Raw genomic sequence first — 72,089 nt, forward strand, 5'->3', positions numbered from 1 at the left:
GCACATGCAGAGATGCCAACTATTACTATTTTGCAGTATATTGTACTGTATTTTATGTGCCAACGATATTGCGGGTTTCATGGAAAATGCCGTTTTCCTAATTGCACTACCACACATGTCTATTGCAAGAAAGGTAAACATAATGTACATGTTTATTCCACCAAAAATGTGCCTTTTCAACCCTCAGAATACTGCAATGCAGTTTACAATGTTAGCATCCCTGGCTGTACATGCAATCCTTTCCAGTTATTCTTCCATAACTATTTTTGTCGAGCCCACCGGAGGTGCGGGGAGACTAAGGGATCGTCTGCGGCGTCTGTCCGTCCGTCGGGTCCGTCCATAACGCTACAAAAACTTGAATAACTCTCTACTGAGGACTTCAATTTCGATCAAACTTGGAGGGAAGAGTGGTAATACAAAGTTACACATTTCAGCAAACATGAAGGTCACCTCAAGGTCAAAAGTCACAGGCAGGGGTCAAATTTAAGGGCCCAATGTTAAGTTTTTACGGCGCGTTCCGATTATGGCTCATAACTTTTGATCACTACGTCCGTTTGTGACCAAACTTGGATGGTAGATGTCCCTTGGGGTGGGGAGTTGAAAGTCATCACAAGGTCAAAGGTCACAGACAGGGGTCAACAAACTTTAAAGGGCCCAATGTTATGTTTTTACGGCACGTTTCAATTATGGCTCATAACTTTTGATCCATATGTCCGTTTGTGACCAAACTTAAATGTCCCTAGGGGAGTTGAAGGTCACCTCAAGGTCAAAGGTCATAGGCGGGGTCAATGAACTTCCAGGATTTAGAAAAACATTAATTTCTTCTATGCGAATGGGCGAGGCACATTTTGGCACTTGCCTTGTATTTTGTGTGTATGTTTGCTGTTTTTCATTTATTTTGAATGAAAGTAAAACTCAAAGTAGGCCCTAATCAGCTTGTATCCTCTCAAAGCTTTGGATCAAGGAAAAGACATTATTTTTCAAGCAAAATGAAACTTGATGACATATCGATGGGTATCTTTTTTGTACTTTACTAAAGAAAAATAGAAACTTGGGTGAAATGAGGACATGGGATGAGGAGAATGTAGACATAACAAAAATATAATGTGTAGGGGTATAGTTTTCTGTGTCTCCATTTCTTCACTTGGTTTTCCTTTCTTTCATTTTCAGATTCCATATGTAATTGAATTGCTTATTCTTTTGTTTCATGTTTCCAATTCACATTTTTTTTCTTTGTAATTTTGCTTCTTTTTTTTTCGTAGCTAATTATGAAAGCCAGCACTGGTATGGACTACCCAGAGTTCTTCAACTTCTTGCATCTTGTGGCATCAAACAGACTGAGTATGCTCTCCAAATTGTCACATCAGCTTAAAGCAGAACACAACGCTGAGGAAGGATCGTGCAGTTTGCATTCAAAGACAGAGATTAATGCCCAAGGTCTCAGCTGTGCGGAGTCTTCAGAGGCGATAGACAATCCTGAACACAGTGACACTTCCAGAGGAGTCGGACAGTGTCAGGAAGATAACGTTCCCACTTCTTCCACCGCTTCATCCTCGGTCATTTCAGCTGGTGCTGATGCAGATGGGAGACGGAGGAAGAAATACCTCATTTATGATCTTTGGAGAGTGCAGCAGACTTTGGAGGACATGATTAGAAACAAGGACTTTGCAGATATCGATACTAGTACATGTGCTCAGGAACCAGCAAGTTTGCTTCAAGAAATTTTAGCGCATTTAAAGGAATGGCAAATAGGTAATGATATTTAAAAGAATATTCCTGCTTTGTTTTACGAGTCATTAAACAAAGTTGGTATTGAGAGGAGTTGACAAAAGGGAAATTTCAAGATTTTCTTCACATGTGAAAAATTTATTACAGTGGACTCCCGTTATAACAAAATCCTCGGGATCGGCAGTTTTCTTTCATTATATCGAAATTTTGTTATAACCCAACAGAAAAATAATAAAAAAAACAAAGAGCGGATAATGTTGCAGCCTGAATTTCTACTTCGTTATAACTGGAATTTCGTTATAACCATGTTCGTTATAACGGGAGTGCACTGTACTGATATTCGATGGGATGTGTCAGATTGCAGTCTTCCGATAGGATATGCTTTATTTCAAGGGAAAAAAACTCAATACAATGTACATGTACGTGTATATGTATATCTATGTAGATTTTGATTCATCCAGGTAGTATGCTAAAAGCGTGTAAATTAAATCTGTTTGACTGGACTTACTTGTGAAAATCATGGAGAGAAGAGTTTCATGACATACATGTACAGACAATAAAGGCAGTAACATCGCCCATTTACCGATCACGGGTGAATGCTCGCCAGCCAGACGTGTCAAGAAAGTGTTCTCTACTTATTTTCACATGCAATTCCAGTCGAACAGATTTAATTTACATGCTTTTGTAAAGAAAAAAAAATTGAGTTTTAACAAGTCCTTGAAAATACCTACAGTCCAATACAGTGCACTCCTGTTAAAACGAACAGTTTTAACGAAATTCCGATTACAATGAAGCAAAAATTCAGGCCGCAACATTATCCACTCTATGTATTTTCATTGTTTTTTTGTTCGGTTATAATGAAATTTCGATATAACGAAAGAAAACTGCCGCTCCCAAGCGTTATAATGGGAGTCCACTGTATAGCATCAGGGGCGGATCCAGGAATTCCGTAAAGGGGGCAACTCTACAAAATTCAAGGGGGGCACATGCCCCCCCCCATTTTTTTTTTTTGTTTTTTGTTTTTTGTTGAACAAAAGATAAAGGGGCGCATGCCCAGTGCGCTCCCCCTGGATCCGCCACTGAGCATGACAGTTGAATACAGTGTATACGTATTTAGCATTCTACTGGCTTTGATGTTCCATGCTCCAAACTGCTCTTCAATACAGTTTGGTTATACATGTAGTAACCAAAGAAGTGGTTCTTAATATTAACTGTTTTATGCTGTATTGTAGTGGAAATTTTAAAATTCTGTTTGGAACTTCGTGGTAATATTGTAAGGAACAAATGCATACAGTTTTTCTTAAAATGTGATGATGATAATGATGATGATGAAGAACAGCTTTTATATGGCACCATTTGTTTGTAAAGAACATTTATCATTTTTCATTCATTATTTCACATATTTTAGGAAAGAATTACACTGTACACGTACTGGTGAGTGTCTTTCTTATTGCATAGGACTGCAACTTCCTAAATATCTTGAGCATGGTCGAAGAATACTGTACTTAAAAATGATATGTTTATGACAATTAAATATATGAGCAATACATCACAATTTTACAATGGCTTTTTTGAAGTCCTAATACAAGTGTAGAAAGTTTCATGAGACAAGCAATAGTCCGAGGGTGTAAACTGCACAGGTTTGAGAACTTATAAGTACAGTGCACTCCTGTTACAAGAAACATGGTTTAAAGTCGTTAATAAAGCGAAATTCTTGTTACAAAAAATCAAAAATTTAGGTTTCAAAATGATCATTAAACATAAACACTACAGCTATATACTGTTTGGTTATACTTGTACCCGTATGTAATTAAATTTTGTTATAATGAAAGAAAACTGTCAGTCCCAAGGACTTCATTTTAACAAAACAGGAGTGCACTGTAGTTTAAAATGTTACACAACATACACTTACTACACTGAGATTATGGGAATGTAGGATTTTGCAGGTGATCATGAGGTGGTCTCATCCACATCAGTCACCTCTGAGGCAAGTTGTCCCACAGAAAACGCAAGCTGTAGCATTCTGTCACACTCAATAGTAAAACATTACACGTGAACAAGTGATTGAAGTCTTTGACAAGGGTTTATTTTTTCTTTGCTACAAAAAACACACCAGCATAAATAGTACAATATGTACAAACTTATACATCTGAGAGAAGTTATACCATTTCCATCATGGATATGAAGCAGGCTGTAGGGAGGAGATTCAACATGAGGAACATTATCTTTGATAGATTGGGAACCATCCCCTTGTAAGGCTCATCATTCAATGAAATATGACTTTGCTTTGTTTCTAATACATGTACAAAAAGGCAGAGGGGATGGAACTAAATTTGACAACAAAATATGGATCCCTGTATTTCTGGGGGTTTTCTTCTCCCACATATCAATGCAGTGCACTCCCATTATAACGGACACAGTTATAACGAAATTCCAGTTACAACGAAGTAAAAATTCAGGCCAGACCATTATCCACCCAATGTTTGTTACTGTTTATTTTTTTAGTTATAACACAATTTCAATATAACGAAAGAAAGTTGCCGTTCCCGAGGACTTCGTTATAATGGGAGTCCACTGTATGGATATATTTTTAAGAATAGCAACAAAACATAATTTCACAAGTTCAGAAATTACAAATCGACTATCTTAGATGCTTGATTTTCCTGTCAAGAGACAGTTTGGACCTTACTAACATTTTGGATAAAATCACAGCACATACACATGACAGATGCAAAAGAAATAGAGCTTTCATTTTTTAATGAAATTGTTTGTGCTGGAGAATATTTGGTTCACAGAAAGCCACCTATGGAAAAAATGAACAAACAGGAGGCAGTAGAACCTTACCATAATTACAAGTATAGTAAACCTTGCATAAGTCAACCTCGCATATGTCAAATAATTACCAAAGTCGAAAGTCTTTCCAAGTCCTCTTCTCCTTATATTCTATTGATTTTAATCCCTCATAAGCTGAATTTTCTGTAAGTCGAAGCCATTTCTTCAGTCCAAATAGATTTGACTTAGGCGAGGTTGACTGTACATGTACTTTGACATCATTTAGCCACAATATACTGTAGTACACGGTACATAGTGTGAATTCAGAGAGTGCTAGTTAACCTAGCCATGTAGGACAGCACCAGATGCACACACTGTACTCCATTAGTGAAAGGTAACTTATACAAAACTGCCAGGAATGTCCTTCATCCCCTTTTCATCCTTTTGAGATTACAAGTAGCAGGGACAGTAACCGCTGAGTATGCTGTATAACATTCACCCTAAAGTTTGCTGGTCTCTCTATGATACAAATCCAGGTTTGGGGTTCTACCTCCTTCTTCCACTCAGATTTCAGGCCCTTCACTGCCAGGAATCAACTAAAAGAAAAAGATATTGAACAAAGAGATGCATACATGTACTTTTGTCAGTGAAAAATTATATTATTACTACAGACTCTTGTTATAAAGAAACAACTCTATGAGAGAGCAATCATCCTTGTCCCGATGTGATTAACTTGTCTATTTTATTGTTTGTCAAACACTGATACTGTATATCTACTTATTTACACAATGATTTCACTTTTCAGACGGAGTTGTATAACAAGAGTCCACTACAACCCAATGTACATACATGTACATGTGTGACGCACCATCAAATAGGCCTAAATTTTAGACTGACAAAAAGCTGCTAACTCACAAAGATGACCAAAAAAAAATTTAAAAAGGTTTATGAAATAGGAAAGTTTGATCTGTCATGGTTCAGATTTCCCTGTTATCTCAGAAATAAATAAGCCCTGCTCCTTTTGCCTCACTTGAATGTTGATATGTAAATACATTGTACATAAATGATATCAAATATCAGTGGATGTTTGGCATGATCTTCTCTGAATGATTCAATGAAATCTAAAGATTTTCTCCTCTTTTAAAGTACTGTATACAGTATGAAACTGTCACACATCCATCACACCTGTACAATTAAGTGTAGTTGTTCATTACACCGTCACCTAAAAACTGCACATGTTGTTACACACACCTTCTAGACATGTTGGGGCTCTGTCTGTTACATTGGAAAAGGACTAACAGCTTAGATTACTGTAAAACGAGGAATGTTCGCATGCATTTTAATTTCGCGAGAGCCAAGATTCGCGAAATTTAAATGCACATGAAAGTTCTTGTTTACACTATGCATTGAATGTTAAAGGCAACTCACGAAAATTTCATGCCGCGCAAAAGGCTGTCGGCTCCAATTCGCCAAAAAATTCATGCCGCGAAAATATGGTGTTTTACAGTAGTACTAGTACATGATGTACTTAGGAGTGAAGATGCCCTCACAAATTCATTAGTTATCAACATCACAGACAGATTACTCACCATGGTGATGTTGTTTCCATTCAAGAGGATCTGGTCAAGTTTTGTCACTCTCCTGCCCTCTGCCGTTGTTTCACTGGGAAATTCAAGCAGAAACATAGTAAATTCATATCTGCTATCTTCAAGGTTGACATGAAAATATGCAACCTGACCCGCACTGACCCATTCAACAGAGCTGCATGCAGAGTGGGTGTTACGCTGCCTCCTGCCTAGTACCCCAGAACCTGGAATATCCACAGCAGAAAACTAAATTCTGGGTCAGGTCAAATATCTTACAAAGAGCTTTTCATATTGAACCACTTCTTCAAAAATGTATTTCCATAGTGAATAACTCCTACAGAAAACTGTGCAGAAGAACTCAAACTGTGTTGCATTTGTCTACAGATCTACAATGTATGAACATGTTTTTTGCGACTTCCAGTTAAGAGTTACTGTATACATGTACAATTTGTACTTCCACAAACAGGAGAAGTAGGTATAACACAAAACAGAATCATTACTACAGGAGTATGTTACTTATCATAATTTATCATCAATAAGGGAAGATGGGGAAGGGGAAATATGAACTTCATCATATTTTTGATTGTTTCATATCTTGACAGTTAGTCTGACTTTTTCCATCATATTCTTGTCTGATTACATCAGAATATATCCTATGATAACCATATTATATGAAATACATTACGTATTGTAAAGATGGACAATTTATTTTAAAGTATGTTTGTAATTACATTTTTCATGCCCTTTAATACAATCAAAACAATTTGCTTCTCATTGTATGGCATCATGCCAGGGCTGCCAACACTGGAAACTAGTTGAGAGTGAGACTCCCATAGGCCAATGCTATAATTTAGGAGTCAAAATGAGTGAGATCAATAGAAATGCATGCATTAAAATGAAATCAAGTTTTAGAGTGAGAAAGGACCAAAATGCGTGAGTCTCACGCTCAATGCGTGAGAGTTGGCAGCCCTGTCATGCCCATGTGAACCTATGCAATTTAAATACACGTAATTTGTCAACAGTAAGCAAATTAAAAATGTGACATGTTTTAGTCGAATAGATCTAAATCCTATAACTTTCAAAGATTAGTGTGTTTTTAATAGTCACATTTCATGCAACATCATAAAAATGTACAAACATGTAGTTCTCACTGTATAATGCCCATGTGAACCTACACGTACACCATTGTATGCTATTACTCATAATGTGTCAACAGGTAGCAATGTTAAATATGACACTTTTTTTAACTGATTGAAACTAATCCTGTAAGTAATTTTCAAAGAATTTTCACAGAAGTTCCCACGCAGTATCTTTCAACCACTTAATGCTCAATGTACATTATACAGTACTAGCCCTATTTAATACTGGAATCAAATCTGCCCCCTCAGTGCACTCACTTGTTATGAAATTTGACTGTTTTAGAATGACAATCAGGTGTTAGCTAACAATGATATGTAGGGTAATTCTAGAAAAACTGATTTTGAACCTTTTATCTTAAAGTCCACTTCCTGATCATACTTACAATTCAATGACATCCTCTAGAACCATGTCTGATACAAGTCAGTCAAGGGATTGACATCGAAACCATAAGTACAACACACAAATCCCTAAAACCAGTATGCACCTTCATTCAAGTACCTGTCTTGGTCATGTAGTGTTGTAATCTTGAATAAACCTACTCAAGTGGTATTGGTAATTCTCACAGTACCTGGGCTCTATAAAACCTACTGGTACTACAAGTTTTCTGTGACAATTTTGCCACAATATTAAATTAATGTTAATTTTCTTTTTAATGCCACATACTGTGCAGCTTCAATTTTGCTCATTAAAGGGGAAGTGGCCTCATATAAAGTCCTTGCATAAGTTCTCCACATATTCATTTCTTAGTTCAAACAAGACTTTAAAGACAAAGTACACAAAATTGTAGGGGAACTGTTTAAATAAAGGTTTTGAAAAGCATATTTTGTTGCATGAGTTTATTTCCTTTGCTTTCACTTGCCCTTTCCCTCTTAACAGGTAATATTGGTCCTACATACTGTACCTGTACTTTATAATGAACAAATGAGGTGTGTTGATAATGTTTTCACCCCAACAAATTTTAGGACATTTATACGTCTTGGTACAAAATTGAGTTATTTATGCATATAGACCCATCCCCCCAAAAAAACAAAAACAAAAACAAAAACAAAAACAAAACAAACAAAGAATAATAAATAATGATAATTCAACAATGTATGTAAGTATGTGAAGAGGTGGCAGAAACCACAAAATTACAGAAATAATCCATACTGTATATTTGCATTTTTCAGGGTTAAAATAATCTGTTATACTCTCAAAAGTCTTAAATTGACTCAACACTAATTACAACAGTGCCCCTGTACTTGTTTTGTGACCACAGCAAGATGGTCCAGAGGAAAGGATACTGACGAAGTCATCAAAGCCAAGAAGTGTGCCGACGATTTCTTTATCAGTCTTCATGACTATGTGAATCCTGGAGCCGATACACTTGTCCACAAGTTCTATTGGTAAAAATCAAGACATTCTTAATCAGGATTAAAAAAAAATGATCACTATGAATGAAAATGATCATATGTTATGATCATCAAACTTTGACTGAGTCAAAGGATGGATTAGTAACAATCCAAGCAAACTCACAAGAATACCAGCTGGAAACACTATCATGATTTTTATTTCTGATAGTATTTTTTTTTTTTTTTTTTTTTTGGTCAAAAGGGCCTGAGCTTTCGATCCCAGCAGAATCTTCATCAGAGGCAAAATGACAAACAGGCAGGGAAAGCAATCACATATTTTAAGGACTACATGCAACAAGAACAGTCATGGAGGGCTAGGGACACAGAACAAAGAAAACAAACCGGGAAGGGTTGGAGGTCATGGGCAAGGAGCCAAACAGGTAAAGGGAGGGGGATTAAAGCAGGAAGGTGGACAGACAAAAGAGAGAGGAGGGTCAGTGATGATCCCGAGGACCATGGGGGCAACTTGTGAAGGATGAGGATGAATAGGGGGGCAACAGTATTTTTTGTACACAAACATTTAGCGCTCTACACTCTTTGAACAGGCCCTATAAATAGCAAATGTGATTCAAATGACCATTTTTACATTGCTCATGTTGGCAACTACAATGTGTTCTGCAGGGGTATCATTCAAAGGTTTGCTCCAGAGATCTTTTCTTATACATTGTAAAATGGTTGAGCAAAGGATTTTTTTTTTTTTTTTTTTTTTTTTGCCCTAGTTTGAAGACATTAAACTTTAGGGACTGTACAGTATTGGTTGAGGTGAGGATTCAGGTTTATAACATTTCTAAGTGAGATAATGAGAAACCTCTTATGAAATAAGAGCATGTGACTTTAAGAAGGATTCAACGTTTATTTGATGATGTTTTCAAATGGCTGAGATATCCAAAAAAGTAATAATAATAAAAGGCGACAGGCCACGCCAGTTTTATTAGGATCTCTTTGTTTCACATTGTTTTTGGATATCTCAGCCATTTCAAAACCAATTTTCATCAAATAAACTTTTGATACCCCTTTAGGTAAGCATGCTCTTTGACATCTTATAGAGTGTTTTCTGAATATCTCGCAAAATGTTAAAAGCTAAATCCTCACCTCAACCAGAACTGTACACACCCTTTAATCATCCACTGTCATAAAGTTGTGCAGAAACACAATCGCTTGATATTTTTTGCATTCCTTGGATACAATTAAACATATCATTTGAGCATTGACTTGTACTAAAGACAGAAGACTAGATAGCTAGAGACGGAGTGTCAAGTTCTCTGTCACGTTACTTCCATGAGTTATGATTTCATACTCGCCTAGTAGTAGAACCTAACATTACTGTCGTTAGACCCTGGCTGACTCTGCACTGGAGGCTGCCATGTGATACACAACAACCTGTATTTTTGTCATATCACACACAGTTGCACTTCTATCTAATACGAGTAAAGACATCTGTAGAACCTGGAGCAAGTCTACCGTACTGATGTTGACTCACTTAATCAATTCATGGTCACTGACACTGTCACTCGTAACTTCTTAGGTTAGAGTAAAAATAGTACTAGGCCTAACAGCTTAACTCTAACTAGTTACTAACGTTAGTAGAAACCTAGTATTCTTCGTAATATCATTCAATACGGTGGAAAGACTCAAGGCAAGTGAAACAGTCAAATTTAAACATTGAAGTGAACATTGCACAAGAAGCTGGAAACTGGTGCGAATTATTGTAAGACTGGGATTCAAGTCACGAGAATAGCATAACAGTTGTACAGGCGAGAATTTGGGGACAGAGTATTGTGACTTAACTTTTAACGTTATATTTCTACCGTTCTATATTATTATTATAATTTAACATTTTTATCTGTCTATCCATCCTCTCGATTCTTCTAGTTATTTCTAGTAATTTAACTACAGCGTACTTCTTACTGAAGCATGACTCACTCTCGAGGTAGCCGTAGACAGCTATTCGAATAATCAATATCATAAGATTGGTTTACCTAGCGGTAGAAGGTGAGAAGGATTAGAGGCAGTCATCTTTACTACTTTAGTTGTCGCCTAGCACGGCCGATACATCACAAAGGCAGAAGCCGAAGGTGGATAGTGGAGGTAGGGTACCGGAGGAGCGCAGCCGGGAGGCGGAGGGAGCACCACACCTTTGTCCACAGCACAGAGTACGTACGGTACGGTAGGCAATTCGATCACCACGCAAGTAAGTGGCAAACAACTGACGTTTTATGCTGGCCGGATGCAATGGAGGGTTCTCAGCAAGATCGAAGAAGAGAGCAAGAGCGAGATACAGAGTGCAGGTCTATTGACCGAGTATTGTCGACTAATCTCACTCCACGCACATTACCCTTCACGCTCAGGTCGTCATCCGTGGCCGTCCGTCTCTACCGCTCTCGATCTCAATCATCATCCCCGAATTTTGATGCATTCATCACACACACTGCGACACGCGACGCAGCATCCAAACAACGCTGGGTACGAGTATCGCGTGCGGACTACAAAGTGACTGAAATTTACGACAGAATTTGCTTGGTCGATTCTATGGTGTTACTTTCGTTTCGAGACGGAAGGGATTCAAGTCACGAGTGAATTTCACCGTTCAAGTGCTATAGTTCAATGTCAGTGGAAATTCGACAGTTTGGATGAAAACATTATTTGAAAAGTCAAATTATGGCTTAGAGTGTAGAAAATGTCTTTAATAAATGATAAAGGATAGTTACAATGCATGATGATAATGCTAAGAAATTATTGTAAGACAAGTTGATGATAAAATTAAATGGTAATGAATTACACGAATTATGATCTTGCACTGGGGGCAAAAGTAAAACCGAGTTTAAGTTAAAACTTACGATAACTTTGGATAGACTCTACTGGGTGGCTAATCATCAAACTGTGTTTCTTTTTAGCCAATTTTAATTCAGGAAGGAATAGTATGAAAGACAGAGAAAAGGAAAAGATATACTCGGTATCTGCAAGGGATAGGCCTATAGTCCGTGCATATTCCTCCGTGCGTATGTTTATTCTCCTTTGATATGTAATGTAAACATTGATACAAAGGTTTAATCAATATGGGCCCAAACATTATAATCGTCAGGGGGTCGATCCGTTTTCATGATGGGAGGGGGTGAAACACGTGCGAGGGAGCGGGAGGATGGTGTATAAGTAGCTGAATAGGATAATTTCAGGAGGGGGTATCTCCCCCCTTCCACACTAGGGAGATTTTGCGTCTTCTGACCTGAAATTCAGCGATTTGATGCAGATATTAATTTGTGAAATATTTAGAATGTATATATAAGGAAAATAAAAAGGGTCTATCATACTCACAGGGAAATTTAGTGGTTAAATCGCGAAATCTCATCTCTTATTTCCGCGTGTGTATGCGTCATCATCGTAATGGGGATAAGTCTATACTGTTTTATGGTAAAAAACAAACAAACAAGAGGAGTGGATATGTCTGTGAATGTTCTCAGTCATTCAGGTAAAGTATCACATGAACTATATCGGTAAATCTAGTCACCTGGACTTACTTGTAATTTCGAGTCAACAACCAATTGCCTCCAAATATCAGTCGGCCTGATGAAACGTCCCGAAGAGGACGTGAAACGTCGTTCCCCCAAATTACAAGTAAGTCCAGTTGACTAGATTTACCAATATATACGTAGTTCAAGAGGGGGTTGGGCTTGTGTATTTTTTTTTAATAGAAATGAAGTAAAGCGATCTGATGCACACTTTTTTTGGTGAAAATTTTCATTTGGGCCCAAAGTGTAGACTAAGTCTACAGATGGGAACGGGCAATGGGAGGTTGGGGGCAATAGCATACCCTTCTCATATTATAGGGAGCTTTTGCATTTTTAGAATGAGATATGGCGCATTCCCACATTGGCGGAATATCTGAACATTATAATATCAATTAGAGAAGTATAGTAAAAGTCTGTGCATTGAGGGAGGTGAGAGGGGATTGAGGAGGGGTTAGCCCTATCCCCCCCCCCCTTTCACATTGAGGGAGATTTTCCATTTTTATGATTGTAATTCACACAATTTGACTCGCTTTTCTGGAAAATTATTGTCAATCATCAAAGTGTATGTATAGTCTGCAATGTATAGGCATGGAGGGGAACGGGCAGGAGAAGGGTATAATAGTGGGAGAGAGCTATTCCCAACCCTCAATTCCCTGGTTGAGAAGGCTTATATATATATATATATGATATATTTCTTCTTCTTTTTTTTAAATTGACATTGAGGTACAGCAGGCATATATCTCCCATATGCATTTTTGATGGAATATTTGGGAAATTATATGTAAGGTCTAAGGTCAAGAAGGCATAAAATCTGACATCGGACCTGAGTGAGGGGAGGGTTAATTAGAAGAGGAGGTATATCCCTATAATTAATGAGGAAACTTTGGAGTTTTTGGAATTGGTGGAGCGACAAATCTTGTGCGCACTTTTGATGAACCTATCAGGCAATTCTAAATTTTGTCAATATGAAAAGTGTACCAAGACTTGAGAAAGAGGGAAAAGCAGGGGAGGGTGTGAAACTTATTTGGATCGACGCCCCTGACCAAAGTCGAGTCGTGATATCAATCGCTTATACATTTTGTTTATATTATCAGTGCAAACGTCTACCGAACGCGCGCGAATTAGCAAAAAAAAAAATATATAGGCTGTAGAAACGTAGGAGTCTGCCAAAATTTTTAACCTTAGTTTGGGCACCACTCACTCATTTTCATCATAAAAAAAGAAAGGAAAGCAATCCTAAAAGAAGACAAAGGAGCCCAAGGATGCCACTTATCCAATAGGCCTGATTTCCTCTCCTATATATCTCACATTCGTTATACCCCATTATGGAAAAGGTTAAAAGCGGCGGCTTCACATAATAGGCCCATACTATGTAGGCCTATGATTATATACACGCAACTTTATTTTTGCCTTTTTTTCCACCTTTCAAAACTTGGGAGGGGGAAACAATGGGCATTTTATCAGTATACGAACTTCTGTGGGATGATCCGTTGACTATAATTATGACAAGATCAGAGTCATTCTCATGATTATGGAGAATCTCTCCACACAATTCTTCATACCCAAAAGATTTTAACGTTGTATGATAATATATAAGTATATTTAAAGTAATTCTATGTTTTTATGGCATAGAAAGCTTTTACCCAATTCTCTGCTGCGTTATTTCAATTTAAACTGCCATTTATATTCATTCATACCGTATACCAGAAATGCTGAGAATTTTCACATGCCAAAAGTAAAAACATCGTCATTTCAGAAATCTGTGTTTTATATCAAGGTCCCCTCATATGGAATTCAATACCAGATGATATTCTTTTCTCTTTTAATGTATTCAAACGTAAACTTAAGGAGAATTCTATACTAAATTACCATTCCTATTAACTTCTTGACATGCTTGGCTGGCATTATTTCATCTAATGATTAACTCAGTTTGTGTTTGTATACATCTGTCTTCGTAATGTATAGTGTTTTGTGTATCATTGTTGTATTTCTTTTGTTTTGTTCTTACATCGGTATATTTGGTCATTCCGCGTTGTTTAAAAATATGAAAATGATTACCACCGATGCATTTTTTATTGATTATCCGGGTCGGCCAGATCTTAAGGAATTTTTTAATTCCTCGTTGGTTGCTTCCCTTCAGCTTTATATGTATTCCATAGATCCGTTTTTACTCTGTGCTTGTCATGATGTTAATCATTGTTATTCTTTGTTGTTGTTTTTATGCAGAACAAATAAATTCAATTCAATTCAATTCAATTCAATTCAATTCAATATAATAAATGTGTAATGTGATCAGAGGTCCAGATCTATGTGACATTTCTGATCTATAGCAATGAATCTACTATATACCACTCACATACACGTGTTCACTTCAGGGGCCGCGGAACCGGTGGGGGGCTGGGAGGCTGCAGCCCCCCCACACACACACACACTTTTGGTTCCTGAAAAAAAAGGAAAATCGGGGGGGGGGGGGGGGTCACAACACCCATGAATTTGAATATCTAAAGATTCCCGTCTAAGCACCGGCGTAGCCCCCTATATAGATTCTGAATAATTCTGAGTGCACAAGACTTATCACTTAGGGCCTATACATTCCGAAAACTTAAAAGTTCCCTCGTGTACAAGGGGAATATCCCTTTTTGATCAACCCTCATCAGACTACAAGGGGAATATCCCTTTTTAATCAACCCTTTCCTTTCTCGTTTCCTCCGATCATTTTTTAAATGTTTTCCCAAATATTCCATCAAATATGCGTATACGAGATAAAATGTATATCTCAATTTCAACTGTAAAAAGGCAAAACCTCCCTCGAATGGGAAGGGTGGGGATAGCACTCTCCCACGCTTTCTCCCTGTTTGCCCCCCCCCCCCCCCCCGCCCTGTGCATACAAGAAGTATAGACTATGGCTACACTTCGAGTTTTCCAAATATACGCCACAAAATGTTTGCACCAAAACGTTTAACTGCAATCAGAAATACAGAGTCTCCCTCGTGTATAGGAGGGAGAAAAGGGAATAGGGCTTATCCCCTCCCACCATATCCTGCTATGTCTACTTCCACAGACTTGCACTTCTCTGATTGACAAATTTTCAGATATTCCAAGAGAAGTGTGCGCCAGATTGTTGAATTTCAATTCTAAAAATGAAAAAAAAAAGCTCCATCGAAAATGGGAGGGATATCTTGCCACTCTCCCGTTGATTAGTCCCCTCTATAGACTTAGTACACTTTGGGGAATGACAATTTCCGAATTTCCCACAAAAAGAATGCTTCAGATCGCTTTATTTCAATTTCAAAAACGAAAAAGCTCCGTCGAGCGGGAGGGGGCATCCCCCTCCCACCCCCTCTACGTCATTAGACTTTGGAATAAGAGCTATGTAATGCCGTGATTTGCTATTAACACTTTCCTGAAAAAAAGCCTTAATTATTTCCATTATTTTTTTGGGGGGGGAGCTAGAAAAAATTCCAAGTGTTGCACCAAAAGTTTGCACCAGATCGCTGAATTACAGGTCTGAAAATGTAAAATTACCTTCGTGTGGGAGGAGAAATATCCCTTATGTACACCCTCGTGTGCATGTCTTTTCTTTTTGATATTGCTTAACAGGCAACGTTCATGATGTTTATTGTAATATCCAAGGCAAGAAGTTTATTTAAATGCTACCACTTTATAGGCAAATTGTTCAATATCCTGCTTCCTTGAACAAGTGGGGGCATTTCAAGTCGATAAAACACGCAAAATATGCATCAAATTGCACCATTTTATAGGCCTACAACATCAAAATGCAAAAAGTTCTCACCGTTGAAGATGAATCAATTGTCATACTTGTACCAAAGATCCTCATGTGTGTAGGATCTTTGCTTGTACGTAGATCACGGTGATTGTATTAACGTATATTAATTTACTTTGTAAGAGAGAGGGAGGGGGGGGGGAGGGGGAGGAGAGAGAAAAAGAAATTCCGGTTGTGTTGTTTTTTATATTGTGAAACCACCATACATTAGAAAGACAAAGCTTCCTATTCCGTGTAGGTTTAGGCTTATATGGTCGTTTTTATAAAAATTAGACAGTTTTAAAGCTTTAAAAAATCATAATTTACATAAAGGAAGAACGAAAAGTTAATTCAACAAAATTTTTATTAAAAAATTGAATTTTCAATGAAGTATCGTTTTTTTTAATACTTTTACAGTAGGGTAAATAAGTAAAGAAATGTCTGAATTACGACTAAAATTGAGCTAAGCGACTTGTGTTGTTCAGTTTTGTCATAGCACGTTGTGCCCAACAGAACTCTATGAGTTCTGTGTTGTGTCCCCGTACTGTCCCCGTCTCGCAGTCGGGCATTTCGTATGTGCGCGGGTCGTAAGTACGCTAATGTATGCAGGCGGCATGAAAAGCGCCCACACGCTGAAGGTGCTGAAGGATTCTACTGATCCTCGAGCTTGCTCTGCGCCTATGCGCCAGCGGTGTGCGACTTTAGTGTGTATCCCATCTGCGTGTAGCGTGTGTGTGTGTACCGTGCGTGTGTGTTACGTGTGCGCAAACCATCGCCGGAACAGTCATGTCTGCGAAATGACATCCTAGTCAGTGACTGACCACTTTCAAACCCAAAATCAATAACTTTTAAGTCATTTCGCGACTAGTTGTCTCAGGCATTTGGGATTACATGATGTCAAGCTTCACATGAAGCCTGAATCGTCACTGTATTAGATAGAAAAAGAGATTGCTGCCGCCCTTATCGAGGCGGCAACTTCTACAATTTCGGGTCCTGCTTCTGGCGAACAAAGCGCAGCGGCTTTGCGACTGTACTACTACTAGAGGGCCGCTTGGTGTCGAGTTAAACCTGACTTCGCTTCGGATAGAAGAGGAAGGATAAGGAGAGGGCTTGAGTCGCATCATCACACAGAACTGAGACTGAGAGCATAAAGCTACTCAACAGGAGACTAAAATGGCGAGCGACGGACCCGGCGGAGATCTGAAATGGGTGGTAAGCATACCATCGTGTAGGCTAGTAAAGTAGTAGTAGAATCTAGACATTATCCATTCTTTATTTCTGATGCTACATTTAATGCGAGGTACTGATTTGAGTGATGAGACGAGTGAGCAAGGCATGGAAAAATGTGTTACCAGTAACCTGCGAAACTGCAAGCAGTTTGCAAGCGAGTGTGTGTGTGTGTGTGTGTGCGCGCGCGCGCTTGGACCTCGACTCCCACCCAGGCTTGTTTTCAAATGTCATGTTCATGTTGTATGGTTGAGTGTTATGGAAGCAGGAGCCCGTCAAAAACATGGATATACGTCACGTAGCAATTCGAATTACTACGCGACGTAAATAATTACGTCGAGTCGTAATTCGAATTACTACGCGACATAATTATTTGCGTCGTGTAACAATTCAAATTACTACACGACTTAATTCCGAATTACTGCTCAACGACTTCATGTCACGACATTAAATGAATTAGTGTCGTGTTGCAATTCCCAATGCTACACAACGTAGTACAATGCGTAGTAATTCCAATTACAACGCGACGCAAATAGTTACGTTGTGTTGTAAATAAATACAACACAACGTAGATGTCTAGTTCCGAATTACTGCTCAACGACTAACGCAGCGAATTAGCGTAGCGACGTTAATTCAACCAATGGGATCGTTCGTAATAGTGTGTGAAAACCAAGGAGGAGTGAATCTTGTGCATGCAATCCGCTCACTGCGTGCTGGTGAAAACCGAAGCTGGCTATACAGCTGGGAGGTGGAAGTTCCTTTCCACCTCCCTGCTATACTGTACAGCGAGCCACATGCATTTCGTTGACAGTACAATCCTATGAAATGTTTATAACCTAAATTATAGGGCCTACATTGTATCAGAAAATATGTATTTAAGGTATACCCGCTAACCAAATACTGACAAACATGATGTAGGAAATGAGTGTCTAGCCCTTTGGCACGTGCACCATGATGCATCACTGAGGAAATAACGAACGATTTCATTGGTTGATTTAATGTCGCTACGCTAATTCGCTGCGTTAGTCGTTGAGCAGTAATTCGGAATTACGTCGTGTTGTAATTATCTACAACACAACGTAGTTATTTGTGTTGTGTCGTAATTGGAATTACCACACGACGTAATTATTTATGTTGTGTAGCATTATGAATTTCAACAGGACACTAATTCATTTTATGTCGTGACATGAAGTCGTTGAGCAGTAATTCGGAATTACGTCGTGTAGTAATTCAAATTGTTACGCAACGCAAATAATTACGTCGCGTAGTAATTCGAATTACGACTCGTAGTAATTCGAATAACGACACGACGTAATTATTTACGTCGCGTAGCAATTAGAATTACTACGCGACGTATATCCCTGTTTTTGACGGGCTCCTGCTTCCATAGTGTCCAACAGTAAACACATCGACACCCTACTGTTTTTCTGTGAATAGATATTTAAAATATCTCACAATTTGCCTGAAATTTTACTCTCAGATCACATGTATAGAAAATACTCTGAATTCACAGGCACACACTGAAAATGCGATTTGCGGTACACTCTTTCAAGATACGTGTAATGGCTTCGAATGCGTGGGTTGTTATTTTGACGCACTCAGTTTCACGTAGTAGTTTTGAAACCAACACCTGTGCACCCCTACCCTCCATTTACATGTAACAATACACAATGTGAAATGAATGCAATGCTTTTCCTATGTGCCATTTTGATAATGCACGGTATCATTGTTTTGCTGTTGATCTCGTTTATTATCAGGTTTTACAGTAATATTTTGACATCTTCTAATCCCCAGTAAAGAATCCCCAGTAGTCTCATGCGTGAAAGTTTGTTCTTTACCCGCAATGCTATAAAGAAGTGGTCGGTTTCAATGTACAGTGTCGATGTGTTGGACACCTACAATGTACTACTGTATACTGTGGTATGTCTTAAGTCAGTGTTGTGAAGAAGAAGCACTCGTGTAAGTAGAATCTAGACAGTTCATGGTCTAAATTCTACTCTACACCCCTATACATGTAGACATCTATGTATTATCAACCTGTCCATCAACATGCAAGGCCAAGGGTTGTATGTGAACATGTCAATTTAGTTACCCACGAGTTGTGTTGTGGCAGATGTCTTTTTGACTGGTCACTGTATTTCTACCCCAGCAGAGTACACCTGTAGGTAACCTCAGCAAATCTTCGAGCCGAGGGGTAGACCCTCTAGAAGGCATGCATTGCCAAAAATAAATAAGAAATAGATAAAAAATAATAAATCAATTAAGTGAAGCCACGAAGCTTAATGCAATTTTTATCTGTACAGTCTGCTTTAAGACTTCCAGATGACTTGTAGACCTTATGCTTGGCATTTGAACATCTATTCTTGATTGGTGATACCTACTAGACCTAGAGGTCTAGTTCTACAAAGTTTCAAAATTAATAGTGATTGCGATGAGTAATAAAGTTTTTCACAATTCATCAAAAAAAAAATCTCAATGCATGAGGATGATGACATAGCTTCATATACAGTAGACCTAAGAATGATTGATTGGATGCTCCAGTAAACAAAACAAAAGAAGAAAGCATGCATAAATTCTAAGCAGGTGAAAAATGTTGCTAACTCACCAGATTATGTGAGCCTCCTATGTCATCATCCTTGTTCAGTATAATTTGTTTTGGGTTTTTCAGAGTATTGGTCTATTTACTCAAAGACCACAATGAATTCCACGAATCTGGGTCATTCCATGGGGTTGGGTCTTCTCTAGATTTTCATGTTGTGTAGGGAATAAAAGTCATATTCTGAAAAATTTATCAAATAATTGTCTGTGGTTTGCAGTTATTCTGGGAGAGAAATGTGTGAAGAATTATTTGATGAAAAAAAAACAAGCCTGTGTACAAATGTATTTTGTCTATGACTGTTTCACTAATGATGTCCCATGGTTTTTTGTGGTTTATGTTGTGACATAAATATATGCCATTTTCATGGCAATGTAAAACAGGAATATACAACCTTTCAGCATTATGCCTATCATAATTAAGAGAGGCAAGGTGACTTCTACAAAGACTATAAGGCACATAAACATTTATAACAAAATAAGAACACCAGAGCATCTTCAAGCAACCTCATACCTATGTTACAAACGATGTCCATGGCAATTTTTGTTGTAACATAGGTATAGCATGGTTTTACATACACTTCCAATCATAATATGATTAGAAACTTTATTTCTATAATGAGATTTATATTTCAGGAGTATTCTTATCCAAAAATTAGCATCAAAATCCTCCAAATAAACGAGAAAATACGGAACATATCACTGTACTTCAGTGCGATGTCCGGCCTCTTCGTGTAACGTAGGTAAGGAAAGACGCGTCTCGCGATAAAAAGAAGAGCTACTAACTTCAGCAATCATATTCATGTCACTGGCAGTCCTCCCCCAATGGCAGAAAAACTACTCACAGCCAACATACACCTACCTGGACAGCGCAAGATCTGTTTTTCTGCCGTTGTCCATGTAACGTAGGTACAGGAGTTTTAATGTTTCTGATGTCAATTGGTAAGCTTTTACACTATTTTACAAAAATAATAACATTTGTCATATTCTGTAACTCTATTAGAGGAAAAAAAACGACATCTAAACCTCTGAACTGGCCAAAAATACTGTGGACGATGATACTGTAGTCCCACATACTGAGATATTTGTTACAGGTTCATGTTCATAATTTTGATTGCCAAATTTTCCGTCCATGCCGATCTCTGCAAAAGGAGCATATATTCCTCTCTTAGAAAACCATACAAAAGTATATCAGTGTATCTTCACTGCAAAATAAAATTGTTTTACCTCCCGATTATTGTGAATTTTTGGACCCTTTTGTCATTATATATCTACCAAGGTAAACGTGCTAGAGTTAGTATTAATCACTATCTACTAGTTGGAAAACGTAGATGTCCAGACTGCATCTGAACTAGAGAAATAGAGTTTGCCTTATTTTGCTGGTGATATTGAGGGAACTAGGAGCTGTGAAATTCTTTCTCTTTAACAGATTTACTTCGAAAATGTCAATGTTTTCCTTCCAAGATTTCACTGACCTGTTAGATGCTCTGATGAAGTTGTCAACATTTCACAAGGATTCACCATTTCCATTCCATGTTCACCCACTGTGAAGTCTCAAAGCTAAAATGCCAGTGTCCTATTCAGTTTGGGTGGGTAGTGGGTAGGAAAGGCTTCAATAAAATTATGAACCCCAATCAAAATTGGACTATTATTGCTCTACACTATTATTCAAAAAGAGGGCAACAATTTCGATGGGGGATGAATATAAAATAGGGCCTAGTATTATTTTGGGAGTCTATTAAGGTCCATAACCGTAAACGTAACCCTGACCCTAGCCCTAACTTTAGCTAGGACACTGGGGACAGCGACCTGCCCTTCCTACAGTGTAGCTTGCATCTGAAAACAAGTTTTTAGCATAGAGTATGACAATGATATTTTCCTATGTTTTACATGCCATATTATTGTTATTAATATTTACATCATTTTAAGCATAACCCATTTTTTTTTTCAATTTTGGTGGGAGGTACACATGGAACTCTAGCTAATGGGTATGCCAAGAGGTAGAAATGTAAGCAAAATTGTTAAAATTATTTAATTCCATTCATAAACACACAGATACATCAACAGGAATATATAGTCAACCCCGACAAAAATTTTCTTTTAATTTTTTTATTCTATTTCTCTTTACACCTTTTGTTCAGTTTTTTGATGAATCTGCCATGGCTCCTCCTCTACCACCGCTACATGTTAAACTACATGAAAGAGTAAAAAGGACACATCCACAGCACTCCACAAACAGAGAGGAAGCCGACAAAGCAACACCCAAGAAGAGCGAATGTAACAAACTAGACAAGAAGAAAACTGCACAGAGGGAAAATGGACAGAAGAAAAACAAAAATCGAGGGCTAAATGGACATTGGACAAAAGAGCAGAAATTAATTTCAAACAAAGAACATGGAGAAGACAAGAAGACTTGTCTGATTTCTCTTTATTACATGTAGTTTTCTTAGTTAGTTGACAACTAGTTGATGATGTTGTTAGTGTATATTAGGTCAAATTGTGTAAAGCTTCACTTTCTTCTTCTTCTTCTGATTAAGTCTGCCTTCTTTCATATCAGAGTTACAAAGAATTGAAGTCTGTGTAACATAGGTATTGTTCCACAGGTGTGCAGTAGATATAATTCCAAAGAACTGTTACAATAGTGTTATTTGTGGGAACATACATAAAGTCTATATGTGTAGGTTTTAACATCTCACACCACAATAAAGGAAATCGGTTGATATGTCGTAGTGTACCTATGTTACAAAGACATACTGTCCGTGTAACATAGGTAGTACACCGTGGGCGAGGTTGTTGTCTGAAAACCCCTGATTATAACAATAAAATCATGTTTTCACTTGAATACCCATACAAATCACTTGCTTCAATTGTGGTGCTTTTAAGGATATTGTCATTGTATCACTCTTGATGAAAAAGTGAAACCTTTGATTGAAATTGTTAATGGTTTGTAGAAAAAAACATGTTAATAAAAGTGGCTTGCAGTTGACATCAGAACATACAATCTTACTAATAATGATCTCATGCGCCTGTTAAATAACATGTTGATGTGCTATGGACGAAAAAAACGTGGATGTGTTCATTGTTATCATTTCAGAACACAAAATGATGAAGGATGTCAACAAATGAAGTCCGTGTAACATAGGTATTTTGCCATACCTGTTTACCCATGCTGACTGAAAGTGTGTGAAGTAATAAACAGATTTCTAGTGGAATATGTTGAAGAATGGGAGTAACAAATCAGGGGGAAAAAGGAAATTTCAATTTACCCAACTTGAATTTTCAACTTGTATGTCACAATTTCAGTCCCAACCCCATGGAATTACCCATCTATTTCACATATCAATTTATATACTACTGTACATGATGTAAAATTAAAAGAATTGTCTGGAATTCTCCTTTAAAACTGGGAGCAGATGATGAAGGACCAATACAGTAGTTGTAGTTCTAACCATCATGCACTATGAAACATGTACATTCAGCAGGGCTGCACACTACACTGTAACCCATTTTTTCTACTGATTCAACCTGTCTGTTGGACCAGTTTGTAGGTACCCAGTTTTCCATTTTTCACTGGTCCACTCCTGAAAACGTTACTGGTCCGACAGTGATTTTGACTGGTCAGGGACCATAGGACCAGTGCCAGTGAGCAGTGTTGCATTCAGTGTACAGTATACATACTTGTTACTCTGTGTGATAGGATTAAGAGCCAGAACTTATCAGTCCATTTAATGGTATGCTGTCATTTGGCTCATAATACCTGTCAGTGTATACAGCCACACTATATCTTTGCCATCCATCCACAGGCATTTCTTTGGTCATAGCCATGGCCTTAATGGAAGGATGACATTAGGCCATTAGCATTACGGTATATCACATCAATCCCTCAGGCCTGACCCCGATACTGTGGTGGAGTCTGTAGCAAAACTTTGCCTGGTGGAAAAAAAAAAAGAGAAACAGAAAGGATACATTTTATTCATTAATGCAGTTGAAAATTCTACATCTAAGTTGGTGACTTACAATGGCTGCCCATGTCTTTCATCCTGTGCCCAGACTCTATTTGATAAGGAGCGAGAGAAGGAAAAGGCAGCAGCAAAGAAGGCAGAAGTCAAGACTGAGGTGAAGGAGGAGATCCCCGACCTTCCGCCATTCGGTTCCGGCGATGGCAAACCAGGTGGGAAAAAGAAGCTCTCTGTGGAGAGGATCTACCAGAAGAAGACCCAACTGGAACACATCCTCCTGCGTCCCGATACCTACATTGGTTCAGTTGAACCAGTCACAGAGGTATACAGGTCCTGCCACTTCTGGACCCTGTTTTATCAAAAGATAAAATCGATTTTAAATTTCCTTACCACACAGGCTGCCATGGACTTACAGTTGAAATCAACTATATGATCAATTTTAACTCTTCATAAAACAGGGCCCAGGAGTAACTTTAATTGCTTTTTTTCTGTCATAGTTGTGTTCCTAATGAGGTTCTTGCACTTACAGTCACAATATATTTGATTAATTCAAATCTTTGTTTTATTCATGCTCCAGTACTTCTTTTTAAAGGAAACCAAAGCTTAAATATAAATGTGGATTAAGTGAAAGTGGCATTAGTGGAACACATCAGTGAAAGTTGGAGGAAAATCCAAATGACGTCATGAAGTGTACATGTAGTAGTCTTCTTATCCAACGATGATGGCACAGACATTTTTAGACTTCATAACTTTTGAATAGATTGTCATATTTTCCTCAAACTTGTACTGATGTGTTCTACTGATATTACTGCTTTCACTCAAATTCATGCTAATATTTGGGGTTTGGTTTCCGTTAAGCGAAAGGTTTCCAAATAGAAAAGTGAGGATCTAGCTGGTGGAAGAAAATTTCAACTTTACACCATTGTACATGAGTGTTAGCTGCTTTCAAGGATGTGTCATTATTAAGTTTGGTGTCTGGACCATAAACTCAGTGCTGTGTGAAAACCTGTGTTCTGTCTTTGCAAATGAGGATCACAAATTTAGATTTCTTGTCAGACATGATTTTATGTTATTCTTCACCAAGAGATATGTTTACTCTCTGACTCTGACTGTACTAGATGCTGATTTGCAGAAAATGAATGACTATTTCATGGAGTTTATGTATGAATTGTATAATTTAAAAGGTCCTATTGTTATATCAGAAGAAGTGGAAGTCACAGCAAGAAGTCATTACCTGTTCCTCGTGTACTGATCTCATGCTTCTGCAAAAATACCCTTTCAGGATCGTTCTTTCCACAAGATGTGTATCATAGAGAATACTCTTAACCAAGAAATCATTGACCTTTTCTTGCAGACAATGTGGGTAGTCGATGACGGGGTGATGGTCAACCGACCGGTCACTTTTGTGCCTGGCCTTTACAAGATCTTTGATGAAATCTTAGGTGAGACAGAGTTCTACTTTCTATTCATATTTTCTATCTCCGTCAACTGGGTCACAGTGTCTGTATTGATCTACTTGTGAAAGCCGAGGACATGTTGCCAATACAGTGGGTGTACCTCCAAACTTCAGTTGTGGTTTAGTTGGTAGATTTTTAATGCTTTTTGGAGGTTAACATATGTTAAATATGCTGAAAATTCTTCTATAGATCCAGAACTGATTGTGCCATGAATGTGTGGTACAGATTGTATACATATACATGCAATTTCCAGTATAGATGAAGACCAGCTGATGATAGCAGTGTGGCCCACATGGATCCTTTGAGGGCTCAAAGTTTGCCGTAAAGCAGATCACCTGATTCTTGACAGGAAGTTAAAGGTGTGCTTGTGTACAAATGAGAAAAGTGATGTTTGGTTCATGGAGAAAATGCATACATACAGTATGTGTGTACATGTTTACCAAACCTGTGTACATGTAGCGCTCTTAATGGGTTTGATGCTAGGATCTCATGATGTTCATAAGAGCACTATGGTCAGATTCCAAGAAGCAGGGTGTGTTAAAATGTAATTGTGCTCAATGTTATTATTTATTGTTGATTAATTGAGACAGATTTATCAGGTTTGCAACATGTAGATATGCCATTGAAGGTGAAAATCCAAAGTTGTACAAGTACAACTTGTAGATGATGCTGACCCTGTACCAATTTCCATTTCAATGTCCAAGTTTTTTAAATAGTTAATCTTACATTGTACATTCTTCAATGCATCTTCTCCCCACAGTGAATGCTGCTGACAACAAGCAAAGAGACCCAAATATGAATTGCATCAAGATCACCATTGACAAGTAAGACCCTGTTTGATTAAAAAGTCTTTCAGCTTTTGATTGTGTAGCTTACAGTTTGCCACCTCCTTGTATCATCATATCAAACACGCTTTGCTGGACTCGTTTGCTTTTTGTTGTTTTCAAGAGTCAGGTAGAGGAGATACAGCTAAATTCTCACAATTCTTTCAGTTATAACAGTTTTGTACAGTTTTTAGCATGTCCATTCATCCTTTTATTGTCATGAAATTTATCTGTCAGCATGGATTTTACCATTAATGTACTGAAAAGAATGGATCCATTTCTTTCAAATTAAGAGGCTTCATCATTGCATCTCTACATACAGGGTGTATCAAAAAAAAGTTACACTTAAAAAAAAAATTGTCTAAATTCCATTTCAAAATATTGGGAAGATTTTTTCATATTAGTGGATGCCCAATAGTCTAATCTATCAAGTGCAATCAACAAAACAAATTTTTGTTCACGCTTGACTGAACACTGATGCTCTTTGTCCAGAGTGTGAAAAATGACTCGCGCCAAATTGAAAGAAGATGGGAAATTCAGTCAGAAGCCCAAATAGGTGTTCTCATTCAAACGAATTGCTCTTTTGCTCACCGTTTTGATTATGTTATGATAGTTTAGGAATATCTGACAATTTTCTGTCACATTTTAAATGATTCCATTGTGTTACGGAAGGTTGATTAACAACATCAAGATCTTTTAAGCACGGTTATCACAAATCATGCACAGACATATCGAACCCACATGCCAGTCACTCATTCAAGAAGAAAAGTACAAAATTAATGCATCCTCAGATCATTCAATCAATACAATCAGTCAAATCAATCCAATCAATCAAGCATTCAATCAATCAATCAATCAATCAATCCATCAATCAATCATTCATTTAATCAATCAATCAATCAATCAGTCAGTCACAATTGTATGTATGTTTTATAAAAAGTAGCAGATTGACATAGGGAATATCACCTCCCCCCCCCCCCCCCCGTGGCTTAAAGGCTAATTAATGTTTGAAAAACTGATTTATTTGTTGATTTATTCGTTCAATCAGCCAATTAATTATTTCTATGATTGAAAAGTGATTAATTGATTATTGAGTTGATTCACTAATTGAACGACTCAATGACTAACTAGCAATTATTTTGGTTGGTGTATTTATGGGTTGATTGATTAATTGAGTGATTGATTGATTGGTTGATTGGTTGGTCAATCAGTTGATTGATTAATGGGATGAATGATTTGAATGTTGATGAATTTAGTACCATTACCACATTAATAGATAACTGGCATATGGTATTGACATGTCCGTTTATTGTGAAAACTGTGCTTTAAAGATCTTAAAGTAATTACACATTCTAATTTTCATCAATTGATTTAGAAATGAAATCATTAAAATTACGATAAAACTGACAAAAAAAATCTCAGACTGTCATAACATAATCAAAGCTTTAAGCAAAAAAGCAATTTGTTTGAATAGGAGCACTTATTTGGACCGCTGACTGAATTTTCCATCTTCTTTCAATTTGCCACAAGTCATTTTTCACACTCTGGACAAAGAATGTCAGTGTTCAGCCAAGCGTGAATAAAAGTTCATTTTGTTGATTGCACTTGATAGATGAGACTATCGGGCATCCATAAATGTGAAAATATCTTCAAAATATTTTGAAGTGTAATTTAGACAATTTTTTCAAAAGTGTAACTTTTTTTTGATACACCCTGTATATGCTGAAATTTTTGTACACGATGCAGTAATGTGTTTTCTGTGTGTCTTGTGTAGGGAACAGAATCTGATCAGTATCTGGAACAATGGCAAAGGCATCCCAGTGGTCGAGCACAAAGGGGAGAAGATGTTTGTGCCAGAGATGATCTTTGGACACCTCCTCACATCCAGTAACTATGACGACACAGAAAAAAAAGTAACAGGTATGTGCCATGATGCATTCAATATGTCATACAGTAGTGTTTTTGCAGGATTTGTTGCAAGATTCCTTGAGAAAATATGATGAATGCCACCATCTACGCGAATGTTTATTTTAAAGATGTGATAGTTCTTCTGAAAATTGGAGGTCAAACTGTATAATGAGTCCTTGCACCCTATTAGTACATAGATCATAAGATTCAAGAATTGTTTGCCAGCCAAAGAAACACTGATTTGCTCTAATCATACTTTGCAAACAGTGTGTGATTGTCTTTTATAAATCTTATAGGCATTTTGTACAGTGTTTGAAATATCTGAGCAGCAATGTTCCACATGCTTACATAGTGAAGTGAAATTGTACAAATTTAGAATTAGGGTTGAAAATAAATGCTGAATGCTTCAAAAAGCAACAATCTATGAGTGGCCAGATGTATAAGTCTCTAAACTCTTGTCTGCTGGAAGTGTTTCAGTTTTTTCATGCATTTGATTATCAACACACTATACTACATCAGCAAAGTTAGGCAGTGCCTGAACTTGAGGCAACACACTGTGTGAACAGTGTTTTTAATGTGTAGTTCTGTTTTCTGTCACTTTCCTGTGCCACTGATGTATTGTTTGCTCTCTACTTGAGCTGATACACTCCAGTTATATTCTTTGATGTCTTTCATTAAGCAAAATGATCTTGTGTTGACAGGTGGCAGAAATGGCTATGGTGCAAAGCTGTGCAACATCTTCAGTACAAAGTTCACTGTGGTCACTGCATGCAAAGAGTACAAGAAGAAATTCAAGCAGGTCAGTTGATTAAAATTGTCTGTCACTCAATTCCTAACAGCGCTTGTTGCAGCATCTCTTGAAAATAATTCAGACAACACTGTCAAATAAATTGGAGTTTAGATAGGAGAGTCTGCTGCATACTGTAAAAGAAGAATTATATACAGCAAGAAAATTTTTTAAATTGGAGCCAACTGCCTTTTTCGTGTCATGAATTTTGGTGAATTGCCACTGACATCAATGCAAAATGTAGACAAGAACTTTTGTGTGCATTTTTATTTTGCGAATCTTTGCTCTCACGAAATTTGTGAAATTAAAATGCATGCGAAAATTTATGGTTTCACAGTATATATCCCAGAACTAGTCACTGGTGCATTTTGTGGTCAGACAAAGAGATAGGGAGGGAGACCATGACAGACGGAAAAAGTTAGCATTGTAGACATCACAGGTGGAAAGAAATAATGAAGGCAAGAAAGAAAGTTAGAAAGGTACATGTGGAGGGAAGGCATTCTGTTGCATCAGTTTTTACCGTTTTACGCAATCGAGCACTTTTCCTTTTGACTGCTTTTTATTTTATGTGTGTTTAGAGTGTTATGTGTTATATTTTCTTCTCTTGTCATTTGTCTCTGGAAGATTTGCCAAATATTGATTCAGATTTTGGTTTCTAGTATGTCAAGTGAATTAGTTCCATGGAAGGACGTAGCCTATTTCCGTGAGTTATTTTTTTACTTGAGCAAGAAATGATAGAAAAAAAAAAGCTTGATCTAACAGTTTTCAGCTTATAAAATGTGTTAATATGCAGTACAGAATGTGAGAAGAAAAGAAAGAAAAATAATCTGACACATTTTGCATTTTTCTTAGAAATGGATAGATGAATGGTAGTTTGTATTATGGTGTGATACGCAATTTCAAATATTCTAATCCTTACACTTTTATTTTGTTGCCATACCGTTTCAGTCGTGGCACACAAATATGTCAAAGACGAGTCCACCAAAGATCACTCCGTTCGACGGGACTGACTTCACAGAAGTGACCTTTTGCCCTGACCTTGCCAAGTTCAAGATGGAAGAGCTGGATGCAGACGTCCTTGCACTGCTGACCCGTAGGGCCTATGACGTTGCTGGGTGTAGCAAGGGATTGAAGGTGTTTCTCAATGGCAAGCGCCTCGGGGTAGGTACTCAGCAAAACAAAAGCCAAGGTAGTTGGCTTTTATTTTAGTACCTACTTGATTGTTAGTGCCTGAATGTCATAAATGAACTGTTATGATGTCAGAGGAAGAGATTTTGTGCAGTTTAACCAGTTGTGTGTGAAATATTATGGCATTGCTTTCATTCTTTCAGGTCTTTCATGATTTAAGTATATGAGCACTATCATGCTTCATTCTTTCCAATTACTGGATTTCATTATTTTGTGTCTCCTATTAAAAGTTTTACTTGCTTCCTGAGTCGCCAATGTGTGGAAACTCCCTACTAGCCCAGTTTTGGTTTTTTTATTCTCTTTGTTTATGATGCAGTTCTCCCTCATACAAAATGTGTGATCAAGGAACGGAATCAATCGCTTCTTCAAGACTAGAAAAATATGGGAATTCCATTAGCTTTGTGACAAATATACTTGCAATATGTACCAACTACTACACACTTCTGACAGTGTTTTTTGCCTGCATCCACAAGTGACATCACTGATATTGTTCAGAAACTTTGCATTCAAAAGATTACACAGATTTGTTTGTTTTGTTTTCATTGGCATGATAATTTTTCAGAGCATGACAGAATACAGTGCACTCCCGTTATAACAAACACGGTTATAGCAAAGTTCTCTGCACAACAAAGTGTTCTTTGTTCAATGTTCTTTCTGTACTTCACTGTACAGCTTTAACAAAATTTCAGTATTGATAACAAGATAGAACTTCCAGTCCCAAGGACTTTGTTATAATGGGAATCGCCTGTACTCACTTGCTGAAAGGCATTTGGTAATGTTCCATTGACTCACAGTATATCTATCTGCTCTGGGGATCTCAATGTAGGTCAATGGGTTCAAGTCCTATGTGGACATGTACGTGAAGGACAAGGAGGATGACACAGGGCGTCGCCTGAAGGTGGTCCACGAGCAGGTGAACCCAAGGTGGGAGGTCTGCGTATGTCTCAGTGACAAGGGTTTCCAGCAAGTCAGTTTCGTCAACAGCATTGCAACCACCAAGGTAAGGTTGGATACAAGGCAACCTCATTATAATGAGGACCTGTGAACTCATGACAATTACCTTGTTATATCAGGTTTCTCACTATATCAGGATACAGTGACAAAGAAATATAGTGTTGGGATCTGCAAAACCATCCTGTTTGAGGAGTGTTTTGTTATATCCAACATCTTTATTACAAGGTTCCACTGTATGGGGATTGTCATGGCCAGTATTGTTTGATGTTTATAAAGCTGTTTGTTTGTTGAAGCACTTTGTTAGTTGAAGCTCTGTGGTATGTTGGATTGGGCTCTGGAAGGTGTAGGGTTCAAATCCTGCCTGATGCTCTCGTCCTTGGACAAGATGTTTTATTCGCCATGTCTCTCTTGACCCAGGTGTATAAATGGGTACCTGGCAGTGCTAGGGTAATAATAATGACAGGGCCCCCTGGGAGAGCAGTGCTAGTATTTTAGAGGCTACCCTGGGTAAATAAGACCATATCTTACATTGCAATCATTATCATTATTATTAGTGACCTGTATTCTATCAAAAAATTTATGCTTTGCAGAAATTCTGCTATCAGTGTTGGTTTAGATTATTAAAGAAAGAAATGTAATGTAGATATGTATATCTCATATTCACACCCCTATGTCTTTGTATGTGTTGACATGTAAGAACTCTTGCAGTTGGCTCTCTGTGTTGCTTTGCTTTAGTATTGACAGAAATGCTTATGATACATTATGTAGGGTGGACGCCATGTGGACTATGTAGCAGACCAGGTGGTGAACCAGCTGATAGAGACAGTGAAGCGAAAGAACAAAGCAGGGATCAACATCAAGCCATTCCAGGTTTGTATTACATGAATAGGTAGAATGGGTAAAATATGAGAAAATTTGTTATTGTATCCTGATGACTCTTGATTCCATTATGGCATGGCATTGTATTTGTAATATCTTTACAACCTAACTCTATCTTTACATCCACTGGAACCATTCTTGATCAAAAGTCAGGTTCTCACTCTTGACTTTTTGTGGCTGTTATAAAATTGTATAGTTGCCTTTGTATTCTACAGTCTGGGCTGGAGCTGTACTGCCTTTCTTGTTCTAGGCTCCTCCATTTTCCAGGCTAGATTTTATATCAGTGTCATATGAAATATGATATGGCTTTGTCTTTTGTTGCTGCAGGTTCGAAGCCATATATGGGTGTTTGTGAACTGTTTGATCGAGAATCCATCATTTGACTCGCAGACCAAGGAAAACATGACCCTCCAGGTCAAGAAGTTTGGTTCTTCGTGCAAGCTCAGCGAGAAATTCATCAAGGCTGTAAGTCCTTTCTCTTTTGGTGTTCCTTGCTCACCACACTAAGGCACAACAGTAATATGTCACAAAAGACTTTGAGAAATGCAATGTGAAGCCAAAATATGTGTGAGTGTATGGATTTTATTCTTTAACTAATTGTTCAAGCTAAAATGTATCAAGTGCAGTAAGCAAATTTGCAGCACTTGCTTCATACACATGTATTGCAGTACATGTAAAGACTCATGTCAGAAGTCCCATTTTAGAGGCAGTATGCTGACATGCGGGCCAAGAGGCTTTAAAGGTAGGGGATACCTTTTACAGACCTCCCAAAATGCAGCAAAACATTAAATATGAACCTCAGGGGACTTGCTTAGGCCACTGCTTAAAAATTTGAAAGTCAACAGTTATCTAAAATTTGAATAATGCACAAAACTCAACTGCTCAGTAGTTCTGTGTGTCAGCCACACTTAAGCCTTTTTGTTGCATTCTTCTGTATTTGTGATCTATAAACACAAATCTAAAAGTACAAGAGCTGATGTAATAACATATAGAGTGTGTGGCAAGAATGTTTATAGAAATGTTTGTAAGTGTTGATGAACTTTCTTCACAAAATATACATGATGGACACACATGCAGTACATGGGTCTGCAAAGGTAGCCTAGTAATGTACTGGAATTTACGATGAGCCCCGAAAACAATTCAATTCAAAATCTAACGGTCAAAAAAATGTACTTAATGTTACCTTCCACTTTCAATACTTTATGGGAGTTTCTAAAATGATACTCTCTTCAACATACCACTGTATTTATACAACTCTTCATTTAAGGCGTGCAAATGGGATTCCTACCTTTAAAGTCTATTTTTGTAAAGTCATCCATTTGTAGTCCAGGGTCCAGCCCCTGTGACTTTCAAAGCTATCTAAAAAAAAAAAATGGAAAAATGAAACCATCTCTTTGATTTTAAATAGATGCAGCAAAAGTTCAATGAGATTACAAGATAGAGGAAGTGCATTTTGCATTGACATCAGTCAGCACTAGTAGGAGGTTAAGAAGAGATACAGGAGAGACAAATGATTGTTTCAGAATATCACCTTTTGAAATATTGAAGTAAACTTGGCAGAAAGGTTCACACAAAGTGATAGTACCCCTGTTGTTTGTTCAAGAAAAAGGATAGAGACTTCATGAGATGTGTATATTTAAATGATGTAAAGATGTTGCTCATGTTCTACTTTCTAGCATATTGCCTACCAGAAGATACATTATTCAAGAGTAGATAGTGAAGTAATGTGTGGTTTCTCTCTTCCCCTCTATCTCTCTCTCTTTTTTTTTCTCTCTCTCTCTTGCCCCTCCCCCCACTCCTCCCCAACCTACCAATCCTATTCAGGCCACAAATTGTGGCATCGTGGAAAACATCTTGTCTTGGATGAGGTTCAAAGCCCAGGTGAGTCTTTTGACCTCTGGTAAGATTTCACATTGATATGACTTGCATGCTTAAATTTAATATCATCAAAGATATGAAAATAATGATAAACAGACAAATGGAGATGTAGAAACATGTTAAGAGCTTAGATGTCTTGAGGGAGTGCGAGTCTTTGTCTTTTGATTTCTTTTCTTATGTATGGAATGACATCTCTCAACGTCGTGCATGCTTTGTCATCTGTTGCACAAACCGCTGTTGGCAAGGTCACTTCTCGTCTCGCCCACCAGAAATAGAGGGGGAACTAAGAGATCTAAATGGAGTTCATCCATCCTCTGTCTATCATAAATGTTATAGGGGTTAACCTGTAAGGCTCTAATGTGACAAATAACTTCCAACTGCTTGTCCATTTACAACCAAACTTGAGTTGAGAGATGCATGTGAGGTATGATGCTGTCCCAGAATCAGACGTGGATGTCAAAAGGTTGTTTAAGGTCACAAGTTGTAGGTTACCTACATGTGCAAGACTTGTGACAATTAATCTTTACATCATTTGTCCACTGGCAACCAAACTTGGGGCAGGTATGGAATGGGAATGTCTTAATCATATAGTGCTGTATGAGAAAGTACCTGCTATTTCAGGTCAAAGGTCATTCAGGACAGCATGTTAAAGTTTGATGAAGAGACGCTCATATGATTTATTCCAAATTGACCCAAGTGGATGAAGCAAAGTCTGGTCATTTTCTAAATATACTCTCTATTGCTTAGAGAGGGAAAGAAGGTATTCTTCAGCCTTTAAAGATGCTACTTGAGTCTCACTATTCCATTAAAAAATAATAATAATAATTTGATATCTCGTTCCCAATAGAGCCAACTGGACAAGAAGTGCCACTCCTCCAAGCACTCCAAGATTAAAGGAGTCCCCAAGCTGGACGATGCCAATAATGCCGGCGGACGCAACTCATCAAACTGCACCCTAATCCTGACTGAGGGAGACTCGGCCAAGTCTCTGGCAGTCAGCGGACTGGGAGTGGTCGGGCGTGACAACTTCGGGGTGTTCCCCCTCAGAGGAAAGGTGTTGAACGTCAGAGAGGCCACCCATAAGCAGGTGAATCAAGTTCTTGCAATTGCATCGCTAAACTGGTCTACTCAAAGTGCTGGGTGTTTTCTAGTATGTGTTCTAGGGGATTTATCTGTCCATAGGTCAGATATATTACTTCAGAACTTACAATGACAAATAAAAGGAAACAAGTTGATATGAGCAAATAGCATGTTCTTTGGGCCCATTGTGAAATATGAAGCTCTTCTACTTTACTCTTGCCTGTAAGCCTATAAAGTCAATGAGTTTCAAGCATAACCCCTTCTGTATCAAAATTTTGACAAAGTTAAAGCTTATGACAGCAATATCACATATGTAAATCAAAGCTGTCTTTCTGTCACATTCTTCTGGAATTGAAATATGGTTTTCTTTTACTTTTTCACCCTTATAATAGATAGTTGTCCTATTAGTACCCTCAAGTGATGACATTTCTTTCTTTTTATTTTCATTTTTCGTCTTGCAGATCATGGAGAATGCTGAGATCAACAACATCATCAAGATCCTGGGCCTGCAGTATAAGCACAAGTACGACTCGCCCGAGTCGCTGCGCACCCTCCGGTACGGCCGCCTCATGATCATGACCGATCAGGACCAGGATGGATCCCACATCAAGGGACTCCTCATCAACTTCATTCACAGCAACTGGCCCCAGCTGCTCCAGCACCAGTTCCTTGAGGAGTTCATCACCCCCATTGTCAAGGTGCCTTGTTGTGTTTGCTCAGCCCCATACATTAATTTTTGTCGAGACAATCTTTTCTCTATTCCCCCATTTCTCCCCCCCCCCCTTCTGTTCTCTTTAAAAACCCAGTACAGATGCAAAGAGCTTAAATCTCAATACTCCATGACATCTTAGTTAACATTTGTACAATTATAGATTTATTTGCCTGTTAGTGCATCAGCTGTTGTGACACTTTGTCATTTGAATCATAATGATGCGTCTGTTTCACGAAATGTATTGTCTTCATAAAGCTGTTGTTTGATAGGTGAATTATATCTGTGTCTATGAGGTTTGTATTTTAAAGAAATGAACTAATTGACACGCAAACTCTTTGTGCCATTGAAAATTGGACAAAGGCCTTTAAGATTTCAATGGAACTGTGCTAGTTTATGAGAGAAGTGAAGAAGGGCAGGGAGGCAATCTGATTTTTAAGTCTTGTTTGTAATTCTCAATCTCTCCCCTCCCCCATCCCATCAATCAGGCAAGCAAGCCTAGCGAGACAACAATGTCCTTCTACTCCCTGCCAGAGTTTGAGAGATGGAAAGATGAGACGGCCAACTGGAAGACATGGAAGGTCAAATACTACAAAGGTTTGTTCCCCTCTTCCTCTTCTTAGGTTACCAAAAAAAAAAAAAAATGTTAGAGACTGCTGAGTTTCAACATAAGTTTTGAGGATATATTTACCGAAACTTACGTCAAAGGGAAGACACGGCCACACAAGCATTACAATTATAAATTTGATAAAGAAGCCAATGCTCCAATGCAAGTCACGGTCAAGAAGTTGTTTACATCCAGCGAGTACAACGTGTTTACATAAAATTTGCACAGCACAAGAGTGACAATGCGCGCCACATGCAGTGTAGTAATAAAAACATGCAGTGCGTGGTAAGATAATGGCGCGAATCAAGTATGCATTGTCATGCATATTGATGAGCGCCTGCTGTTTGGGCGTGTCTTCCCAGACTACAGTCATCAGAAATGATGAATGAGACTGATTTCTCAGTTTTTGTTTGAATTGCTGAAAAGAGTTTTTGTGTGTGTTTTTTTTTCAAGTCTATATAGAGGTTTTACAAAATTACATATTGTCATTCTGAAACAACAATATATGTGTGAGCAGAAATATTCTGCTTCTTGTGTGGTTGGAAAAAGTTATAGAAACATAAATAAGCATTGAAGGGAATATCTCCACCCATTTAGCACTCTCCTTGACTTTTATCATATTTTTTTTCTTCAAATTTTGATATTAAACAAAGCATTCAGTGACCAGTCCTGCTGCAGTTACAATAATAATTGTGTCAGACACTTGTCGTTGTATGCACAATACAAATATACATGGGTCTGAGTGTGTCAGTAGGAATTGTGGGCATAAGGTAACTATGGAATTCTTAACCTACAATGTACAAGGCGAAGCTGAGTGAGTGTAGGCTAAATTCCATAATTACCGCATGCACACAATTCCCTCCGACCGGACACATGAAAAGACATGTGTATCATCTGTTTTATAGAACGGGAGACAAATTTTGCAAGAAATCGATGTTTTGATCATGTACCCTGATGGCAGATTGACTAGATGTTTTTCTTTTTGGCTTGCCATAGATGAAAATATGCATCCAATGCTTCCAACCATGCTTCCAGTAATTACTGAATGCATGGTATATTTACTGGATGCATGGTTAGCTAACCAATAGGCATCTCTTGCTGAATACGCGAATACTTGCTTAACATGTTTAAAGTGGCTATTGTTAATGAAGCAGCATGCAACCAGTGGGAGCGCTGTGGCATAGTGGATAAGACTCCCAACTCCCATTCGGAGGACCCAAGTTCGAATCCCGCCCAGTGCTTACATCCTTAGACAAGATGTTTTTCCCCACTTTGTCCCTCTCGACCCAGGTGTATAAATGGGTACCTGGCAACACTAGGGTAATAATTCTAGCAGGGCCCTCTGGTAGAACAGTGGCAACACTGAAGAGGATAACCTGGGTAAATAAGTCATCATTATTGTTATAAAAACAACACCCAACTCTCGACTAATGAGATCGCAGAATTGTTTGCACCTAATTCAGTAATATGTCATGGTGTTGTGATATGAGGCCTGTCTCAATCCGTTTCTAGGTTTGGGAACCAGCACAGCCAAGGAGGCCAAAGAATACTTCAGTGACATGCAGAAACACAGAATCCCTTTCGAGTACACAGGCCCAGATGACGACGCAGCCATTGTCTTGGTGAGTACATGATACAGTGGCTGATCCAGGTGGGGGTGCACAGGGCACGCCCCCCCCCCCTTTAATTTTGTAAAGGCGCCCCCCTCTTTACGGAATTTCTGGATCCGCCCCTGCGATAAGGTGTATACAGTCAATGACATCGCTTTGGACTTCTCACCATAAGTATCACTGCAGTGTGATTTCAAACCTATGTGTCATTGATGTTTACAATATCTGTCTGCAGAAGAAATCACAGAAGTTTGTTATTGAGTGTAGTCACAAAACTCTGACGTTTGAATTGATTAATTGTGGCAGATGCTTTATTTGGAATGTTTGGTTATGAGATGGATTCTGTACCAGCTGAATTCACACCAACACACGTGCATATTGGCAATGCTTATCAATGAGTTATCCATCATTTTCTCACATGCATATACTGTAGTGCTATAAACAATGTCAACATTGCCAATACAAAGTGATAGGTAATCCATATCATGTACTATAGTATGGGGTTTTATTTCACCTAAGTAACTTGCTAGTGTTAGTTTAGTTACATTATATGCAGAGATAAAAGCCACTGTGTATCATTTGGAGCAGTGTCAATAAAAAATGTTCATTATCACATTTGATGTATATGCATAGTTCAGTTGTACTAAAGCTGTTTTGGGTTCTTGGGTTTTTTTTCATCTGCAAATGGTAAATAATGCCCTTAATGCTTTTTCTTATGTTCATATATTTCAATTACTTTTTTTTTCTTTGGTTTCCTTTGCAGGCTTTCAGTAAGAAGAAAGTAGAAGATCGCAAGGTGTGGCTTAGCGAGTGGCTGGAAGAACGGAGAAGGAGGAAAGATGCTGGACTTGGAGAGGTAAAAACACAGCAGTGATGGGTCTGTGGATTCAATTACATTTACTAGCTCAAAGGGTTTGTCTTTCATTTGCTAAACGACATTTCCCAAAGATATTTTGAGGATGAGAGTGTGCATTCCAGAGCATGTATCGTAGTGAAGATCTTATTTCCTTCGTGTGGGGCATTGAGAATTTCAGAGCATTTGCTTTAAGTGTCCAGGGCGTCATCCAGTGTTCTGTCACACAAGAAACCTTCCTCAGTTGTAATTAGAGTTTTTGCGTTGAACATTTGTTTAGCTTGAAATGTTGTGTGGTGTTTGTTTGTTTTTTTCAGACATGAAAGCTTGCACTTGTTACTGTGGTAACCCACTAAGAGGAACTAGATGTGCTTTGCCAAATCAATATATTGACACCTCCTAGTCAATCTATTTTAGAGGAAGAAAGAGGACAGATTGGGAAGGTTGAAGGTAGTTGTGTACATAGAATAAGCTTCCACTGAACTATGGATCCAGCAGTAGTGAAGATGTATGTTAAGGGCTAAGACTAGACACAAGAACATTCACAAAGCAGTATTAGAACTGTGTTTCACTAAATTCACATATCATGCTTTAAAGATTGACAATGCTTCGTGTTTTCAAAAACATTGACAAAAAGGAGCAAGTGCTTTGATGGTCTTTTTCGCTACTCTGTATCAAGGTGATACACATTGACAAAAGCAAGTGCTATATTGCTGTACTTTGTAACAGGCATTGATACAAATTACGGTAATTACTCGCTTCTTTGTCCCATATTTACAGCTGTACCTGTACCAGAAGGACACAGAGAAAGTCAGCTACAATGATTTCATCAACAAAGAGCTGGTTCTCTTCTCCAACGCAGACAACGAACGTTCCATCCCCTCCATGGTTGACGGTAAGATCAGCAAACACTCATCTACTGTATACGCCATATATTTTGAGGGTTGTTATTTTTGTGAATATCGCGAGTCAGGAGCTATTTGTGAATTTCACAATGAACATAATTTTGATCCAGACATGAATGCAACATGTATGTGTACATTTCTCTACCCATTGCTGTACTCTATTATCACAAATTGAACCACTCACTAAATTGTCAGGAAGTCCCAATTTGCACAAAATTAGACTCCCTAAATATATGACGTACACAGAACTTCTGCTCCCTCTCTCATCTACAACCATCAAAGACATTGCTTTCTGTCGTGTATCCTTCTTATACAGTGTAGCGTGTGTTTTTCAAACACGGAAGTTGACTATCTGCATAAAACGTTCAATATTTGATCTTTCACTAGAATGTTATTCTATTGTGGCCTAACCGTGATTTTTGTCATTTCATTCTGCTCGGGCTGTGCAGGCTTGAAACCCGGTCAGCGCAAGGTCCTCTTCACCTGTTTCAAGAAGTACGAGAAGAAGGAGGTGAAGGTTGCCCAGATGGCTGGTGCAGTGGCAGAGCTATCTGCCTACCATCATGGTGAGGTAAGTATCACTGCCTCGGCTGCTTCCTGCTTCCACACCCTGATGGGGCATAACACTGCCTACCTCTTCTTTCCCTTGACTCATGTTTTATCCATTTTCTACTCCCCTTCCCCCCCCCCCCCCCCATCTTTTCTGCCATGCCACGCTCCTCTATTCCTGGCAGGACAAAGATGGGCGTATGTTATGTGAACAGTAATGATGTGACCGTATGCTGTCTCAAAAAAATAAAGGTAGAAACTGTGCAATGTTAACAGATGAGATTGAGTGGTTGTGAAAGAAGCGAAACCCAATCGGTTTTCTGTTATGTGATCTCTAAAGCCCATTGCATGTATATGGGTGAGATGCTTGGGATATACCCTTTATGAGTAGTTGCTACTTGACATATATGACCTGAGTAGTCTTGAAGAAGTTTCAGCTTTGAGTGAGTGGTGTGCAGATATTAAGCTGATGGTACAGAATTTTGCATGAGTTTGAAAGTCCTAACTTGATAATCATAACAACTTGGTTGTATTAGAACACCCAATCTTTTGCATTCCTCGTCCATTTCAGTAATCTACCAGCCATTTGTTTGAATGAAAATTTGTTTGCGTCACGCCATCTTTAATACAAAGAGCATGAGGCAGAAGTATTGCCAGTCATGACAATATTGTAAAAGACTTCATGGAATTGAGAATGTAATGGGGCATTGCAAATACCAACAGAGTTCTTCCAAACAATTCATTTGACCGAGAGAAAAGAAGGGGAGAGTATGATCATACATTGAACTAGTACATAATACCAAGTGATTAAGTCAGTAGAATTCTCAGTATGTGTTTATGGTGAAATGAGGCTGAGTAGATTACAGTTGGGTGGATGAAACATCGATGAAAGCTGACATAAAGCGGTTCAATAGTTTACTGACCCCTTCACTCCCTAACTCTCCATGGGCAGCAATCCCTGATGAGCACCATCATAAACCTGGCCCAGAAGTTTGTGGGCAGCAACAACCTCAACCTGCTGCAGCCCATCGGTCAGTTTGGCACCCGGCTGCATGGTGGCAAGGATGCTGCCAGCCCCCGTTACATCTTCACCCAGCTCAGGTGAGTTGTTGTTCCTTGCTTCCTGTGGGCGTGAGGAAAAACGAGAAGTAATAAGATTGTGTGGAAATTCTTGATTTTCATTTTCTTTTGGTATGCAATCAGAAAACACTTGTGTATGTTTTCAAAAGAAGATGAACAAGGTATGCCAATAATCATTTAAAGATAAGAGTTGGAAAATGCCACTAACCTCTTTTTTTGTATAAAAGTGCATCGAAAGTTAATAAATTGAGGTATATTGACATGTATGAATCCATCCAAGTTGCCTACGATGAAGCTTGATTGCTCATAACGCATCGCATGGACGTGGAGGAAAAAAATGGTTCACTATCATTTTCATTATTGCCGGGAAATGTAACTCATCTGAGCTGTGTGCAGTGAAGAAGTGATAGAAATCTAGTGGCTTCAGAACCCATTGCAAGCAAGCCCAAATTCGTGCAGGGTGCATTCGGGTTAACACTGCATATACATCACGGCTCCATACTTTAAACAGGGAAGTGCCCACTCATATTACTTGCCCAACATTTGAGTTATAGTACATGATTTGCTCTCCTCTCCTCTCCCACCTCCAGCCCTCTTGCCCGCCTAGCCTTTCCCGCCCACGACGACCTCCTCCTCACACACCTGTACGACGACAACCAGCGCATTGAGCCAGAGTTCTACGTGCCCATCATCCCCATGGTGCTTGTCAACGGCAGCGAGGGAATCGGGACCGGCTGGAGCACGCGCATCTGCAACTACGACATCCGCGAGGTGGTTGCGAACGTACGGCGCCTGCTGGCCGGCGATGACCCCGTTCCCATGGTGAGCCTTGTGAGGTGAAAGGTTAAAGGTCATGCCACCATGTACACTGGATTTGTTAAGGGTCTTCAAATGAAAAAGCTCACTTTTCAATTCACATAGCTCATGTGCTCCATCAAGGTCACACATGAGTAATGCGATTGAGATATCATCTATCTTTTAACCCTAACTAGGCCGGGCTATTTAGGTAGTTGATAGAGCCGGGGGGGCCTCCCAGGCCCCTCCTCCAGATCTTGGCCGTCGACCGCGCGATCGCGACGAAAATTGGCACACACATTGCCTATGATGTAATCTAAAGTACTTTGAAGTTAATTTTTCAAAAAGTTATCAGTAATGCTAAATTATGCTAATTTATGCATAATGATGCATGAAATCAGACTATTTGGTATAAATCACAAAATAAAGCTCAAAACAGGCACATTTTTTGTGTAAATATTCTTTTTAGTGTCCTTAGCAAATGTAATTTAAAAGAATTGTGATATCAGAACAAATTCTTAAGTATTTTATTGTTTTTTGGAATTTCTTATGTATTTCTTTGTTTTTCGACTTTATGTTTTTCATTGTTTTTTCGATGAAATTTGTCCGTGACATCGCTCCGAACAGGAAAATATGTTATTCATTGATTATAATCAATAAAACACCAAAATAATCATGCTTTTATGAAATTTGCCTGTAAGCACAGTTTGCATTGAAATTGTACACGAATTCACGTTTTTTAGCAATTTTTGGTCTGACATGCATGAACATATTTATGCGTAACTTCGGAATCGCGCGTTCCGACGTCGCAAATTTGGTGTCAAAAGATGCGCGAGACTCGAAAGAAAAAAGTCATGAAACATCGCGGCGAAAGCTTTTTGTGATTGCGATACATCGCACGAAACGTCGAGGGGGGGGCCTCGGAGGCCCCCCCCCCCCCCCGGCCTAGTTAGGGTTAACCCTAATTGCACTGGGGGGGGGGGGGCCTAAAAGGCCCCCCTCCCCCCTCGACATTTCGCACGATTACTCTGCAACACCAAATTTGTGACACCTGGGGGTACGGTTCTGAAGTTACATAACTTTTTGTACATGCATGTTAGGCCGAAAATGGCTCAAAAATGTGATTTTGTGTACAAAGTCAATGCAAATTGAGTTTTTTTCACATGGTTCATATAAATATGCTTATTTTTACTCTCAATGGCTAAAATTTGTTTGTTTTAGGAGTATCATGCTTCAAAAAGTGTCTGCGACAAATTTTGTAACAAAAAACAACAAAAACAAAAGGTCGAAGAAACAATGAAATACATAAGAAATTCATGAAACAGTAAAATAGATAAGAAATTAATTTTGATACCGAATTTTTTTTCAAGTACATTTGCTAAGAGTGCCACAAAGAATAATTAGACCAAAAATGAGCACTTTTGGAGCTTTATTTACTGATTTGGATCAAAGAGTCTGATTTCTCGCATAAATTATCATAATTAATCAAAATAAAATGAAAGAAGACTATTTTGGAAAATTTGAAAATACGATCTTGTAGATTACATCGCAGACTACCATTGTGCAAATTTCCGTGGCGATCGCGCGATCCACGGCCGAGATCTTAAGGGGGTGCCCTTGAGGGCCCCCCCCCCCCCCCCCCCCCCCCCCCCCCCCCCCCCCCCCGGTCTTTCAAGCTACCAAAATAGCCCAGTCTTTTTAGGGTTAACTGTGTCCCTTGTACTCTGTTACAGGAAACTGACAGAAACCTGTAATAGCTTAAGAAATTAATTGGAAATTCACCCTTTGTTCTTTTGCTAGTAAACATGTTTTTTAACTTAATTTAACTGATGACATTTTTTTTTAATTAGTCTACTACCTTTCTGATAGCTGTTGCTACTGTCAGCTGCATATCAGCAAAAAGTTACAGGGCTCTTAAACATGGTAGCCATTTGTAGACCAGCACCTCATTGGCAAATTCAGAATGCTTTCTTTTTTTACAGAAAACAGAAATTCTTTTTTCGTTGAGGTAATCTGTTTCCAATATCCACTGAAGCAATAACGTGCGACATTTGAATGTACATGATTGTTGCTTTGCAGCAGTAATTTGTGTACGCAAACTTGATGCTGCTCTGAACACAAGTAGCCCTGAACTTAAGTGGAAAAGAGATAAGATGCTCTAAGTCTACATCAGTATTGATGATCATTTAGTCAGGAGTCCTGGGAATGTGAGGCAATTCTCACTTTTATCTTACCCTGCTAAAAGATGTCTACCCATGTAGCTCTCAAATAAAGAGTTGTACTACTGTTACTTATACATGATGTTAGTCCATGAACACACGTTTCGTTTGTCTTGCTCCAGCTCCCGTCCTACAAGAACTTCAAGGGCACCATCGAGGAGTTTGAGCCAAACCGCTTCGCCATCAGTGGGGAGCTTGCCGTCATTGATAACAACTCTGTGGAGATCACTGAGCTCCCAGTGAGGACGTGGACCCAGAACTACAAAGAGTCAGTCCTGGAACCGATGGTGTATGGAACAGAGAAAGTCAAGCCATCTATCTCGTACGTACGCAAGAGTCATATTCTACCCCTACCCCCCCCCCCCCTCTTTTTTTTTTTAGTTTCAGGTGTATGAACTTCTTCTTCTCAAGTCACTACGCAGCATGGAGCGTCAGATTCTTCCAATCCAATGTTGGATGCACTGCCTGGTACAGGGCATTAGAGCTGCCATATCGTCTTGTGTGCAAGGTTCTGGTAAAAGTGGTGTATGAACTAAATGCATGTTTAGTGCCTTGGGGAATCTAGAGCTTATAATAGCATTTAGTCAGTCAATTTTGTGCAATCAGTGACATCTCCTATTTAACATGCGACAAATGCACAATTTTCAGAAGTCAGGTAAGGATGCAAGAGTTTGATATTCTTGATGCTTTCTCTTTGATTCCCTTTTTTGGTTGGAGGATTTCATTGAAGTCATGTATTTGCCATGACTTGTAAACATTAGGGGGAAAAAAAATCAAGGTGAATGGTCCCTTAAGGTTTCTTGTGCAAAGTCCTGAAATTGTAGGAAAACATTGTAATTTTTCAGCGGTAGAGGCTTGTACACACCATATCCAGTTTTCAGTTAGTGCTTTATCCTCTTGACCCAACCACAGTGACTACAAGGAGTACCACACAGACACCACAGTGAAGTTTTGTGGTGAAGATGAGCGAAGATCGTCTTCTCAGGGGAGAGGAGGAGGGGCTACACAAGATGTTCAAACTTCAGACGACTTTCTCCCAAGCCAATCTAATGGTACAGTAGTGTCAATTCATTTCATTTAATTTCCACATAGTGAGTGAAAAAATTAGAAAGACATAGCAATGACATTAGAAAATTTTGCAACTTACATTATGTAAGATACATGAATATATTAGAAGTGAAGGAATCAACAAAAGACCTACAGGCATTTCAGAGGCTGATCCCTGTAAGATGAGTTTGCTAATAGTTGTTTTTAAAAAAAAAATACAGAATACAATGCAAAATACTAATGCCATTACAACAATTTGAACGAAAAAAGTATCTAGTATCTTTAAATTTCACATGTTTGTGGCTTGAAATCTTATCAAACCATAAAAAGTCCATTTTGAATAGTTGTCAGACCAGGCCACCAAAAGTTAACTTTTTATGGGGGAAATTTTGTGGCCAAAGATCAGTTTTTGGCAGTCATGGGCCTTTGGGCCACTGCTAATGTTGAGCCCTGATGTATACATATCATAATTTTTATGACCACAATGACCTATATACTATGTGCAAAGACAATTTTTTACCATTTGACTTTTGTAAAGTAAATGCATATTACAGCTGGCAATTATAACTTTCCAAGATTGCATGTCAACATTTCGATACAGACTTCCAGATATGAAGTCAAACTATTAAACTTTGCTCCATTCATCATGTTGATGAATGTGAAAGTTTGACTTGTCTTTAAGTGTGTACATTACGGCAGATATTTGGTCATATTGTGTTGACTCATTTGACTGATCATATAGCTTATCCCTTGTAGAGTGATCATTGCTCTATTTGATCATCTAAGACTAATGTTAAAGCAAGATATGTCTTATTAACTGTGCAGTTGGTTAGATTCTGGTATTATAGATGTTACAATTTGTCCAAGAATGCATTTACATGTTTGTATCATATTGTTCTTGTATTTATATTATTATTTCATATCTTTATTATCTCCATCTTGAAGGTGCTGTACGACAGCCACGGCTGCATCCGACGGTACGAAAGTGTGGAAGACATTTTGAGGGAGTTCTTTGCCTTGAGGATGGAGCTCTACCACAAGAGGAAAGCCTACCTTGAGGGCTTCCTTGAGGCAGAGTCCTCCAAGCTAAACAACCAGGCCCGCTTCATCATGGAGAAGATTGAGGGCAAGATCGTCATCGGTGAGTGCCAGAAAAAAATATATATATATCTTTTACAGAAAAAAAAAATCTATAGTGAAATCAGTGAAATTTAAACAATTTGGCAGAAATAGTAAAGTAATCGGACCAATTTGGAACAAATTCAAACAAAACAGTTTGTTTGTTAGTTTGTTTCATTTTCCGTCTGTGAGGATGGGTGGATAGCCCATATTCAGCTGAGCTAGCTGGTCTTCCATGAGTCCAGTTGGACTTCACCGGGTTATGCACCGTGCTCTTTGCAATGAATAAATGAAACAGGATCTTTTACGTGCATGAGTTGTGACTCTCTCACACATGGGCCCTCCATTTTATGTCCTATCCAAGGGACAGTTTCAGGGACCTTCTGGAAGAAAGAAATGTTGTCTACACAATGCATGGAATGCCAGTGGCAATTCATGAAAGGCTCATGCCACTAATACTTCTGGTTTTACAGTACGAGGTGACATTATCCTTTGACCACCATTAACACATATTTCATACTTGTGCCATTCCTCCTCCCCCCCCCCTTCCCATCACGACAGAAAACAAATCCAAGAAAGAAATGATCAGCAAGCTGGTGAGCCGTGGTTACGACTCAGACCCCATCAAGGCGTGGAAAGAGGCCCAGCAGAAGGGCGAGGAGGACGACTTCGACGACGCGGCCAGCGACGTGTCCGACACGGACACGAGCCACGACTTCAACTACCTGCTGGGCATGAGCCTCTGGAGCTTGACCAAGGAGAAGAAGAACGAGCTGCTGAAGCAACGGGATGAAAAGGTCACCAGTCCTTTCACTTTCTTTAGTCTTAACTTTCAAGTGTGAACAGGGGAGATTGTTCCATGGTGTCTTCTTTGTAACCTGGTCTTGATCAACGGAGAAAACACCCCTTCATCGTGAATGAGTTTGTTCAACATGCTTTTTACCATAGAATTTTCACAGCATTTAGCTGCTTGACTTGATACATTTTGTGCAAAAGATTAGGTCAATTCTGCAGGCAGTTTCTAGTTATGTTTTCAGAGTTTTGTTATGCTTACAGCCTAGTACAGTTCTACTGTTATTCTGGAAACATACAGTCTCAAAAAAGGAGAAATTTTCCTTCCAAAAAACAAAAATTTGAATTCTTTGTCACATGATATAGTCTGTTAAAGCACTCATGGTAGTTTTAGATAAAAAGAGAAAGTTTGTGGGATTAATGCCAGTAATGCCACTATTTGTGATCTTTTTTTTTTCCCCCACAGGCAAGTGAGCTCAGCGCATTGCGACGGAAGACAGCCAGTATGTTGTGGACTGACGACCTCAATGCCTTTATGGAGGAGTTAGATGTGAGTACGACTAAATCCTTTTAGCTCATTGCCTCATAATCTTGAGGTTATTTAGATTGAAAGCTTGATTCTATACTGACTGAGGCTTTATTAGAAAACATGACTACAATGTCAGCATATTGCCAGACACAAAGCTGCGTGAATCAGAGATCAATGGTATGAACAGGGGCTTCATTGCAAATCATCAAACGCTGCTCTGTGTCTTGTGTATGTGTCACACCCATCCAATCCATCCACCCGGTAGATATGGATATGTGGATGCAAATACAATTGTACCGAACAACTCCTATGTAAAGTAGTGCGAAAAACTGAACAACAAATCCTTGTCAACCTGCAGTGTTTGTTTTTGTATGGATGGAATAAATGTGGCAGAGGTGCAGTTAATCCAGCTAAGTGAAATCTTGATGCTGCATCCAGAGTCAAATATACATTCATTGTGACTTAGTAAAGCTCTTGTGGTTTGATCACCCCTTGCACTGGTAACATCTCTACTTTGCTCCCATTTGATTGTGATCAATACTGCTATTTCCCATTGAAAATAACTCAAGTAAGTTTTGTCCCCACTGTATTGAAATCCTCACTGTCATGTCTATATGGCTGTATTCTTTACCTTACAGTCAACTAGAACACAGAGTGAAATATTCCTTTGAGCAACCCAATTTGATTAGCTGTTATGAGGATTCAATCCTTTCGTGGACTGTGTCTTCCTTTTGATGGTTTTAGAGTTTACCCTTTTGCTTTTCTTCTTCATCCAGAGGGTGGAAGCGCAAGAGAAGGAGGATGAGGAGTCAGGAGTGACAGCTGTCTCTTCCAAGGCAACCAAGGTAGCCAAGGGCAAGTCACGCAAGCAGAAACTCCTCACGCGAGAGGAAACCAAACCCTCGCCGTACGGCCGGCGCGTCGCCCCACGCATTGACAACCTCGTCAAGAAGGCAACCGGTGGCGGCGACGGAAAGAGAGGAAGAGTAAGCATTGTGTTTTAAACCCTTTCTTTGTCAGGGACTTTGGACAGTGTGTAAGATGCTATGGTGTTTTCTGTAACAATCAATACTCAAAGCACACCAAGGTTTAAGCAGAAGGCAACCTCAGATGCTGAAAAAAAAAGTTTACAGTTATAGTGGAATATGTTTGTCAGGGCACATGAAAGATTCACACTGAAACAAGGAAGCGAGCAACTTGAAAATATGTCATAACCTTGTTCAGCTGTACACAAAGTACCTAAATATGAAATTCTTGATTTGCGTTATTGTCACATTAGATCTGATACCATTGTCCTTGCATCGCATTATGTTTTGATTATTGATATGTGATAGCAAGCAGTCAGCTGTTAGCACTTAATTCATTGCTGTGGTAACTGCAGTTAATCGATGTCCTTGCAATTATTGCACATTTGTATGTTTTACAAATCCCAAGGATTATTTCATTGATTGAAAATATTGCCAAAGACATTCTGCATTTTGATGGTCTATCTATGAATAAATATTTGGTTTTGCTGTGACAACTTCTTCGTCACCATGGGTTAACATATTTCCTAACCTATGAATGTGTTTACTGTACAAATATAACTTGGTCAGAGGTGAGGCAAGAGGTCAAAGGCTACTAAGTCAGTAATACAGATTTTATGGTTCAGAAAAGATATGTCTTGTGAAGAATGAAATGTTATTAGTACCTGTCTGTTTTGTACTCTAATCAGAAACCCAAAGAAAACAGCATCAAGATGGAGGAGGGATCGGAGCTGTCGGGTCTCATGGATGATGACAAGGACTCGGAGGCAGCGTCCGACAAAGCGGCTGTGGCCAAGCCTAAAGCAAAGACTGGTATGTTATCTCAACGTCTGGCAGGGTTGATTCTGAGTAGGAACTTGCACACAGAAAGGGGTGTGTCCAGTACGCCATGCAGCTCTCTTCAGAATCTATCATTCTTTCTCAGTCATTCTGCAGAATTATCCTACCAGAGATGTGTAAACAAGAGGTTTGGTTGTACTAGGCTGTTAACCAGTCATTCATTTGAATCATTCAACACTAGAAATATAGATGCATGTCTATGCAGAAACGTCACACACTCACGAGGCATTGAAACTAAGGAGAATATCTCATCGTACAGCTTAGTCAGGCATCAGAGTGAGGATGCTTGTTCACAGATCAGGAACCGTGCAGTGCTGGTAGGTTGCAGTCAACGTTGGGAAGCGAAGCAACATCAGTGGAGCTGCACCCCTTTGGTGTGGTCGGCAGCCCTTGGACGAAGGAACTCTCAGAGTCAAAGCCTTCCTGCTTCTCACAATATATGTCAAAATGCAAAGATGGTTGTCCTTTCACCATGTTGTTCAATGCAGACGCAGAAATCTGTGCTAAGGCCTGCGCTAATTAGATCGCATCTTCAACTCCTAAAGCATGCAAAGAAGGTGTTCAGATAATCAGCCCTCAAACTGTTTGAGAAGATTTGTCTGCCATGCTGTGAAGGTGGTGATGAATTGCCGGAGAAATAACTAAGATTGATAACATAAAAAACTAGCTGAGAGTCACAGGACTGCATATTCTTATGTGAAGATGAATTTAGGACATTAGATGACTGCGTGTACACACTAGTAATTGCCAAAATACTTTGAATATCTTGCATAAGTACTAGTTACAGTAATGTAGTGAAGGATTTAGAAGGAAAAAAAAACGTTTATGTGTCAGTCTCAGGATGTTATTACACTAGAGCAAGTGCCTTCTCAGACAGACTTTTTTTCTATGCTGCCTTGTGATCGATATTTCTTGTTTTGTGCTGTCGCTGAATGTCGCAAGGTACTGTGATAGTGCAATTATTTCTCAAGCAGATAACCAAGTATTCGTTGTTTGTGTGAGCGAGAGAGAGAGTAAGAATGGACTAGCAGCTGAATATAAATGTTATGAACGGAAGGTGAAGTATTCGAAGGATGGTGCATTGCCCCAATTGAATGTACTCGATGCGGTAAATATTCCTGCAAGTTTACCTTTTTGCTGAATAGTCTTTAAGAATCCAACCATTTTTTTTTTCAAAAATGCAAGGTATGGTGTTGATTTTTTTTCTAGATTATTGTATTAATATGCTAATCATAGGTGATAGCATTGTACATATGATGGGGGTTAAACATACATACAAGGGAATGTGCTAACGATTATGTAAGACACATGTATTTTAGCTTCTCTGATAGATACATCCAATGAGTGACACTGAGAATATAGCAAAGGAGATGCAGTACATTTAGAATATCAACCATATGAAATTTGATACGGATTGTAAACTTCTCAGGAACAGGCAAACATAGAAAATTGTAAAATTCAGACTTCAGAGATTGCAATAATGTTGGAATGGAGTACTATTGTTTAGTTGGTGTGTTACAAGCATTTGGGTTGCATTTTTCAGTTCCTGTTGACTATCTACTCATAGACGTGATTAATGGTATACACCATTCATCTATGCAATCACAGAAAGTATCAGAATAAGAGTTTCAAATGCCAAATATGTGTATCATTGAGGTGCACACTTGAATTATTTTTGTGTGAGTAGAAGCTGAAGTAATTGATACACTCACCAAATGTGAGTTTGAGCTGTATTTGTCCCAAGATGTCTAAGTTTGTCTTCATTTTATGAAAGATGATGAACGCACAAAGGTGTGCTCAATGTACAATATTTGTGGAATATTTTAACAGAAGCAATCCTAGGGTAATCATGTACCACATTCGACTAGGAAGCATGCTAATCAATGGTTCTCTGAACACTGATTTGTGAAATTGGGTAGCCGTAGAGGCTTGTATATGACTTGACAAGTGTCAGATTAGGGTTCTATGCTTGGGCAAACAATCTGTGTGCTGTAGCTGTAGCAGGTGTGTCATCATGATGTGTGCATTTTGTACACAAGACTTGCTTTTAGGCAAACTGAGAACACTATTTAGTGAGGTGGGTGATAACATTCCCCAGCTTTACTGCCCCATTGGCACCAACCATTTAGATTTTTTTTTTTGGGAGGGGGGGAGAAGAAAATGAAAAATTATGTGTGCTTCCCTGTCTTGTGCAATGTGTAGATGAATAAAATTGTATGCAAATTTCACCAGAACACTTGAAATATTGCTTCTTTATGTCACTGGAGCAGAAAGTTTGAAAAGCAGTCAGGTTTGGCTATGCAATTCTTAAGCTGTAGCATAATGCCTGAGAGCAAAAGCTAGGCATTGGTCCTGTAACCTGGAAAGACAATGAGTTAATGGAGGAAGTCATGTTGGGGTATGTAACATAGGTACTGAGACTGAACAAATGCTGTGTTTAAAGCAAGTCTGGACAATGAGTCTAACTTATTTCATCACTGTTGAAATGTTACCTTTGCCAATTTGTTAATGGCCCAGAACAGTTGTCAACTGACAATATGATAAAAATCATTACCAAGTGTCAAAGCAGTTGATATGTCCATTTCACAATAAATTAATCAGATTCTGGTAGTGATTGCTAGACTCCTTCCCAGCCCCTTTTTCTCTTTGTCTTTCCACATTACAGGACCAAAGCCTCGGGCGCCCAAGGCACCCAAAGCACCCAAAGCGCCCAAAGCACCCAAAGAGCCCAAGGCGCCACGCCAGCCCCGTACCCCTGGTGACAAGACCAAGAAGACAAAGAAGTCAAAGCGCAATCCGTGGTCAGATGAAGAGGAAGAGGAGTTCAACGACGACATGACCAGTGGAGATGCTGCCCTCGCAGCCCGCCTAGCAGCACAGGCCGACCGCGGCCCTAGGAGAGCTGCAGGTGAGTTGCGACGGATCTTTTCATGTATATTCATATCTTCTTCTATTTGGTTACCGTATTTTGTGTGAGTGTAATCCGTGGATGAGTTGGAACCACAGAGAGGAAAGTAAGATTTCATGGCTATGCATCATTTCTAAACATTGCATCAAAAACATGCAGTCTCTGTCTATGTGAAGTTAAGAAAAGATGTTTCATGAGAGAATTTGAGACCCTTGGAGAATAATTCCAGAAAGAAAGTTATTTCAACATAAAAAAAGTCTCCTCCCTTTAGACTTGGAGGCATCCATCTGAATTCTGTTGTCCATGGAAACCATGAGATGTCGTAACTGTTATGACATGATATCCACAAACCCATGACAGCCAAAACCACAGTGAAGTACACGTTCAGCGACGATGAAGAGAGTGATGAGAGTGGAGGTTCTTACGTCACACCAGCCGCCAGGAGAGAGGAGGTCGCCTATAACAACAGCGACATTGATGACGACGCTGACGAGGTGGCCATGTCTCAGCCGGCAGAGATGTCCAACGACCTGTCCTCCCATGCCTCGGAAGATGGGGCAGGGAGCGACGCATCGTACGAGCCTGCCCCTAAGGCAAAGAAGAAGGCTCCCGCCAAGAAACCAGCTGCAAAGAAGCCACCCGCAGCCAAGCCAAAAGCAAGCAAGAAGCCCACCAAGGCAGTGAAGTCAGCAGAGACCATTGACAGCGATAATTCAGACAGTGACGGCTTTGATAAAGGTTAGTGTACTTAGAAAGGCCATACTGATCATACATGTATTTAAACATTGCTGGTATTATCAATCAAACTTGAGAGCCTGTGTTCTGTTTCACTTGCTTTTATTGTGTTCACTTGTGTGGATTACTGATGCTAGGATGAATGGAGGCAAAAATCTAATGATACATCATGAACAGTGTAACTTCACAAATCATCAGTCAGTCAACCATAAAGAATATCACTGTGGATAGATGTGCAGTTGATCATTACAGTGCTGTAACCCTAACCTTGCGGCAAAATGACTGTACCACACGAATGTCAACTCAATTCGAAAGGTCTACTGTATACGCCATATATATAGTGAGTCTAATTTTTTGCAAATCGGGCCTTCCCGACAATTTGGCGAGTGGTTAACTTCATGATTTTGCAGTACGGTACTGAATAGAGAATTTATTTGTGCACATCACATTCATGTCAAGATGAGAGTTAATATTTATGCATGTTTTTAAATTCACGAATAGCACCTGACTCGTGAAATTGGCAAGAATAAAAACCTTGCCAAAAAAAAATTGCCGTAATCAGTATGTTGTTGACCTATGACCAGGCTGTGTGTGAATGTAGCTCGGCTCAAGCAATCCATGCATTTGCACATCACAAGTATCTCTGTGCTCTTGCCATGTCTTCAGAAGTCTCAAGCGTCCATTCATCACTCCAGAGTGACTCGGATTCACCTCCCGCTGCCAAGCCTTCCAAAGCCAAGGCCAACACAAATGCCACCAAGGCAAAGGCTAGCAAGAAAGCAGGTAATCCCTCTTGTCTTCAAGTTCTCTCATCAACATAATCCTTACTGTGCTATGAATAGTTTGAGTAATTACTCCTTTCAACATCAGATTGCGTGTTTAAATTTCATATCAGTCTATTTTTACATTATAACAAAACAAACTTTGTTTGGAGTTAAAATATTGCAAGCATTGGTTCTGTAGTACCATGTCAGGACTCAGTTATAGGATAGTTGAGTTGGATTTTGAATTTTTCAGTAATTCCAGTCATTAGGGTATCTGACAGCTTTGTCATAAAGACATTTTATCGACATAAATGTAAGTGGTAGATTTACTAAAGATCTATTGGGGGGAAAAAATGGTTGTTTTTTTTCAAATAATTTAGATGCTATTTTCTCAACAGAGTAGACATGCAGCCATTTTTTTTATTTTCTATGGCACCCATATCTGTACCAGCTAACCCACAGAATACTTTCTCATCAGCAAGTTTTTATGGGTCATCAAATTTCTGTGAGGATTAATATTCATTGGTAGACAGCAGTGCAGTATAGACATTAGAAAGATGTGAGTCTCAGTCCATGTTGCTCCCTACTTGCCTTGTCCCGCTTCAGATGGAAAGACATCAATGAGCACTGTCTTGAAAAAGATGAATGCTCCAAAGCGGAAGAAGGACTCAGATTCCGAGTCCGACTATGCACCGAAGAAGAAGCCGGCGAAGAAGACGGAAACGAAGAAAGGTCAGAGTTCTGAGCAGTTATGAAATCATGTGTATTCATAGTTGCGGCACTTTGTGCTTGAAGAAATGATATACTACGTGTAATTCCTGTCCCCACAAGTAAATGTCTTGTATTTTCATTTATTAGTTGTTGATAGGTACATTTGCCAATGTCTGAAAAGAGCTTAAATTGCCCTACATCAACGTAAATAAACACTGAATTGATCAGTGTTTTCGTAGTAGCCATCACAAAAGAAATCATGGGCATACGTACTCAAGCAGGATTCAAACTTATGACCTCCTAATCTCTAGACAGACGTCTTCTCTTCTAGACCAGTGAGCTTTCGCCCAACAGCCCCCGCTGGTTCTAATCCTAGCAGGTACTGCATAATTATTCAAATTAATGAAATTCATGAAGCAGCTCGACTGAAGAATTTCATGAATTTGGATTAAACAACTTTGTTGGACATTTTATACGGAAGATGAAAAACAGGTTTTGGCTCCAAATCCAGTCTTTGAGTTTTGCCATATAATTTCAGCATGAGGTATATGGCGTGGGCTTTTCCAAGATTTGTAGTATATACAGAATGGGAATCACCTCTCTCATCCTTCCCGTTGTAGCTCTGTGGTCACTGTTCTCATGTCTGTTCAAACTTGTACTGATTTCTCATAGCCGCTGCAAAGAAGAAGCCTGAATTTACAGACTCAGACTCAGATGATGATTTTGGGGTGAAAGACACAGCTCCCAAGAAGTTGCCAAAAGCAGAGGTTTGTGTCTTCATGTATTGCAAAGTTTACTCAGATGTGCCATTTGAATGCTGGTCTGTGACACATCATGTATATTTTTACCGTTTGGGAAATCACTGGTATAATGAACAAGCACTACTGCTGGAAGCACTTACAACTACTGTATACGCTAAATATTTTGTGAGAATTTTATTTTCATGAATTTTGCAAGTCAAGTGCTATTCGCAAATTTAAAACACGCAAAAATATTGACTCTGATCCCGACACAAATGTGACGTGCACGCTTACATTTCTCCTTTCAGTACTGTACTCCATGATGGCGAATTTAACCACTTGTGAAATCATCGAGAAGTCCTTATTTGCACAAATTGAGACTTGCTAAATATGTGGCGTATACAGTATGTGTCAGATACACTCTTAGAAATCTTTATTTCCCAAACCTTACTGATATTTGCGCACACATTGGCCGCTAATAGTCATGCAATATCAGCCAATAATTGTTTTACTGCAATTTTGCTTTTAGCTCAACGAGCAGCTTGCCATACTGTGATTGATATGCCATTCCATCATTAGGCAGAACTTTGTTTGACATAGGATAAGAAGAGAAGTTTGAAAATGTGTACAGCTTGGAATAATTGTATTGAAAAAGGGTAAAGTCTCTACTTGTTAGTTTCTAAACTCTTTCTGCCCTGTGGCTAACATGCTTACACACACTGACAGTAGCATTATTGAATGATGGTCTTGAGAGGATTGTAAAAGGGAAAATGCTTTCTTCACAGTGTTCCTCTCCACCCAGTGTTAAGCAGTATTCTATAGAAAGTTTGAGAGTGATTGTGCTTGGGTTTAGCAGGTGTGTTGCTGGGAGTTTCAGCTCAGTGGGAATACACCCTTAGAATGGAGTGAGTGCATGTTTTAAGGGCTGGTTTGACTCGCGTGCAGGGGTTATGATTTATCGTCATTATTGAAAAGGTATTGTATTTAAAATATTTTTAAAAAAGGTCTTGTGTTGGAGGTAGTGGTAGTAGTGATGGTAGAAGTGGTAGTGGTAGTGATAGTGGTAGGGGTAGAGGTAATGGAAATGGCAATTTAATTGAAGTGATTGTAGTAGCAGCAACAGTTGTAATAGCAGTAGTTGTTATAGAAGTACTAGTAGTAATGGTAGTGTTACAAACAGTAATAATAACAGTAGGGCAGTCTTTTCTTATCCAGTTGATACATGGAAGTTCTCTCTGAAATGTCTTTCATAGCCCAAAGATCAGTCGCTGAAGAAGTCGCACGCGTGGCTCTATGGCTGTGACGATGAAGATGACAACGCATCAAAGAAGACAGGGAACGGAACAATGGACGCTTTGCCACCTTCAAAGGTCAGCACCCTCGGAAGTGGTCGGTCAAAAGCCACGGTAAAGTACACCTACAGTGACGAGTCAGACAGTGACTATTGAAGAGGCGTGAAGAGAACACAACTTTCAGCATTATCCCCCGGCGACCTGTGAGTGCTGTATCCGTGACAACGCATCATCAAAGTGCCACAAAAAGTTGATTGTATTGAAAGTTTGCTAAAGACTCTTTGCCAGGTGAAGCATCCCAGGAGTGTTCATGGAAAGCCTCTTGACTAAAAAACCTCTGTTACTACATCACCTCTATCTACCAGTAAGGTCTTGATGTGAATGCTTGCACTGATGGATGCAACTCAGCAAGACGATTTGCAGACATGTTTATCTAACCTGGTGGTAAGTGTCAAAATACAAAAATGAGAAATGGAAAACTAAATTCCTTATTGTATACCTCATGAACTACATGTATCTCCAACATTTCTTTGTATGAAAAGGACATTTACCTTCTTATCTTACTATCACATTTTTTTTGGCCATATCTTGCTCAGCAGTTTAGTGTAAGGCATAAACTTTCAGTAGCGGAGTTTTATCATGACTGTTCAGTGTCGATGTTTTGGGGCTGCCGTGTCCCATCACATTACCATGGACTTAGCTACCCTCCCTGCAATGTGCATTGTTGATTTAAGATACCAGTAAGCTTTCCTTCATAGAATGTAGCAATTAAATGATACAGAGGGAGAAATACCAGTGCACAGCTCAAGTAGGAGTACATTTACATCCTAGGAAGTATTAACTTACACTGATTTGCAGTTTAAGTTTGAGTTGTGTCAAAGCTTTGTTTGAGTCAGTATCTCAAAATCTCTCAGACACTGCAGCATGTTGATGCCCAATAGGGTCTACTCAGGGGGAAATGTATTCATTTGTTCCTTTGTTTTTACTTGTCCACATGAGTAGTAACTGAAAAATATTTTGAATAGTTCATTCTGAACCAACTGCTTAATATGGCTCAGATGAAGTTTCATCGTTTTGTGTAATCCTGAGAAGACTAGAAAATAATGCAAAGTGAACCAAAAATGTTGTAAATTGAATGATAATGCAGTGAAAATGGTACCAAGTGACTTTGGTAATAGTTTCCTCTCTGTGCTTTTAAACTGTCTTCATTATCATTGTGAGGTTCTGTCGAGAAATGAAATCATGAGAACATTTTATTCTGTAACTTTTTTATTCTGCGAGCTTATTGAGAGGAGGAATAATGTGCTGGACGCATTGAAGAAACTTTGGCATCTCACGCATGTCAAAAAAAGTTAACACCTGTTATGAAATAGTGTAAAGTTAAGACTTGAACTTATTTATGATTTAAACTTGCCTGGTGTAGTGAACTTCAGGGGCTGCAGGTTAGTACAGTTTACTGTAAATATTTTTTAATGAAGCGGCAGCTCCACATTGAGAAATAGAGTTGTTTGAAATGCTTGTTGGTCTTATTAACATGTTTTTATTTTCAGGCCCACGTACATTTTTAAGTTTTTATGGATAGAAAAGCGTCATATTTATATAAATTCAGCCACAGAGGGATTTTGTCTCCACAAGTGCTTGAGTTTTACCAACTGATTTACCAAATGATGTTATGACACGACTACTGGCAATGTGTGTGTACAGCAAGTGTTCAATTCCTTGTCCATCCTATTTCATTGATTCAAATTCTAGTGTAAGGATGTTTACTATGGAGTCCTGTAACTGCATTTCCACTGCATACATACCCTCGTTAATTCAGTTAGCATGAACACAGAGTCTAAAACTAAGACTAAAGGGCAATATCGTTCCATGTTCAAGGTGACGCAAATGAGGAGAGGTAAAATCAGACTTATCAAAATCAAACTTGAAATAAAAATTTGTTAGACATTTTAAAGTGTCACAGTTAGGGGTTTTTTTTATCTCACCAAATAGTGATAATGGTCACAGGCATGTATGTCCAGTGGTACACTCATGGTGTACACAAAAATATCCTAAAAGTTATGATTTTAATGAATGATTTAGCAACTACATTTTCTTCCCCGTAATAGTCACTGCAACTACATGTAGGTATTTACAAAATAATAAGTTCATGTGAAGGATACTAATAATTCTTACCGACTTCATGTTATAGATGGAAATTCAGTGGAGATAAAGCAGGAAAACCTCCTACAATATGCCTGTGCAGTTGCTCCAAGAAAAGAGAGAAAAAAAAGTATGATTTTTTTTTTGTGTGGAGAGCATTATGATGATATTAAAATTGTGTAATCTCTATATTTCGTGTCTGATTTGGTGAAACTTTTATCATTCTAGTAATTTTATTAGGCAATTCCATCAGGTGAAGTCAATTTGAAAATGATATTGAATTGCACTGTGAACAATTGTCCTCTGTCATGGAGGATACATACAATCAAGTCTCTTGTAGCACCGAATTCTGATCACATCACTGTACACAAGTACTGAATGTATTAATGTGACTTTTCAATGGGTCTTTTAAGAAGACATATACAACAGAAAGAAGGAAAAAAAATCTATCTCGTTATAAACATTCCAACCTCTGCTGTAGGGCCTTATGTCATTCCTTTGAAAAGGCTGGAACATGTTAGATCTTTTAAATGAATGTGTCCATAGAGCTGATACCATGTTTTTTATATAATAGTAAAATAGGTTGTGTATACTAGTTTTATGAAAGCAAAACGTTGAAAAAAATCTTTCCCCTGTCCTTTGCCTTAATTCATGAGGTTAGAGCATGTAAATAGTTATATGATATGCTTGGTATGACATGTGCAATCAGTTTTATTATGCGCTTCAACTCGCAGCTATTGTGACAATGAAGAAATGCTGATAACATACCAATATTTATCATTACTATCATTTATTTATTCCATATTTACAGATTTGAAACATTTTCAGACAACGTCAATATTTGTGCTATTCAGACTATATATACGTGATGTATAAGTTATTTCTTTAAACTGTTTTGCAACTGTTACGAGCACATAATGTCCAAAGCAGACATTTTTTTTTCTTTGTTAGTGACTTTTTACAGCCTTCATGAATAGACCATTTTACTGATAGTTTTAGTAATAACTAAAATAGTCAAATATTGTGCATACTTTTGAAACATCAGTTATTCATGACAAAGAAAAGCTTGCCCCTGGCTTGCCTTACGGAGCTGCAACTAATACATGCACACTGGATTTCAAGTACATTGTATGGCAATGTGGTTGGTAAGAACAAGTGAATTGAATTGCTTTTCGCTTGACCGTCATGGGGAAAAAAAAAAACAACAACAACAAAGCAAAATGTGTATAGATTATGATTGCATGAGGAAATGGTCAACTTGGCATTGATATTGCAAAAGGAACACACATTCTTGATGAGTGAGGTTTTAAGACCATGAGATAATACATTTGTACCGGAAGTCTCTTGTAATTTCCGTCAACTAAGTACACATGTATACTATGTAGACTGGGAATCCAAATATAAAATGGGAAAGTGTTAATCTGAACACTGATAAATGATATTTCCCTTAGAAAGATCTAGGCCCCGATATTCACGCTGATATTCCTTTTGTAGGGAGAGGACAGTTTTATTAAAGCAATCAGTCGTGTTTCTGAACTCTTTGACAAGCATCTCCAACAAAATGTCATCTAGTCAACAAGAGGTTCTATTTGACCTGATGATTTTTCGATGGATAAGTTGTTGGATGTTCGCTATTTTTGTTATACATGTGTCTGTAACACTTATAAGCTTATTCAACATTTGTGTGCAAAAGACATTGAATTTGATAATCCGTCTTCTCTTCATCACAAAACACTGCTGAAGATTATTGTGCAGAGGTATTTTTTATGTAAATTCCCATGATAATCTTGCTGTATGTGATTTATTTAAAATTTGCTTGTCTTTGCTTACACTTAGAATGTACAATGTAAAAACTGTGACACCTTGTACATGTATCTAAGGTCACACAACTTTTTTCCCCTATTGAAAGGAAAAGTTTACATGGCACTCAAATGTTACCGAGTCAATGTGTAGTGTATGGATTTTATTTCTCAAGTTGCCATTTGCAGTCACCGATTGCAAACATTTTTTAAGTCTTCTTTTTATGTTTCAGGGTCTTGCTGCAGGCCAGTGTAAGAATGAACATAAAAGTGTATTATGATGTTAGGTCCTTCATCTCGAGAACTAATCACTTATATCAATTACTTTGTCCTTGTCTTGGTGTAGACATCAGTGTTTTAAGAGCCTTCGTATGTGTTTAATTCTATTGATTTAATGCCTTTTGTCCTTATGTGATTGATGTACTTTAATTGCACTCTTAAGTTTGCCATTTTTTGTGAGTAAGCAGTATAAATAGTTTTAAATTATTTTTGCAATTTTTCAGTCTCTTGGAATGATGCAAAACTGAGATGTTTACTCAGTAAATGTATCTTTTCTTATCCCAACAATTTGACCACAAGTTGTTATATGCCCTGAACAAAGGCTGTAAGAAGGGCTTTGTAAACAGTTGTAAGTAGCCATTCTTTACATTTTCAAGAAATGACGAACAGCCTAATGAATAACTTGTATTAAGTAATATTCATCTCTATGTGGTGTACTGTATGAGCAAGGTGTAGATAAAATGTACAACTGCTAATGAAGACAAGGTAAACATTAACAGATGGATCTGCTTGTATTATACGCTTGTGCTTTGAAGGGACGATGTCTCCGTAATCAAAAAAGGAACCATTTACATGTAAACCACTTGTTTGATATGGTTTGAGGAAATGCTTGCAGTGGCATTGCAAATAATGTACATCCAGTTGCTGAAGTGTCTTTTGAGCTAGAAAATTTAGGATTTTTCACAACCCACTTTCATTTGGTGCGTGAAAGTCATCTTCAAGAAAAGTCGACAGGAAATGTATTTATGTATTTATTTATCAAAATTTGGAGGCTGTAAAATTTTGTAAAGTGCATACACACATCACCTGGCCTCGGGTATAAGTCCACCAGGTGAGGTTGTTTGTGTGAGTGCATGCAATAGGGACACTAGGTACAGTGCTTTATTTAGTGCTTTTAAGCAAATGGTATCCTGTCATGAGCAATTTTCTGTAATTTTTATATTTGTATATGTATTAATATGTGTGTCCTTTGAAAAGAAATGGTGTCAATAATTTATGAATATGCATGTAATGACAATGTTGTACATAGCTGTGCTAAATTTTGTACATACAAAATGTGGAAAAAAAGATACATTTTTGTATTCAGACACGAGAGTGTATCAGTCTGTGATTTGTGGTGTAATGCCTGAAGTTCCTCCATAAGGCCGTTGAAAGAGAGAAGAGCGAAGGGAATTACCAGTAGAAATTCCCGTTTGCTACACTTCGTGAAGAGTGAAGGTTGTTTTTAATCCAACGTTCATCTGTCATGTCTGTTTTCGTTGATCGGTTTTCACAGAAACCTCTATCATTTCTCATCATCTTTTTGCCACCAACCCTCTTTTACTGAAGAGTTTTTCACCCCAAATCTTTTATCTCCTTCTTCACCTGTCTCTCTCCACTATCACTCAGAAACAGGATATGTTTTTTTTTGTGTGTTTTTTTTTTTTGTGTGTGTGTGTGTGTGTGTGTGGTTTTTTTGTTTGTTTGTTTGTTTGGTTTTTTTTTTTTTTTTTTTTTGGGGGGGGGTTACCAACTAATATGCAGGCGGTGTTTCCTGGAAGCACAAACATACAATAGAATCAAGACTCCTTGATAAGAACATCATCCAATAAGAGCATTCTTTTTTAATGTTTGGGAAAGAGAAATACATTTACTTTTTATATTAAAACAACTTGCAATGAATAGTACACACTTAGGTAATACAATACGTGAAATGGCAGAAAATTTAATAGTCACTTTATAGTTTATATGACAGGAAGACAGAACTAATGACTGAATATGTGGCCTTGGATCACAGAACCAACATGGAATTGCCTACAATGTGTAGCAAGACCTCGTCATTTCGGCAGATTTTGAAAGAAGTTTTCAGCTTCAAAAGGATGCATAACTTGTGACACTGTGATGTTCTGTAAAAACTGATCAAATAATTATTTTTTTTACTTTTAATCCAACCTCTGGGAATGGTACTACATGTATAACACAGGCATAAATCACACTGACTCCATTTTTACTGTACATTTGAAATTCCAGAGTTATAAGTTTTATGAAGGGATTATCCAACTCTTTCAAAATTTTGTGCTACGTACAGTGTATACAGTATTGGTGCCATTGTTGACTGTTGCTGAAAGTTTACAGTACTGTAGTACGTATGTGGGGTTTCATACATTGTATACATCTTCATGTACCCCATAAGGGCAAAAGATGGGGAGAATAAAGAGTCGGACAAAAGAAACATGGGTCTACACAGAGAGTTTCAGTTAACCCCAATATACGGTACTACATATTGTACTTTCACAGCTAATGTGTCCAATTTGCTTCCAAACCTCGGGAAGAGGAAGATCATTCCTTAAGAAAATATATGTACACCAAAACGTGGAATCCCACAACATTTTTTCAGGCTTACTGGGAAAAGACCTGGATGAATTTTTGTAGGTTTTGCAATTCAAAATCACATATTATGATCATAAATTTTCTATTGACAAAAACACAATACTGTATCAGCAACATAATGTTTTTAAAAAGTAAACAAGTATAAAAAATAATAATAATATCCTTTCAAAATATCACTACCTTTATAATACCTAATACAAGTTGAACTATCCCATACATAATCTACTTTAAAGGGATGATACAGTATTGGTGGAGATGAAAATTGGGCTTTAACTTTTTTGCGAGATACAAAGAAAACACTTATGAAATAGTACAGAGCATACCATTTTAAGAGGAATTCAAAGTTTATTCAATGAAAATCGGGTCAGGAATAGCTGAAACATCCAAAACCAAAGTAAAATAAAACGATCGTAGTAAAATGTGGGTCCCACACTTTATTAGGATCACTCTGTTTTGGATATATCTCAGCCACTTCAAAATAAATTTTCATAAAATAAACGTTGAAATCCTCATGGCATTACATGCTCTTTCATATTTCATAAAAGGGTTTCTCACTATCTCACCAAAAATGATAAAAACCTGAAGTTAAGTCTCAACCAAAACTATACGATCCCTTTAAGAATACAGTACAAGTCTATCATAACCATTGTACCACACAAAACTACAAATGTACATGTACAAGACATGTTGCTCAACGGAAAGACTTTGTTATTACACACCAGTTCCTAAGTGATCCATGTAATATTCAAAGACACTTCGGTCATACATGTGATACAGGTTAGCACACCCCAAAGCTGCCCAGGCATTGTATAGGCAGGCACACCTAGAAAAAGAAAGAAAAAAAAAGTGTTTCGTATAGCAATAAAACATAGTGACATGGCATTTACAATTCACTTTGACAACAGTGCAATATTACCGTAAGTTAACTTTAAAAGAAAATGGAAAATTAGAGATGAGGATATTTTACAGCACCAATTTTACAAAAAGATATCAATCAAAAACCACATGTAGTGCTAATTACATGTAGATGAGTTCATAATGTCCCCACTTCCCAAGTCTCACACTAAACCTACACACAAATCTTCACACTGAAATGATCAATTTTCTGTTCATACTGCATTTGAAGCACTGAAATCAACAAAAGAAATGCATCAAATTTCGTGCATCATTATTTTGTGACAAATGAGCAACAACAATTTATAGAGACGATGGAATGAAATTGCTGAATTTCTGATCTACAGGTACAAACTTGTCTAACACACTCCTCTTGCTACGTACATGTATGCTCTTTTGAGAAATTTCTATCCTTCTTAAAGTACTGTAAACATATTGTAACCTAGTACATACATAGCTAAAATCTATTGTGTAACATGCTCTCTAATCCTAGGGGTTGAATAATATGCAGTAACATTTCTATTCTAACTTTCTGTTTGTATTCAGCACACCATATCATCTACACAATACTGCTAAAAAGACATTTAATAGATTAAGACAAATCAAAATGAAACAAAGTAACAAAGTGATAATCAAAAGATGAAATAATATCATGTAATGCTGATACTGCAGCTTTGGCTTCTGACTGGTTTCTTTGGCTGTAATACATGAAATACATTGTAATTTGAAAGAACCAATTAGGACGTCCATCAGTCTCAACAATACATTCAATGACTCCTGTCTTCAATCATTTGATGGAGTTTGTTATTTTTCAAGTATGTATTGTAGGGCAATTGATATTCAGTGAGATCAGGGTCCCATTTGATAGAGGGTTGCTATATGATAGCAACTCTTGCTAGAATGGCACGTGCCATCATGGTAACGACAATGAACCCCGCTTCCTGAATTGGCTGAACTTGCAATGGGAAGTTGCTATTTTAGCCAGAGTTGTTATTGTAACATCTTTTATGAAAAGGGGCCCAGAACCTCTTGCTGTACATGGCTTTTGTGATCTCCCATGGAAATCCGACGTGGTACAAGGAACACATAGCTACAAGTACATGCATACAGTATACAATGTACTACATTTGTTCAACTTGAATGTTGTATCACTTGTATGATACTTTACCGATTAACCTTTCCCCTTTCCACACACAGCACTGAGCTTTCCTTTCACATCAATGCACAAGGAAATACTTGTACACTGTATATATTGTACATACTGTACTTACGTGTATGCTGTAAATATCACATTCAGAAATTATTCAAAAGATACCATGCAGTAAAAACAACAATAAACTACATCTACATATAGGTCATATAATTCACACATTTTTTTTTTCTGGATACATGTCATGGTAAACTTGGCACTTGAACTTAAGATTGGGAAGACAGAGGAATATTGCATCCATGCGTTGTTGCAGGAGTATGGCAAGGTAAGGATTGTTTGTGAAACTTCATGCACTGAGTTTTATTTCAGATACAGGGCTGTAGGCTAAGTACTTTTAACCAAAAGAGTGTGGAAGAGTAAAACACACTAGCTGTGTTTCTTTACCAAGGCTTATTCACAATGGAACATTTTACAAATGAATATTGTACAAGGCACTGTCTCTAACAAGACTATGTACAGTACAGTTTGTATTAGTTTACAAATACAGAAACTCATCTAAGGCATCAACAATGCTCAGCTCTCATTTGGGATTCCAGTAATATCAATAAATGCTGAGTGGATTTATAATAATGTACATGTACTTCAGACCAACTCCTCACCTTGTACACACAGTACATGTATCTTTTCTTCTTTTTTTGTCAGATATGGGGCACAAAAAAAAAAAATCATAAAATCATTGAAGTAAAGGAAAATTTGAACTTTGGGGCAAAAAAAAATACTTTGTAATCTACAAGAGTTTGTTCTATCAGAATTCTTCATGCAATCTAGCAAATTGCATAATTTTCATTATCGCTAATGCCCAAAAAGCTTCTGCGCAAGCTGCAAAGCCCCGTCACAGATGTACTGTGGGATTCCTCAAGAGCATTGTCGCTTCCAGTTGTCTTGCGCATGTCTCAGTTTGCTTTTCTTTGGTTGCTGCTTTTTTCTTCAGTTAGAATTAAGCTAAAAAAGAGTCTAAAACTTCTAAATTTTACTGATTTGCAGTCACTGGAGTCATGGTTCACAACTGCGAGGCTTCAATTTGTTGGTCTCATAATGGAAAGCAAAGAAATCTTCAACAAAATATACCCATGGATTAAAGATGGGACATGACCTTACACCATGAGTGTACATGCAGCCAAAACCGGTTGCTAGTTTCTTGATTGAGCTATCCAATAATGCATCTACAGTGATCATGGGCGTCACCAGGGGGGGTGCGTTGGGTGCGAACGCACCCCCCTTCAGATCCTTAAAAAAAAAAAAAAAAAAAAAAAAAAATCAGTCTGCGAGCGACCTCAACGCCGGACGCTAAATAATTACTCTTTTCTAATTTGTTTTTATATTTTGCACCAGGGACACACACACACACACACATATATACACACACGCACAAACACACAAAAATAATAATAATTCGCACCCCTGGTTCTGGCAGCACTGATTTTGTACATATCTATTAGTATTCTACAGTGTTTACTATCTATCGACCGTACTGTACGTCCGTACGATACGGAGCACTTATACACGTTTGCCCCATCCCACATAATCATAATTCCCGCGTTGAAAAGATTTTCTTGCTTTTTTGTTAGAATTCAAGAAATCTGTTCACCCAAAAGCAGTGGCGTAACTACGGAGGGGGGGGGGGGGGTGCTAATATAAAATATATAAAATATAGCTACAAACGGCAATTTGGGGACTGTAAAATGTCAAAATTTTCAAGATCGCTCGCTCCGTTCGCTCGCATTTAATCTTTATGCCATTCTTCTGATGTTGCTGCCAGTAATTGCCTGCAGGTGCGCCCGGTGCGCCCCCCCCCCCCCCTTAACTTCCAAAGTGAAAAAATATGGCTAAGAACGGCAGTTTTGGGACTGTAAAATGTAAAATTTTCAAGCTCGCTCTCTTCGCTCGCTCGCATTTAATCGTTATGCAATTCACCTAGTGTTGCTGCCAGTAATTGCCAGCAGTTCCGCCCGGTGCCCCTCCCCCCTTAATTTCCAAAGCGAAAAAATATGGCTAAGAAAAGAACGGCAGTTTGTGGACTGTAAAATGTAATATTTTCAAGCTCGCTCGTTCCGCTCGCTCGAATGTAATCATTATGCTCTCCTGATATTGCTGCCAGTATTTGCCAGCAGTTGCGCCCGATGCGCCCCCTTAAATTCTAAAGCGAAGAAATATAGCTACAAACGGCAGCTTGTTTGTTTGGTTTTTTTTTACAGTAAAATGTCAAAATTTTCAAGCTCGCTCGCTCGCTCGCTCGCTCGCATTACATACGCAATTCTCCTGATGTTGCTGCCAGTAATTGCCGGCAGTTGCGCCTGGTGCGCCCCCCCCCCCCTCCCCCCACCTCCTTTATTCCCAAAGCGAAAAAATATGGCTCCAAATGGCAGTTTTGGGACTGTAAAATGTCAAAATTTTCAAGCTCGCTCTCTTCGCTCGCTCGCATTTAATTGTTATGCCATTCACGTGATGTTGCTGCCAGTAATTTCCAGCAGTAAGATGCGCCCCCCTTAATTTCCAAAGCAAAAAAAAAAAAAAAAAGATACGGCTACAAAAGGCAGTTTTGGGACTGTAAAATGTCAAAATTTTCAAGCTCACTCGCTCACTCGCTCACATTTAATTGTTATGCAATTCTCCCGATGTTACTGCCACTAATTACCGGCAGTTGCGCACGTTGCGCCCCCCACCCCTCCTTTATCTCCAAAGCGAAAAAATATGGCTCCAAATGGCAGTTTTTGGACTGTAAAATGTCAAAATTTCCAAGCTCGCTCTCTTCGCTCGCTCGCATTTAATTGTTATACCATTCCCCTGATGTTGCTGCCAGTAATTGCCAGCAGTTGCGCCCGGTGCGACCCCCACCCCCCTTAATTTCCAAAGCAAAAAAAAATATGGCTACAAAAGGCAGTTTTTGGACTGTAAAATGTCAAAATTTTCAAGCTCGCTCGCTCGCTCGCATTTAATTGTTATGCAATTGTCCTGATGTTGCTGCCAGTAATTACCAGCAGTTGCGCACGTTGTGCCCCCACCCCTCCTTTATCTCCTAAGCGAAAAAAAAGATGGCTCCAAATGGCAGTTTTTGGACTGTAAAATGTCAAAATTTCCAAGCTCGCTCTCTTTGCTCGCTCGCATTTAATTATTATGCCATTCACCTGATGTTGCTGCCAGTAATTGCCAGCAGTTGCGCCCGTTGCGCCCCATTAATTTACAAAGCAAAAAAAAAAAATATGGCTACAAACGGCAGTTTTGGGACTGTAAAATGTGAAAATTTTCAAGCTCGCTCGCTCGCTCGCTCGCATTTAATTGTTACGCAATTCTCCTGATGTTGCTGCCAGTAATTACCGGCAGTTGCGGCCGTTGCGCCCCCACCCCTCCTTTATTTCCAAAGCGAAAAAATATGGCTCCAAATGGCAGTTTTGGGACTGTAAAATGTCAAAATTTCCAAGCTCGCTCTCTTTGCTCGCTCGCATTTAATTATTATGCCATTCACCTGATTTTGCTGCCAGTAATTGCCAGCAGTTGCGCCCGTTGAGCCCCCCGTAATTTACAAAGCAAAAAATATGGCTACAAACGGCAGTTTTGGGACTGTAAAATGTCAAAATTTTCAAGCTCGCTCGCTCCGCTCGCTCGAATGTAGTCGTGATGCCATTCCCCTGATATCGCTGCCAGTAATTTGTCGTTTCACACCGTCATTCCATAATACATTTATAAGGGGTATAACCCTCTCCGGCACTTCCACACCCTCCCCCCACCCTTTCTCGCTCCCTCGCATACTAACCCCCCCCCCCCCCCCCCCCCCCCCCAAAGATGAAATCCCAGCTTCCCTCAAAAAACAGTAAAAGTCTAGGGATTGAGAGCTTCCTATATTCCAAATGTCTGTCAAAAAAATCTCGTAATCATTTAGTGTCAAAACGCACCCCTTGAAAAAAAAGCTGGTGACGCCCCTGGTGATGCTCACCACATGGCACCCAGGTATTGCCATACCGACAACTGAAAATGTATTTTGAACCACACGTTGCTATACCACACACTGATGAGACGGAGACAAATCATTATGGAGTCGACTCCCCATCTAACACTTCTTAACAGGAAAAATATGAATAATATACACCTCCGTGGCTAATCAATGGATATACAGCTGTACAATGTGTATATTGCTTGTAATATAAGAGATCAAAATATGAATTAGTTGTCTTATAATCACTTACAACGAAACCAATGTCAATGTTTACATAATATTCACATTAATGGCTCTTTCACGCACACACACACACACACACATACACACAGAGTTGAATACAAGTGATGGCACAGTCAAATGGCTGAAATAATTATGTCACATTAAATGACACACACTGTTGAAAAGCCAATCAAATACTCTAAATAAGATTCAGCCACTGAGTACAATATGAAATTTAGTAATACTGTAACACCAGAAAGATTCGCAGCATTTAACTTCACAGACTACATGTACGATCATCAGCCTTTTTCGCAGCATACATATTTTGCAAATCGCCTACCATGAAATCGAACTTCACAAGTACTGTTGTACACTACATGTACACTACACTTTGTGTTTTGTGGCTCCTCGTGAAATTTATGAAAGTTTAAGGCACATGGAAAATTTCTGGTTTTACAGGATAGCTTATGGTATACAGATTTAGTGCTGTTGTCGTTCATGCATGGCATTCACATGATAGAGGAACAATATTCCTTTCTACATGTAGCTCTGCAGTGCTCATTTTTTGCTTTAATACACTACTAATTAATCTCCACGCTATCACCAGCCTTAGAGAAATCATGAACTAAAATTTGTACATTGTACCACCTGGACAGATGACTGCAATAATGAGTTGTGAAAGATGCTGCGAAGTAAATCTCAAAATCCTGCATGCTGCGATGACTTTGTGTCGGACAATTTAAAGCCTGTCTGTCCAAAGAAATAAAAAATCTCTGATACCATGGTAATAACATGCAATCGAATCAACTTCAACCAAGATTATCAACACCAACAGGATGAAATATAACATGAATAAGTTTCAGCAACCCGCTTTTTTGATTGAAGAAGCCCCTTGCACCATAGTTTTACATGTACTTTTTAAGGTTTGACTCTCTTCAAACTTTGACATGTTTTCTTGCTCTCTAGGGAGTTCACGTCACTACCATGTCCCTTGTGTGAATCCATCTCAAAACTGACTGAGCAATGAAGCTGCTTGCAAATTTTTTAACGCCTGAAGGATGGTCAAATCTCCTCCGGTCGAGAATGCCAGCTCCTGGTCACCCCAATTGGCCAGTGTCATGCGGAAGGAGTTCTTGACCCTGTAGCCACTCAGGATGGTCCTCACCTGTCGTCCATCGTCTAGGGAGTGTTGGGTGATGCTGATCTTGTTTGGGGTGTCGGCATTCTGCCAGGCTGCATACACGAAATTACTCTGGTTGCAAGCCACAGCTAGGTACACGCGACCCTCCTCTGCAATCAGCAGCTTCTCGGGACCCTTGTTCTTCAGATCGGGCCAGTGAATGCCCTTGCGGTCGTAGTCGATGAACAGCACCCGTCTGTTCCTGTCGCAGCACATGTGGTAGAAACCATGGAAATACGATGTCGCGTGGTTTGTGATTACCTTGCCTCTGGTGTCTATGTTGATGATGTTTTGGTTGTGCATATCCTTGTTCGCAACTACAACTGAAGATCGCTTGTTGACGCCGACGGAGGTACATGTTGTTACACTCACCCATTGTCCAGCAAACATACCAAGGTTGTCAGAGATTTCATCATCACTGTCTCGGACTAGGAATAATTCATTTTCATCATCCTGCAGAACAATGTCATCATTGGCCAGAACAGTAAGATCTCTGAAGTGTCGATTTTCAAGCATTGATGCAGACTGAGAATGATCCTGTTCCAGAATCTCAACACCGTTGTTCAGGTAGCCTATGACCAGCTTCCCATCCGATTTGTACATCAACTTGGAGACAATACCAGAAGCAGTCACGTCCACCGTATTCCAGCTCCGTGCCATACACAACTCCCCCAAATTTGCCCCACCAGCCATCTGCAGGTACAGCTCACCAGGTACAAAGTGCAGGCAACGCTCCAGGAGTTGGCACTCCACGTCACCTGGGGTGACTCCCACCTTCAATAGACCTTTCATCCTGCTCAGAATGGCTGAATGTTTGCTGACAATTTCTGCATCATTCCCAGACTGCCGGAGACTCATCCACTCCTGGAGAGCATCTTGCAGATCATCCTCAAGCTCACAGCAGCTTCTCTGTTTGACAGCCATGGTATCTCGCACCTTCTCCTTCATTGCATCAAGCCGATGCAATAATTCTTCCTCCTGAGTTTTGATCTTCAATCTAAGCTTCTCCGCCTTTCGTTGCACTTCTACTTTTAATGAGTTGAGTGCCTCAAGCCCTTGGTCCTTGTTCGTGTTCACTTGATGGTGAGCTGTCTGGATCACAAAGTTTTTCTCCTGGCACTGGTCCACAAGTTGGCCCATGGTTCTTTTCACATCGGCTGCTTTCTGCTGCAGTTGAACTGTTTTGTGGCGTCCCATGCTGATACATTTTGAGCAGCATAGGCGATCGCAGTCGGTACAGTAATGCTTAACAATCGTTCTAGGGTGCTCTGAACAATATTGACTCCCCTCTACACCGGATGACTCAGTACCATTACGCTTTTCCCACTCCCCAAGTTTTTCTAGCACGCTGTTAATTAGGGCGCTGGATTTGAGACCCCCTACGCCTCCCCGTGGCAGACGGGTAACCTCTCGGCAGACCGGGCATGTGATGTGGTTCGCAGATTCGCGGCCGGATTGCACGTAGCTTTGTAGGCACTGAGAGCAAAAAGTATGTTGACAAAACAAGAATCTCGCATCGCGAAGTCTTTCCATACATATTGAACACTCAAAATCCTTGCTTATCGAATCCATCATGCTTACTGGCTTTGCCATCTTGACCAGAGGACCACA

At 38.8% G+C, this 72,089-nt stretch overlaps 3 protein-coding genes across 3 annotated transcripts in view; 2 read left to right on the top strand and 1 right to left on the bottom strand.

Annotated features, from left to right (window-relative positions):
• The window catches only part of LOC139717055 (2-oxoglutarate and iron-dependent oxygenase JMJD4-like), an 8,045-nt gene extending 5,221 nt beyond the window's left edge, over positions 1 to 2,824 (top strand). The window contains exons 6-7 of the mRNA XM_071628566.1: positions 1,263 to 1,707; positions 2,766 to 2,824. Coding sequence (XP_071484667.1) covers positions 1,263 to 1,707; positions 2,766 to 2,824 — 504 coding nt within the window. The remainder of the gene's footprint in view (positions 1 to 1,262; positions 1,708 to 2,765) is intronic.
• A 968-nt stretch (positions 2,825 to 3,792) lies between these two features.
• Positions 3,793 to 10,869, bottom strand: LOC139716916 (U6 snRNA-associated Sm-like protein LSm5). Its single transcript, XM_071628435.1, has 5 exons — positions 10,597 to 10,869; positions 8,510 to 8,605; positions 7,609 to 7,636; positions 6,090 to 6,162; positions 3,793 to 5,096 (listed from the first exon to the last, which is right to left on the bottom strand). Exons 1-5 carry the CDS (start codon positions 10,631 to 10,633, stop codon positions 5,064 to 5,066), a joined length of 267 nt encoding a protein of 88 aa, XP_071484536.1. The 5' UTR covers positions 10,634 to 10,869; the 3' UTR covers positions 3,793 to 5,063.
• Positions 10,870 to 17,045: 6,176 nt separating this feature from the next.
• On the top strand, positions 17,046 to 58,430 carry LOC139717031 (DNA topoisomerase 2-alpha-like). The gene is given in 34 exon segments (XM_071628547.1): positions 17,046 to 17,098; positions 23,759 to 23,989; positions 25,022 to 25,109; positions 25,885 to 25,948; positions 27,723 to 27,868; positions 28,558 to 28,655; positions 29,592 to 29,804; positions 30,658 to 30,831; positions 31,554 to 31,655; positions 31,992 to 32,129; positions 33,489 to 33,545; positions 34,390 to 34,629; positions 35,084 to 35,320; positions 35,820 to 35,928; positions 37,451 to 37,560; positions 38,312 to 38,404; positions 39,182 to 39,296; positions 39,756 to 39,877; positions 40,808 to 40,956; positions 41,526 to 41,757; positions 44,072 to 44,271; positions 44,862 to 44,898; positions 44,900 to 45,001; positions 45,942 to 46,137; positions 46,677 to 46,912; positions 47,374 to 47,457; positions 48,213 to 48,422; positions 49,151 to 49,274; positions 51,967 to 52,209; positions 52,570 to 52,947; positions 53,611 to 53,727; positions 54,315 to 54,440; positions 55,092 to 55,186; positions 56,413 to 58,430. Coding segments are annotated over 34 exon segments (5,100 nt in total). The 5' UTR covers positions 17,046 to 17,059; the 3' UTR covers positions 56,608 to 58,430.
• The last annotated feature ends 13,659 nt before the right edge of the window (positions 58,431 to 72,089 follow it).

The sequence above is a fragment of the Diadema antillarum genome, unplaced genomic scaffold (genome assembly GCF_040938485.1).
Source record: "Diadema antillarum isolate AM-2024a unplaced genomic scaffold, OU_Dant_1.0 scf00000071, whole genome shotgun sequence".
Taxonomy (NCBI): domain Eukaryota; kingdom Metazoa; phylum Echinodermata; class Echinoidea; order Diadematoida; family Diadematidae; genus Diadema; species Diadema antillarum.

Bases quoted from the DNA above. Each gene is read 5' to 3' on its own strand.
- LOC139716916 (XM_071628435.1), bottom strand. From the start codon at position 10,633: ATGACTGCCTCTAATCCTTCTCACCTTCTACCGCTAG. The intron at 6,163-7,608 runs GTAAGTATGATC...TGAATTTCCCAG, and splicing joins CTAGAGGATGTCATTGAATT to TGAAACAACGGCAGAGGGCA. The intron at 5,097-6,089 runs GTGAGTAATCTG...TTTTTCTTTTAG, and splicing joins ATGGAAACAACATCACCATG to TTGATTCCTGGCAGTGAAGG.